Source organism: Myotis myotis, unplaced genomic scaffold (genome assembly GCF_014108235.1).
Source record: "Myotis myotis isolate mMyoMyo1 unplaced genomic scaffold, mMyoMyo1.p scaffold_m19_p_2, whole genome shotgun sequence".
NCBI classification, from domain to species: domain Eukaryota; kingdom Metazoa; phylum Chordata; class Mammalia; order Chiroptera; family Vespertilionidae; genus Myotis; species Myotis myotis.
Window position 1 is genome coordinate 79,193,005 of NW_023416324.1, and position 72,089 is coordinate 79,265,093.

General features: G+C 43.0%; 1 protein-coding gene across 1 annotated transcript; it reads right to left on the reverse strand.

Moving 5' to 3' along the window:
- Positions 1–10,053: 10,053 nt before the first annotated feature.
- STMND1 (stathmin domain containing 1) lies at positions 10,054–46,082 on the reverse strand. The gene is made up of 5 exons (XM_036348049.1): positions 46,002–46,082; positions 33,361–33,541; positions 19,665–19,816; positions 11,023–11,154; positions 10,054–10,409 (listed from the first exon to the last, which is right to left on the reverse strand). The coding sequence occupies exons 1-5, from the start codon at positions 46,080–46,082 to the stop codon at positions 10,125–10,127; spliced, it is 831 nt and encodes a 276-aa protein (XP_036203942.1). The 3' UTR covers positions 10,054–10,124.
- Positions 46,083–72,089: the final 26,007 nt, after the last annotated feature.

Below are 72,089 nucleotides of genomic sequence, written 5' to 3' on the forward strand. Positions count from 1 at the left end.
GGCAGCAATCTGACTTCTACAAGTGAAACTCCTAGAAGTGGAGATTGGTTTGCCTCCCTCTTCTTGTAACTGCTGCCTTTCAGGGTATTTAAACAATCTTACCTGGGTGCTCCACTCAGACGTGCAACAGCAACAACGGTAACAACAACAACTCCCACCTAAGGAAGGTCATCAGTTAAAGACAGGATAACAAGTTGTAACAAATAGCAAGTGTGCCCAAGGACATGCAGCTGCTGGAGGAGACAGAAAACAATTTATTGGGGGGGGGGGGGGTGGGGGGTTGGGGGGGGGAGACAATAAGATCAAATGTCATTGGCAACACAGAAAAGAATTTATGAAGTGAAAAGATAAGCTTACCAATTAGGCAGTTCCAAAGATAAAAACAAAAAAGTTCACTATTATGGCCCAAATTACTAGGCTTGGAAAAGCAAGTCCAGGAAATATCTCAATGACTAGAGGAAAAAAAGTATATCAACAGAGAAGAGAAGACATTTGGAGACTAGGCTCAAACATTTAATTCTGTAATAGAGTTCCAGAAAAAGAGGCAATACTACAAAAAATATATAAATAGAATTTCTGTCGGCTAAATTGATAATGGTTGCCGAAACCGGTTTGGCTTAGTGGATAGATCATCGGCCTATGGACTGAAAGGTCCCAGGTTCGATTCCGGTCAAGGGCATGTACCTGGGTTGCGGGCATATCCCCAGTAGGAGATGTGCAGGAGGCAGCTGATCGATGTTTCTCTCTCATCGATGTTTCTAACTATCTCTCTGCCTTCCTCTCTGTGAAAAATCAATAAAATATATTTTAAAAAAATAAAATAAAAATAAATTGATAATGGTGGCCTGCAAATCCAAAGGGTATATTGACTTCCAAACTGCGTGAATGAGAAAAGATACACTTTTTAGAAAATCCCAATAAAATTCCTGGATCCAAAAAGGAAAGAGAAAATCATAAAGAACATACCCCTACCCAAAGGAAAAAACACACACAAAAAAACAGACTGGCATTGGACTAGAAGCTAAAAGCAAAGAATCAAACCTACAGATTTGTGAAAGAAAATAACTATAAGCCACAGTCCTATACCCAACCAAGATATTCCAGCTCACATGTTTAAGAAATTTGAAGCTATGCATGAATTCAGACATTATAAATGAGGACTTTTCTCAAGGAAATGCTCTAACAAAACCACAAACCCAAACAGACATTAAGTTAGGGCAAGATGAAGATGACAAAACAGCCATGAGCAATGAAACTGGAGAGAGTTACATCTGTAATATGTCCACATCGATCTGCCTGAATGAGTAAGGGTAGACTGTCAGGAATCTGTGTGTAAATGCAAATGTGGACTCTTGAAACAAGAGATTAGTTTATAGATAATTGACCACTATTAAATAAAAAGTGCTAAATTATCTGGAATGAAACAGGAATTGGAGAGAATAGTAAGTACAATCATTCTAAAATTTTTACCTTAAGACCAGGTGAAGAAGTAGAAAGAACATATTGAAAAATATTCACTGATCTTCTGGAGGCGATGTGGAATGTAGCAGTTAGTTAACTGTTTCTCTGAGAGGGCAGCCACCTCTGGGAGGGCTCAAGCTGCCTGGTTGTTGGGAGATTCCAGGGGGCATTGTGAGGATCCTGGTGATCCACTGAGAACCCAGGCTCCCCTCCTGTCCTCATTGTCTGCACTTGCCCAGGGGAGTGCTGCCTATACTCCCTGAAGTCTCCTTGATCATATGAAATAGCAGACTTTTATCAGGCCAAGTGACATGAAATTGCCAATAATTGGACCCTATTTAACCTACTATTTTGATATTACAGAGTGTGGAATGTAATATTTTAGTCCAGCCAGTATCCAAGGCCATCTGCCACGGACATCACTTTTCCCCATTGCTGTACTGTATGTTACGTGGGAGATGTTAGTTTTTCTAGTTACTGATTTGCAGGCCAGCAATTATTTACCTTGGGGTGAGGACTTCAGTACAAATGAGTTTGCCTCAGCGGCTGTAGCCGGTGAGTACTTGTTTTTCTGTTGTGAATTTCCAGTATTCAAGCTGCACAGATTTCAACAAATTTGGAAGGACAAAAAAAAAAAAAAAAAAAAAAAAATTCTCTCCTTGAAGAATTAAAAAATGGTTCCAAGTTGTCAAGCAGTCACCCATTGTCACAATATTTCTGTGAAAATAGCAATTCCCTGCATTGTCAAATTCTCACAATTGTAAACACAAGATACAAAATGAAATTTTCTGTTTACAGAACTTATGAGATGAAATTTAAGACTAATTTAATAAAGTAGCATTTGTATGTTGACTATAGGATTATTTACAATGACTTAAAATATTGATAAATTAAAAAGAATCAAAGCCTCCAACAACAGGGATTGGTTAAATAAATAATAGCATCTTCCAACTTTTTTAGAATTGCAAATCCTCTTAAGTGGTATTTCCAGCAATTTTGAATGGCATGTGAGAAATATCTGATTTAAGTAAAGATACTTTAAAATATTTGATGGCTATAATAAAGACTTTGTTATAAAATTTCTTTAAATACAGAAGATGCAATCAGGTCTGGCAGATTATTAGTTAGTTAAAAATAGTCAAGCAGACAGGAAGTCTTATGAAACAACGCATATACAGTGGGGCCTTGACTTACGAGCGTAATTCGTTCTGAGACCAAGCTCATTAAGGAGCTCGTTAACTCAAATTACTCTATCAACCCAATGCAAAAAATCGGCCGAGAGACAGCTGGTATCTCAAAAAACTCGTTAGTCGGGACACTCGTAAGTCAAGGCCCCACTGTATACCTTAAATATTTTATTTTAACCTAAAACATTAACATATACTTTCATTTGAAAATACTTTCATATAATATCAAGGCATGATCAACATTCTTACCTAAACCACATCCACAAAGTCTTACCAACAATTTTAGTTTCCTTAAATTAGAGGGTGGAATTTGTACATTTTATGTGTAGAACCTTAAAAGATTTTTAAAATAATCTTGTTTATTCCTGTACAGATTCCTTTTAAAAAATATTTAAAATTAAATATAAGTAGCCAATATAAATTATATTAGCAGGTTTGGGAATAAACATAGCTGACTTGGTAAATATCAACTGGACCCCTGGGGCAGGGGAACTTGAGCCTGCTGGGAAGGTGGCAGCTGGCTGTGGGCAGGCCTACAGGGTGCACACCTGAGTGCGCAACAGAGCCACCGGGAGGGCTTGTTAAAACCGGGATCGGTGGCCCACAATCTGATACAGAAGGTCTGGGGTGGGGCCTGGGAACTTGCATTTATTACCGGTTCCCAAGGGTTGCTGATGTTGCTGGTGGGGAGCCACATTCTGAAAAACACCAGCAGAGACCAATCCCAGGAATTAGGAAATGAAGTTTGATTAAGTGACAATCCTCTGTAAGTCTTGCTCCATCTAACAAAGAAGCACTGCTGTTTAAGCAGGAAAAGCATAAATTGTTATGCATTTTTAAATGGAATATTGTGTTTGATTTAAGGATTGAATTGTATTACAAAGAGGAAATTTATGTATTAATTACTGGGAATTAAATTACTGCTTTCACTACTCTGGTGTTTAGAATGGCTGCATTTTGTGCTTAAAATAGCTGATTATTTTTCTGACTATAATTTCAAAAATGTGTTTCTAAATAATAAGAGAAAAGCTTTCACATCCTCAACTGCAAACACTTTTCTGTTAATAACACTTTGCAAATGTGGTTAGCCTTCATTTCTGATCAATAAGAGACCAGCTCAGACATCAGATATAATGATCACTCTATTTCTCTTTATTACGTGGGCCTTTGAAACACACCTGAGACACAGTGTAATAAGGTGAGATGCAAGTGTGAGGAAATGAATTCAATTCTTGAACGAGAGAAGAGTCTGCAAGTGGGTTTGCAAAACGGGTTGCCTCTGATCTCCAGTGTTCATTTGCACTAATGGTCTGCCATGGTTTTAAAAACAAAAATGGAAACGTGTTCTGTCTTTAACTATGGGAACTTCCTTCGAACACAATAGGGAAACTAAACATTATTATAACACTATGCTGTGGAAATAGATTTGTTTACATAGAAAGATACATCGTTGAGTGAAAAAAGCTAGCTACAAAACAGCTTATGTAGTATGAGTCAATTTTTGTGAGGAAAATTTGAAGTACGCATAACAAAATGTTCCTAGCAGTTATCTTGGTGGGAGGGAAAGATGGATTCCTGGTGGGTTTTTTTGCTCATGTTTTTCAGTATTGCCTATTACATATTAGTTACGTAATTTGCCAAAAGGCAGCAATTATTTTTAAAAAGCAAATGCGAGTGACCCAGAAAGACCGTAACTGTCATTTCCTACAGTTTATTTTAAAGTAATGCCCTTATTTACCTGCCTGAGACGTAAATTGCACCGTTCTAAAAGAAAGCTTGGTACAGACAGGTTATGTGGGTGCAAAAGTGATTTATCTGCTGACACACCATAGCATTATACATCTTTAGAATATAGCCTTTATCATATAATTACTCCTTCAAATACTAGCTGTTTACTGATAATGAAATAACAAACACAGAAATAAGCACAGTCATAAATTACTAGAAGTCACTATAGCAACACTTTATGATAAATTCTATATTTGTCTCTGTGATTGCAAAATTACTCTGGCTGACATAAAAATCTTGCAATGTGTATTATTTTTAATATATGTGAAATATTTTTAATATAATTTTAAAATATTATTGTAAATATAAATTAGTTATCCATAAGCCCCCTTCCCCCCAAAAAACCCTCACAACACTAGAGGATTTACTATACATCAAATTATCCTCTATTCAACACAGCAAGACCATCTTTCATGAGGAAATCTATACAGGCATTTTTTCAGTTGCCTAATTAAAATGATTATAGAGACATTTACCCAATCTTGTCTTCCTGATTCACAACTTCCTGAAAGCTGTGGTTTGATTTTAATTGAAATACTCAGGTGGTTGTTCAAAACTTTATTTTTTATTTAAGAATGAGAAAACCAATATGTTATTTCAACAAAAAATTAACATGACCCTAGAGCAGGGGTGGGCAAACTTTTTGACTCGAGGGCCACAATGGGTTCTTAAACTGGACCGGAGGGCCGGAACAAAAGCATGGATGGAGTGTTTGTGTGAACTAATATAAATTCAAAGTAAACATCATTACATAAAAGGGTACGGTCTTTTTTTTCAATAGTTTTATTCATTTCAAATGGGCCGGATCCGGCCCACGGGCCGTAGTTTGCCCACGGCTGGCTGTCCTAGAGCCTCTATGTTAACTTGTATGTACGTATGCATGAGCAGTGGACACAGACAATGGGGCAATGAGGGCTAGGAGTGAAGGGATGGGAGCGGGCTGGAAGAGGCCAGTGGGGAAAAAAGAGAAACGATGTAATACTTTCAACAATGATTTTTTTTTTTTTAACAATCTCAGTCTTTCTTTTTCCATTGCAATCAATAGAAATCACCCTTCAAAAAAGGACGAAAGATGATAATGGCAGTCACATTTACATTTGAAGTTTTTGTTGTTGTTTTTGTGTGTGGTTGATAGTTTGTTGGAGGCAAAACAGGTTCAAACATAAGCTTCTTTTTTAAAAAATGTATTTCATTTATTGATTTCAGAGAGGAAGGGAGGAGAGAGAGAAATAGAAACATCAATGATGAGAAAGAATCATTGATCGGCTGCCTCACCCCCATCTGGGATCAAGCCCGCAACCCAGGCATGTGCTGTTGGCCGGAATCTAACCTGGGACCCTTCAGTCCGCAGGCTGACGCTCTATCCACTGCGCCAAGCCGACTAGGACAAGCTTCATCTCTCTTTGACGCTGGTGTTTTGTGAAGGTGGGGATGCTTAGTCTCTGAGCCTCTGTTTCTCTGTCCCTAGCCCTCTGCTGGTTTTGGACTATACTTAGAGCTTTACAGAAGTTCTCACTATCCAAGTGTTGTACATTTTCATTGTCTCACTTCCCCTCCTGTTAAAGTAGACAATCTCGCTAAGAAAATACAGTTGTCTTTTAGAGTGTTACTCGTTAGTATGTTTAATTCTATACATGTATAGAGGTTATCAAGCCAGAGGACAATGCTTACATCTAAATTTTAATTCAACAAACATGTCATCCAAGCCACCATAAACAATCAGGCAAGAGCATAAGACTTCAAGAAAAAGTATTTGGATATTTATCAATTTTAGAAATTTCATTTACAACAATTATTATAAGTTTGAATTTAATGTATTTTGGTCATTTAATTTTGTTATTTACATTGATCTAAATGATATCCAAATCTTCCCCTATGTCCTAGTATAATCATTTTAGCTACTTAATATTTTATGAGATTGGCACATATCATCACAAGGTAATCTTTATAGAAAAACTTCAGGACAGATGAAAAACATCATGTTGCTCACATAAGATTTTATATAAATAATATTGTATAAATATTATGACATAGTCTAGTTTACACAGTACTTTTAAACACATTATTTTATTTGGTACAACTCCATGAAGGTAGCTATCCCAAATTAACATATAAGGTAGTGGAGACACAGGACTTTCCAGCTCACACTGTAAAAGTAACTCTGGACTCTCAGTTCTGTTCCATTGGTCTGTGTGTTTGTTTTTCTGCCAATACCATGCTGTAATGGGACTATGTCAAACTAAAAAGCTTTGTCTGAATAGCAAAGGAAACTGCCAACAAAACAAAAAGGCAACCAACCTAATGGGAGAAGATATTTGCAAACAATAGTTCTGACAAGGGGTTAATATTCAAAATATATAAAGAACTCATACAAATCAACACCAAACAAACAAACAACCCAATTATAAAATGCGCAGACGACTTGAACAGACACTTCTCCCAAGAAGACATACAAATGGGAAACAGATATATGAAAAGATGCTCAACCTCACTAGCCATTAGGGAAATGCAAATCAAAACTATAATGGGATACCACCTAACACCTGTTAGAATGGCTATTATCAACAAGACAAGTAATAAAAAGTGTTGGAGAGATTGTGGAGAAAAAGGAACCCTCATTCGCTGCTGATGGAAATGAAAACTGGTAGAGCCACTATGGAAAACAGTATGGAGGTTCCTCAAAAAATTAAGAATAGAGTTACTATATGTCCTAGCAACCCCTCTTCTGGATATATACCTGAAAAATTAGAAAATATTTATTTGCAAAGACATATGCACCCTTATGTACACTGCAGCATTACTCATGGTGGCCAAAACATGGAAATAAACTGAAATTTCTTTCAATAGATGATTGGATAAAGAAGATGTGGTAGATATATGCAATGAGATACTATTCAACCATAAGAAAAGTTGAAATACTGCCTTTGAGACAACATGTATGGACCTTGAGAAATAAGTCAGACAGAAATCACTAAGAGCCATATGATTTTGCTCATATGTGGGATATAAAACTGAAAGCAACAAATGAACAAACAAGAAAAATAAATAAAACTCATAGACACACACAATAATATGGTGGTTACCAGAGAAAAGGGGGTGGAAAATAGTAAAGGGTACAGGGGTTTAAATATATGGTAATGGAAGATGATTTTACTTTGGGTGGGGGGCACACAATACAATATACAGATCATGTATCATAGAAATGCACATTTGAAACCTATGTGAGTTTATTAACCAGTCACCCCAATGAACTTAATTAAAAAAAAGTGAAGGCTTTGGTTCTAAAATGAGTTTTGAAAAAAGCCCCCTCCACCACCTCCATCATACCTCACTGGCTGCAGGAGCCCTAAGTCCTACAGACTATAGAAGCCCAATGTGTCTATTGCAATATCCCAAAGGGAATGTATAAACAGGAGGTGCTCAGAGGTCCTCAAATCAAATCGCCACTCTCCCCCCTCACCCAGCCACTTGTTCCCAGAAAAACAAGCCATCTCCTGGGGCTGTCCTCCTGCTTCTGGAAGATGTATGGGTACATTGATTCATCCACCAAAGAAATATTTATATAGCACTTATGATGTGTCATTCACTTTCTGAGCCACAAAAAATGCAGCTATAAACAAGACAGACTCACCTCCTGCCCTGATAGACCTGAAATATCTAGTGGTGAGGATGAAAATGTATCAGGCGATTCCACCAGGGGGATAAGTGTAGAGATGAGCAGTCCAGGGCACTAAAAGGAAACTACAAGAGAGGGGCACTGACCCTGAGAGTGGGGTTGGAGGAAGTGGTCTGAGTGGTCTGAGTGGAGACATAAACAACAAGAAGGCATTGGTCAACTAAAATAGTGAGTTGGGAAGAGGGGAAAGAGGGAACCACATGTGCAAAGACCCAGAGGCTAGAGGTAGCGTGACGAATTTGAGGAATTGGCAGTTTAGTATGGTTGAATTATGAAAACTGAGATCATTACCAGTCACAAAAAAAAGTATGGACTTTATCTTGACAATGAAAGGAGACAAAAAGGGTTATAAACAGAGGACCGTTATATAAAGATCAAGGAAACTATTGAAGTAATCTAGCTGAATGATAATAGAGTGGTCTAACTAGGTAGTGGCAGGGGGAAAACTATGAAAATGGATGCAAGAGAGCCTTAGAATGTAGACCCATAGACCTGACAATTGATTGGATGTGGGTGATAAGAGAGAGGGAAGAATCAAGGTATAATTACAGGGCCCCCAAGTTCTTCAGCTTGGAGTGCCTGCAGGGAAGTAAGGCACTGGCCAGGTATATGAAGTATACAGGTCATTAAAATACATAATATAGATTGTGAATCCTGAGAAAGAAGACACCTATTAAGAAGGGCTTCTGGTGGCTAATGGGATCAAATTTTAAAAAAGAGTCTAGCAGCCATTTCTATACAAGGACTTCTCACACAAACTGCACTTCAGGAAGAAGCTTGCACTGAACTACCTGCCTCTGCACTGAACTGCCTGCTTGCACTGTATTTCTGCTATCAGGGCCAGCCCTTATAAAAAAAGTTCCTGTGATGTTATTTCAACCAACAAAGGCCCAGTGCACAACATTCATGCACTGGGGGCGGAAGGGGTCCCTCAGCCCAGCCTGTGCTCTCTAGCAGTCCGGGATCCCTCAGGGGATGTCTGCCTGCTGGCTTAGGCCCACTCCCCACACTGTCCTTAGCGCTACCTTGGAGGCTCTTGCCAGCCGTGAGTCTAGCTTCTGGCTGAGTGGTGCTCCCCCTGTGGGAGTGCACTGGCCACCAGGGTGCAGCTCTGTGTTGAGCATCTGCCCCCTGGTGTCAATGTGCCATTTGGTCAATTTGCATATTAGCCTTTTATTATATAGGATAGGACTGAAGCTTTCCCCAACAAAGTGGAGCTGTGCACTCTGACCAACCAGAGTGGCCCTATTCTGCCCAAGCAGGACAGTGCCTTTTGGGTCAATGAAATTGCAAGGATATGGTGTATTCATTTGCATGAGGACAGACCAATCAGGGACTAGGGGCGGAGACTTCTGTCCTTATAAGCCAGCTCCTCTGTGGCTCTGAAAGTGCTCGTTCTCCTTCCACCAAAGACTGAAGACGGGGTAGAAACCGAATTAACCAGAGCAAACCAAAGCACAGTGGGGCAGACCAGCACAGCAGTGAGCAGACCAGCAAGGAGCAGGGCAGAGCTGTCTAGCTGGAGAGGGCCTGGCTCCAGGGCTGCCTCAGAGCCCCGCTATTCTCATAGCCGTGCTGTATCACAGTTGAGCCCTTTTGCACTGAATAAAGTTTCCTTCTTACTGCACCCCAAATTTGGAATTCCTGTTGGAATTGAATTGGTGCCAATGGCCATCAGTTGACAAGATCCATGCAATTTGTCTTACAGGACCCTCAGAGGGTGGACACAGCCAAGGGGCAGGAGCAAAAAGGAAGGGTTTCATTGGGCACAAACACATTAATGTAAGCTGGAGGTACTAATAAAGACATCTTCACAATGTTTGAAGCCAACTTTTAATATCAAAAGTAGTCGAATCTTCCTTTTTGTGAAGCTAGCATAACCATTAGCCATTTAATTTACTCAGCTAACTAGCCCATGCAGCCAGGCAGTCAAAGAAAAAGATAAGACATACAAAGCCTGGCATGACTGGGGGAAATGGATGCTTTTTCACAGAATTCACATAAATGGCTCATTAGAATATGTGATCTTCTTGGTTGTAGGACATGTCTGACTCCACGATGCCAATACCTTCATAACTGTAGTCTCTATCATTTGAGGTCACATCACTTTTGCTCTTCTTTCTTTTCAAGGGCTTTCCTCCCTGCAGGTCCCACGGCTCAAACATGGCAGAACTCACAGGGTTAAGTCCTTTGGCAAATGGAACCTCAGCCCCACCCGGGTCAGCTGAATCTGAATGATTGGCGGGGGGCAGAAGTTGGTCACTCCGTAGTCTCTTTCTCATTTCTTCTTCTTTTGTCTGAAAGGCAGTATTGAAGAATGAAAAAAAGTCCAAATAATGTTCTCTATGTTTTCATTAATATTGCCTGTGGTTAACGTTTATGGCTTCCCAATTTCATTATTTAGTCATTTAACAAACCTACGTTAAGGAATTCCTGTTGAAGAAGACAGGCACACTCCTTACCCTCATGCAGCTCCTAGTCTAGCTGGAAAGGCCCAGGAGAGGAGAGAGATGGCAGTGAAGACTGTGGGAGGGATATGAGGGCCACTTGTGCAGGGGCTGCAGGAGGTCTGTGATGGTCTGTTAGGCCTCCTCTCACCTCCCATCCTCCATCCCCACACCTCCCCTCACCCCTACCCCCAACTAAAGTTTTTCTTTTTTCATATGAAGAAAAGTCCGCACTTAGTTCTGGGAATTGGATATTACTTGCTTAGGCTATATTGATGAAACGAATTCAACCATTTTCAAGATATTGCCTTATTCCTTCACCATACACATGAAAGAAATTAAGCAGACAGCGTAAGAAGCATACAGATAATGAAGATAATACAAATCCACACAATTTGTCTAAATGCGCTGAAAGGAAAGGCTCATCTCAGCAGGCAGCGCCTCTCCGCCCCAGCCCAGGTACCTTCCTGCGCTCGGCCACCGCCTGCATCTTCTCCTCTATGTCCTTCATTGTGAAATCTGTTACTTCCTTTTTGACCTTGAGTTTTTTCAGCCTGGCTGGTGGCTTTCTCAGTGGCTTCTCAGTCATGTTCACCTGGAGGAAGACACTTTTTAAAACGGAGGAACAAATGTACTCATTGGCAAAGAGAGGCTGAAGGTAAAATAGACACAGTTTAAAATGTAAAACCTAAAACTCTAAACTTTACAGTGTCCAATTTAAAAAACAACATGAAAACTGGTAACAACAGAACTGAGTCCTGAAGAAAAAAAAATCTATTGGTGCCTAGAAAAAACCAACAGTTTATTACTAAAAAAACATGAAAGAATGCACTAATGTCCTGGAATTGGATGAGGACTCAGGAGAAGGAAAAAAAAAAAAAAAAACACTTGAGAACAAACACAAGATAGAAAAAGGTGGTGGATGAGTGATGAATTTGTGATGCAAGGTATAAAGTTAAACCCGATGATTTTATAATATGCCACAAACGACAAATGACTTTCCTTTGGGATGGAGATTAGTTCCCAGCACTTCTGGTCATAGGGAGGGGAGAATTAACGATTACTGGGCAGCAACCCTGTGCTGGACTTTGCTGTTTGTACATCGACAGCAGAAAAAACCATCCATTTCATATGAATGACAAAACTTTAAACAGTTCAAAGCAGTAATAATGGCTTTCCAATGATAATTCCTAGTTTCAGAAAAAGTAACATTGTTGTAAAGCAGTGGTTCTCAACCTTCCTAATACCGCGACCCTTTAATACAGTTCCTCATGTTGTGGTGACCCCCAACCATAAAATTATTTTCGTTGCTACTTCATAACTGTAATTTTGCTACTGTTATGTATCGTAAATATCTGATATGCAGGATGTATTTTCATTGTTACAAATTGAACATAATTAAAGCATAGTGATTAATCACAAAAACAATATGTAATTATATATGTGTTTTCCGATGGTCTTAGGCTATTCCTGTGAAAGGGTCGTTCGAGCCCCAAAGGGGTCACGACCCACAGGTTGAGAACCGTTGTTATAAAGGGTTTATAAAGTTTTCACATTTATTCTTTTAAACATTGGGTTAAAATAACATACATTAATTATAAAAAATTAAAATGATACATAAATAATCTTCTAATTCTCTGTTTGGCATGTGGTCTCTGATCATGACCACTTTAAATTACATCTGTAATTTTCCGAGATCAGACGAGATCGGGCGCGTTCAGGGTGGTATGGCCGTAGACTACATCTGTAATTTTTAGTCAACCATAAATGGGATTATACTACAGACACTGCTCTGCAATTTGCTTTCCTCACTTTATATGGACGTCTTTTTAGCTCACTATACAGGGATTCATTAGGACTGGGGGAGGTCTCAATGAACTCCAAGGCTTCATTATAAAGTGAACTGAATAGATAATTTCTCTAAAGATGTTTAAAGACAAAAGAGATATTGATATCCATTGTAATATCTAAAAGACTGTCTCGTCAGACTGCAATACTCTAAATACCGAGAAAATAAATCAAAGAGAGACAATTTAGCATAGCAGAAAAGGCACCAGAAAGACCTGGGTTTGAATCCTGGCTCAGCCATGGTGTGGCTTGGCATTAAATTCCGTAACACTTGCCTTCCTCATTTGTAAAATAGGTTTAATAATACTTTTTCATGGGATTATTTTTTTTTTAACGGGGAGGAGAAGTAGATCTTAGCCACTCAGTAAATGGAAATTATTTTTGCATGGCCAGGATTGCTCAGTGGTTGAGTGTTAACCTATGAATCGGGAGGTCACAGTTTGATTCCTGGTCAGGGCATATGCGGGCTCAATCCCAAGTGTGGGGCATGCAGGAGGCCGCCGATCAGTGATTCTCTCTCATCATTGATGTTTCTATCTCTCTCCCTTTCAGAAATCAATAAAAAAAATATTTTTAAAAAGTGCAAATTACTTTTTATTTGGTGAAAGCAGTGATTTTTTTTCAATAACCACATGGAATCATAACCAAGATATAACATTTGTCACAAAAGGGAGGAATGAGTTTGGAATCGCAGGGCCAACAGGCAGGGGGCTGGGATTTAGCCTCTGGCCTGCCTACTACTCATACTTACTGTGTAACCTGAGACAGGGCACCTTTGCTCTATGTGCTCAGTTTTCTCAAATGTAAAAATAACGAGGGGACTGGGATGGCTAAGCTTCCTGCAGCCTTAAGATCTGTGATTCTCAGAAAGCCTTTTAAAGGGGAAATATTTGTCGAAGTTTTGGTTCAGTAACAGCCTTGAGGTAGTTTTATGTGGTGAGTTGTTCATTATAAATAACTGGGATGGTCCTAGCTGGCTCGCTCAGTGGTTAGAGCATTGGCCTGTGGACTGAAGGTCGAGGGTTCGATTCCAGTCAAGGGCACATACCTCAGTCCCCCTCATGCGGGAGACAACCAGTCAATGTGTCTCTCACATTGACATCTCTCTCTCTCTCTTTAAAGTCAATAAAAATGTATTTTTTTTTTTTAAATCCCTATAGAGGTTACTAGTCCCATAATTTTAAGAACACCACTGGAGGACTGCCATGCCCTAAGATGCTGTGATAAGATTTGGGTCTTTTTTCCAGCCAATCTAACTGTATAATATTACCACTGTGTATTCCTCAGAGCTTCCTTAAATAACTATTGACCTACAGATGAACCCACCTTGGCTATGGCCCGTACTGGAGCCTTGCGCATAAAATAGGACAAAGCTTCTGGGAAGAGATGTATCATTCCTGCTCTGTCACTGCTAGACCTCCTGGGGAAGGTCGGTCTGAGCATTAACTGGCATTATTGGTCTTTACCCAGTGACTTCCTCCTCAACAAACTCCCCCTGAGGTTCAGCAAATAATGTTAGAGACTCTGATGCAATGTGGACAAACACCCTAACTGCACTAAAGGTTACCAAGTACAGAAGTTGCTGAGAAGGGAATAAACTCTGACCGGAGACAGGAGGAGTCAATAGAAAATTCAGAATCTTATGTAGGGAGACTCAGGATGCCTTAAGAGATAGGGAGAAATAAGTTTGGGAGGAAAGACACTTAAAGCAGTTAATACCTATGTCGATAAATGAGAACCAATCACATCTCGCTAAAGAGATCCATCCCAATCCATACACATCTATAATAATAAAAGTGTAATATGCTAATTAGGCCAGATGTCCTTCTGGACATCCTTCTGGATGACCTTCCAGATGAAGCCAGGGCTGCAAGGGAAGCCCAGGTCCTGGGTGCCAGAGGGAAGCCGGTGCCAGCAGCTGGACAAAGGAAGGCCTACTCTTGCATGAATTTCGTGGATTGGGCCTCTAGTATTTACATGTGTGCAGAACACCAATGCAAATAATACAGCCAGTTATGTCTCATTAGAATCTTTCAAAACATACTGATTCACTTAGTCTGATATTTAGCTTCTAAATATTATATTTCTTACATATCATTGTATTTTCTGAGTGAACATAACATCTATTAGTATGAATATGCCTGAAAGCAGGTTATCCAGAGGGCATTATGGAATTGCTATAGTAGTTGCCAACAAGCAAAAGATGAAATTAAGAGGAAAAAAAAGGGCAAAAGGGGGCTCTGTGGTGGACTTCTGGGGACAGACTGGCTCACAGGGCAGTCCCCTGATTCAGAAGATGAACGAAGGACCCTCACTTTTCAGCATCTTTTATTACATGTTACTCTAAATGATAACTGAATTAAAGAGAACCTGGCTATGTCTCAAATGCCCTTGTATTTAAGTATACTGTTGGTGTACATAAGTCTTGTTTCTAAAGTATTCTCATATCTATTACTCTTTTCCCCCCAACATATTTAAAATGTTTTTTTAAGCAATAAAAAAATAGTGTTTACATGTCTGACTGGATTTATCACATTGCCATAACAGAAGACATTAGCATCCCCTTTTGACCATCTTCTTTCTGTTTCCCTTCACTCTGGTTTGTTTTTTAGCCAATTTTTATCATTTGTTTCCCCCCTCCCTAAAAATATTATTAAATATTAGATAGTCAAAAGTATTAGCTATTTAATAATATCTCCATTCTTGATATGGGTCCCTTTTTGTCCTTCAAGTTTAATTCTCATCTTTTCACAGTGGCCTTATACCTGTCCTTAAAATAGGCAGGGCACCTGGTGTCTGACACACTTCTGTTCTCAACTACACATGAATTGGAGATTTTACCTTGACAATGAGCGATCATATCTCTCCTTCATTTCCTTATGCTTCCTGGGTATAAGCTTAGTGTTATAACTGCTAATATGTTATATTGCTAGGAATTCTTCACAATTCTCTTCACAGCGACTGGGGGATTTCAATTTCAAAAGCTTCAACCCTTGCCAGCTCTGGGATGAATTGGAAGGCTGTGTGCATGTTCCTTGACACTGCAGGGCAGTGGTTCTCAGCCTGGGCTGCCCCTGGGAAGCACCGGGAGCTTCCAGCGCAGCCACTGGTCCCAGGTGGAGCCTGGGCACTGGGGTTTTGAAAGCTTCCTTGGTGGTTCGAGTGTGCAGCCAGGTTAAGGACCACTGCACTAGGCCAGTGATGGCGAACCTATGACGCACGTGTCAGAGGTGACACGCGAACTCATTTTTTTGGTTGATTTTTCTTTGTTAAATGGCATTTAAATATATAAAATAAATATCAGAGAACCAAGATGGCGGCATAGGTTAACGCCGGAGTTTGCTGCCTCGAACAACCACTTCAAAAAACAACTAAAAGACAGAACGGACATCATCCAGAACCACAGGAAGGCTGGCTGAGTGGAAATTCTACAACTAGGAGGAAAGAGAATATCATACCCAGACTCAGAGGAGGCACAGTGCTGAAGTGAAATACTAAGGTGCGGAGTGCACGTGGAGTGGGCTGGAGGCGGAGGGCGCGGTTGTTGTTTTCAATCGGGAGGGAGTTTCAAACTCTGAGCTCCAGATCCAGGCGAGTCTCTAGGGACCCAGACTCAAACGGGAGAAGCGGGACTATCTGGCTTTGGTTGGAACTCGAAGGCAGCTTTCTCTCCGAGGTTTGCAGCGGTTGCTGGGACTCTGTGAGGCAGAGCCCCTAGGGACGGAACTGAGAGCAGCCATAACTGCTCGCTCCGGCCCGGCCTGTAGATCCCTGGGGACCCGCCCCGCCCAAGCCCTGCGCAGAGCCATTTGCCGGATAGCCTCAGGCAAAGGCTAGATTAGCACTGCCCTAGAGATCCAGCACAGAAGCTCTCCCACTGCAGACACAGCGGACTCTCATAGCCAGTTAGCCTGGAGGTCAAATCACCCCCGGTATTGCTGACAACAATCAAGGCTTAACTACAACAAGACTGCACACAAAGACCACTAGGGTGTGCACCAAGAAAGCATAAAAAATGTGGAGACAAAGAAACAGGACAAAACTGTCAATCGAGGATATTGAGTTCAGAACCACACTTTTAAGGTCTCTTAAGAGCTGTCTAGAAGCCGTCGATAAATGTAGTGAGATCCTCAAGAAATCTAATGAGACCCTCGATGTTATGATAAAGAACCAACTAGAAATTAAGCATACATGGACTGAAATAACAAATACTATACAGACTCCCAACAGCAGACCAGAGGAGCGCAAGAATCAAGGCAAAGATTTGAAACACAAAGAAGCAAAAAACACCCAAACAGTAAAGCAAAATGAAAAAAGAATCCGAAAATACGAAGATAGTTTAAGGAGCCTCTGGGACAGCTTCAAGCGTACTAACATCAGAATTATAGGGTGCCAGAAGATGAGAGAGAGCAAGATATTGAAAACCTATTTGAAGAAATAATGACAGAAAACTTCTCCCACCTGGTGAAAGAAATAGACTTACAGGTCCAAGAAGCGCAGAGAACCCCAAACAAAAGGAATCCAAAGAGGACCACACCAAGACACATCATCATTAAAATGCCAAGAGCAAAAGACAAAGAGAGAATCTTAAAAGCAGCAAGAGAAAGAAATTCAGTTACCTACAAGGGAATACCCATACGACTGTCAGCTGATTTCTCAACAGAAACTTTGCAGGCCAGAAGGGAGTGGCAAGAAATATTCAAAGTGATGAATGCCAAGAACCTACAACCAAGATTACTTTATCCAGCAAAGCTATCATTCAGAATTGAAGGTCAGATAAAGAGCTTCACAGATAAGGAAAAGCTAAAGGAGTTCATCACCACCAAACCAGGATTATATGAAATGCTGAAAGGTATCCTTTAAGAAGAGGAAGAGGAAGAAAAAGGTAAAGATACAAATTATGAACAAATATGCATCTATCAACAAGTGAATCTAAGAATCAAGTGAATAAATAATCTGATGAACAGAATGAACTGGTGATTATAATAGAATCAGGAACATAGAAAGGGAATGCACTGACTATTCTTTCGGGGGAAAGGGGTGTGGGAGATGCGGGAAGAGACTGGACAAAAATCGTGCACCTATGGATGAGGACAGTGGGTGGGGAGTGAGGGCGGAGGGTGGGGCGGGAACTGGGAGGAGGGGAGTTATGGGGGGAAAAAAGAGGAACAAATGTAATAATCTGAACAATAAAGATTTAATAAAAAATAAATAAATAAAATAAATAAATATCAAAAATATAAGTCTTTGTTTTACTATGGTTGCAAGTATCAAAAAATTTCTGTATGTGACACGGCACCAGAATTAAGTTAGGGCTTTTCAAAATGTTGACATGCCGAGCTCAAAAGGTTCGCCATCACTGCACTAGGCAATAAAAGGCACCGCTATGGATTACTGCCGGCCTAAATCTTAGGCCAGGGCATCTTGGCCCAATTCCAAAGTAAAATCAACCCCCCCAAACCCCCCCCCCAAAAAAAATAACAACACAAACAAACAAACAAACAAACAAACACAAAAGAGCTGTATTATTCTTACCTACCTCTGCAATCCCATCCCATTTAAATCCTGAGAACACTCCAGCTATGCTCCTGACAACCATTCCATCACTATAGAATATGAAAACAGCCTTCATCTTTGGCTCACTTAATGATGTTATTGCAAGTCAAGCCCACAGTTTTCTTTTTTTAAAAAGAGACATCTCTTTCATGATGTAGCTCATGTTAATTAACCCTGTTGGTGCCTTTGCAAGGTCTGAGTCTGAACTCATTCATCTCTGGCGTTTGAATCACTGGAAAATGTTTTAATGCTATTCCTGTTGGCATTAAGGTTCCAGAGCATTTCCCTTAAGAAGGCATCACTTAGCTACTCAACATTTCCACAGTCTATCCGCCTCCAGATTGCTCTCCTGTCTTTTTCTTTTGACACATCTTCATTTTTTCTCACCCCCACCCTCGAGTCTACAGATAGGAAAAAATCTGTCCTCTCTCTTTCTGTATTAAAGATGCATTGTATTTGGGACTTTCAAACAAGGTACTACAAAATGCCTTGTATGATGCCACTATATAAATGTAAATTGTCATTATGTTGACATTATCTTTTCCATTTTATGGTGCATTTTTACTTTCCCTTTCCTCACATCCTCTTGTTATTGGCAGCCTGATAATATCATTTACAAGGTTTAGCAATCTCCTCATTCTCTCCACCCCTCCTCCCCCCTACCTCCAAATACTTTCTACAGGGCTTACTTTCCTTCTTCAAAAGAAAATGCCACTTTAGATTTTATTCATGAATACTCAGCATTTCCTAAACGGAAGAGAAAATTGCCTTTATTCAAACACTTAGTGACTTGGTCTAGGTGCAAACTCTATTTAAATAATGTATCTTTTTATTCCCAGCTGACTGTTTTCCCTACAACACAAGCCATTGATATGATTTCTGGGCTCTATTGCCACCATTTCTGTCTCTTTTTTTCTTCCCCATCCATTTCTTTCCCCCCTCAGGCTTCTTTTCCTTGTTATTTCTTCTTTTATCTTCTTCCTTTTGACTATGCGTTAGGACTATTGGTGCTGCCTCAGTGCATTGGCTTAAAAAACAAACAAATAAGAAAACAAAACAAAATAACAAAAACAGCAACAAAACCTGCTATCCTCTTCACAAATTTGCACAGAACTTATTAAAAAAATTAAGACCTCAAGACTTTGGCCACAATAAGTTAAAATCAGATAAACATATTACTCACTCTAAAGGAAAAACAATGAAGATTAGTCAAGATGAATCAACAAAGAAAAATAAGAGGAAAACCATTTCTATAACTGCATTTTCTCATATTTGACCTTAGACTGTGTATATAAATATATAAGCTTATCTGGTTTAGCTTTGGTACTAAGGCTTATTTTCTTATTAGATAAATCAGAATTTAGTTTTATATTCACAGTTCCTAATACATAAGCAATGCTTAATAAAAATTGCTGAAAGAATGAGGCATATTATTCAACGGGGCTTATTGTGTCTCAAATTTAGTAAAACCCAAGATATGTTTTATTGAATTCATTAATCATTAATTATTAGGGCAATTCTGAATCCATAGAGAAGGATAGTGTGCAGAAAGGTGAGGGAATTTATGGGAGAAAAAACTGGCTAAGATAAATGCTGTCTGTACTGTGACTATAAGATGCATATGCTGGAAATAACTTGGGATCAATCATATTCTATTGCTATTTTTAACTATAAGCTAATGTTCATTGTAAAATTACTTGCCGTGACATCGTATGATTCTCCATTTCTAGATACTCTGCAGTGGCTTTGTATTATTCCTTGAACAATTAATTCCTCCAGGATGTCTGATGACTTTTGTCGCTCTCGATTCTCTAGGGGTTGCGGTTTATGGATTAATCCATTGGTTGTTAAGTCTTCCAAGGGGAAAAAAAGCAAAATTTAAGCTTGAAGAGATTATCAATCAAATGCTAAATGAATGCCATACAAGTCATGCTACTTAATTAAATCTTACACTCATCCCTCCTAGCTAAATATCTGTTTGTATTATAAATCTTTGAATCCTTTGAAGTTCAAATTCTTACTGTTCTAACAGAGGATACACATCAACATAATATACTGTTTACTGAGCAGACCCCATATTAACATAACAAAAAGTCTTTCATGTGCTGCTATGTACTAGCTTTTTGTTGTAACAACACTTGCACACTTGGGTACAGTTCCATGGGTTCACTGCACTAATTACGAAGCTAAGCCACAGCTAAGAATGAGATGTTCTTTGGGTGACTCTTCTGAGCTGCAGTTGGTTTCTATGCTTTGTATACAAAAGGATAAACAGCATGCTGTCGCCAAGAGACCTCTAGTTCTGCAACTCCGAGTTTACAATTACACCATCTGCTAAGTCTCCATAAGTAAAAATATGCCTTTTTGAGAAGAGTCTTTGAACTTTATCAGAATTGGAGTCAAGTGGTATCAGCTAAATTTTTATTAGTAACTCTAAAAGTGGCACTGAAACAGTTTATAGGGGAGCTTTTATAAACTGTGCAGAGACAACCCCCATCACAAATCACTCAATTATAGAAATAAACAAGAAAGCATCCATTTTTACAACTTCACATTGTAAAACAAAGATGCCAAGGGGAGTCTGCAGAAATGAGCTATCTTCTATTTTGTAACCATCAGGAAGTCTGGATAGTAACCAAGTCCATTCATCTAGTGGGTGGAGTCCTTTCATGAAAATCTATAACCTGGGACTATATTAAGTACTTTCTATGTTTTATAACATCTAAATCAGACATAAATTCTGTAGGAGAGATATTATTAACTCTATTTTATAAAAAAAAACAACAACCCGCTATGAGAGAGGCTAATTAACTTGCTCAAGGTGACAAGGGTAGTAAGTAAATGAACTAGGATTTAAACTCAAGTCTGTTTGATTTCATCAGTCATGTTCTTCACCACCTCACTGTACTCTTCCCAAGCATGCCAAGTACACGGGCTCCCATTTGTCACGATTCACTTCTCTTTCAGGATATTTCTAAAAAGAATGTCATCGTGGACACTGGTCACTAACACAATGAAATTTTCTTAATCATATCAATCAATTCTTTTCTGAATCCACTGAAGTATTTGGCTTGACATTTACAGTCATTAACCTATCCAGAAATCCTTGGACTATGTCAAGTCATTCTGACCAATTTTCATTATTTCTTGGGATATTGAAGAATTTTGGGGAAATATTTAAAAATAACATGGTAATCCTATCTAATAAAAGAGAAACATGGTAATTAGCGTACGACCGCTACCCTTCCCATTGGCTAATCAGGGCGATATGCAAATTAACTGCCAGCCAAGATGGCAGCCGGAAGCCAGGCAGCTTAAACTGAACATGAGGCTTGTTTGCTTCAGTGACAGAGGACTGCAACATTCCCCGCCTGCCTTGCCGGCCTCTAAGCTTGCAATCTGAAACATTATAACAAATATAGAAGCTAAACAAAACCCCAGAAACCTGCTTTCAGCCGGCCAGGATCTCAGAGCTGGAGTTATACATTGTTTCAATTATAGAACCCAAACAAACCAGATACCTGCTTTCAGCAGCAGAGGCCTCAGAGCTGGAGCCAGAGCTAAAGCTGGCCAAGAATAAAAAAGAAAAAAAAAAGAAAAAAAGGAGCAGTTGGGAGCTTCAGTCCCAGCCTGAAAACAGCCATCATCCCCTCATCCAGGCTGGCCAGGCACCCAAGTGGGGACCCCCACCCTGATCCAGGACACCCTTCAGGGCAACCAGCCAGCCCTCACCCATGCACCAGGCCTCTATTCTATATAGTAGAAGGGTAATATGCCTCCCAGCACCGGGATCAGCATGACAGTGGGCAGCGCCCAAACCCCCTGATTGCCCTGCGGCTCTGTGTGTGACAGGGGGCAAGGCCACTGCTGGGGTCCAACCCCAGCAGGTCCAGGGGTTCCCAAAGGTGTAGATGGAGTCAGCGAAGAAGGAAGGACACGGAGACAGTGTTCAGTTGATCAGCAGCCTAGCCAGGATCTCCAGCCAGGATCTCCAGCCAAGTTCTGGTCTGGATCTCCAGCGAAGTTCTGCTGTTTATTGTCTTGTTACATCCATATTTATACCAGTTGATTTTAATCCTGTCAATTTCTATTACAAAGGTTAGGGCGTTTCTTATCTCCATTCCAGGGAGTAAAGATTATGTAGCTTAAGCATGATTGTTTGTAGTTAAAGTGATTAACTACCCGCCTGGCACTTAGTTAAGGAGTTCCATCCCCTCCCTAACTTCAGGGAAAAATCCCTACCTGGGGAAACAACCTTTCTCGGAGAGGTGACCTTGGTTAAAACACACAGTGCTAAGGGGAGCAAACATATTAAGAACAGTATGCTATATACGCCAGGTCCCTTGAAACATATGCTGTGCAGATGTTTCTATCCTGCAGCGACTGTGTCAAGCAGCAAGGATGGACCGGCTTCTGGCAAATTCCCCCTTTTTTATTTTTTAAATGATAGCGCATGCAAATCAGTGGACACCTCTCAGATTGGGCCGTTTAAAACTCAGAAGAAGACTGGCAAGCAATGACAGTGAGCATAACTATAAACATAGTGGATGGAGTGCACAAGGAGCCCCATTCCTGTAGAAGGTTGCCGGCCTCTTCAGTCAAGGGATTACAGCTGTCCTCAAGTTGTTGGTTTGATTGTCTTTGTTGGTCTGGCTAGCGGGCGGCATCACTGGCGACGGGCTTCCTGAAGCGTCAGTGAGTTGAAGGGCTGCATCAAAGGGTCCATCAGGGCCGTGGTTGATGGTGGTGTCGGTGTCCGAGGAGGAGTAAGCTGTGCCCTCTGGGTCAGCGGATATGGAAGATGGAGGGTAGTAGAGAGAAAAAGAAGAGAAAGCAAAAGAACTACAAGGCATGTAAATGTTTAGAAAAAAGAGGGAGAAGAAAGGGAAGAAGGCAGCAACCTGACACAGCCCTTTCCTTCAGCTTCCCCTTTCCCTGTGGTCCCAGGTAGAAATGGGAAACAAGTCCTGTTGCAGTGAGAGGGCAGCTGCTGTCAGCCAGTCTCTGTCTTTACCTGGGTCCCGATCTGAGCTGGGCATGGGAAGCAGGAAGCAGCCATGGGGACAGGAGACCTTCCTCAGAAGGGGCGAGTGTTCAAGCCCCTGTACCATTGGGGAGGGGGGTCTGTGCCCCACCTTTGTTGCACCCCAAGTTTTCTCCTACTGGCCCCCGACTGTGCCTGTCTTACGTTGCCCCACCCTGTGGAGTCTTACCCGTCATTGACTACCAGCCATCTCTGGGCCAAGTAGGGTGATGTGAGGTTCAGTTTTGTCTCCTTGATAGCCTATGTCCCTCTGGCCTCCATGCCCAGCAACTGCCTTTGGATTCCCTCGCCTGCTGGCGGGGCTCTGGCATTGATCATAGGGAACTCAGATTTCTTCTCTAGAGAGGGCCCAGCTTATGCCATTGGGCCAGAGACAGATCCATGGTACCAGCCACCATGAGGCTTCAACCTCAGCATGAACAGAGAGCTCAGGCAACAGCTATGGGCAATTGGATTGTAAGAAGAGGGTCCCTCTTGGCACATGGGTAAGAGGCGCCAATACAGGACAAAGGAGAGTCCTGGAACAGGGCTTTCTCAGCCCAGGATGTCAGGCTCTTGGCACAAGACAACTCCATGTATGGGGCATATACCAAACACCCCTAGTCACGGCATAAAAGGGAGGTGCCCTTCCTAGAACAGTAGGGTAGGGAGATTCTAGAAAACGCTGTGTTCAGGAAAGAAGGAGAAAGGCCAAAGAACCAGCAAACAAGTAGTTAGATTTTAAAAAAAGGAAAAAGGAAAGGAGATGTGGGGCAAAGCTGGGACATGTGGAAAGACAAAATGGAGACACATGTGATCCTCCCAATGGACAGATTGTTCCAGCTCAGGGCTGCACATCTGCTGCAGACGGGCACTGGTCAGGTGTGCTATGATGAGGCAGAGATGGCGGGCGGTGAGACATAAGGTCCGACTAGACGGTCTGGAATCCACACAGGTGAGTCTGCATCCTGTGGAAATATACAAGCATATCCTCTCCCCTGGGTTAAAAGTACATCAGGTCCCTTCCAGGCTCCTGTAAGCAAGTCTCTCCATTTGACGAGGGCTTTAGGTTTAGTTAGATCAGGGTTCCAATGCCTGTACATCAGGGAATTTCCCTCAGAATCTACATTTAGTATATTAATTACAAATTGAGCATGTTGTAGAACATGATGAGGAGAGGAATATTTAAACTCATTTTCTTGTAATTTTTTAATTTGCGTTTTTAAAGTTTGGTGAGCCCTTTCTACTATTGCTTGGCCTTGAGGATTGTAGGGTATTCCTGTAGTATGTGCGATGCCGAATGTAGAGCATAAGTTTTTAAAAGTTCTAGAGGTATAGGCAGGCCCATTGTCAGTTTTAAGTGCCCTTGGTATTCCTAGGTAGGAAAAGCATTGGAACAGATGTTGACTTACATCTTTAAAGGCTTCTCCTGTACGTGCAGAAGCAAGGATAACATGAGAAAAGGTATCAATACAAACATGCACATAGCAAAGTTTGCCAAAAGATGGGACATGAGTAATATCCATCTGCCATAAGTCACAGGGTCTAAGTCCTCTTGGATTAACTCCAGTAGCAGGGCTAGGAAAATGAGTAGGACAATGGCCGCAGTCATGCACAATACTTCGAGCAGCTTCTCTAGATATGCGATAATATAGACGGAGAGCAGAAGCATTTTGATGGTGAATGGCATGAGACCGCCGGGCTTCTTCTAGAGCTGTACAAACTACTGGGCGAGTTAGTAAATCCGCCTGATAATTTCCTTCGCTTAAGGGTCCTGGTAGGCAGGAATGAGCTCTAATATGTCCAATATAGAAAGCCTTTTCTCGTTTGTGAATGCAAGTTTGTAGCTGAGTTAACAAAGAGAAAATGGCTGTTCTTCCTTGTGGGAGAGAGGCGGTCTCAATATGAGGAAATAATTTAACTATATATTGAGAGTCAGTGTACAAGTTAAAGGGAACCTGTTGCAATTGTTCAAAAGCATAAATGACTGCCAAAAGCTCTGTTCTCTGAGCTGACGTCTCTAGAGTTTGTTGAACATGGGTTATTGAGTCAATGATTGTTACTGCCCTACCATTAGAGGAACCATCTGTGAATACTAAGGAGGCAGGAGGTGATAATGGTTCTTTTGAACATTTAATAGGAAATATAAACGGATGTAGGGAGAGAAATTGCAATATAGGTGATCTTGGCAAATGATGTAAAATTTGTCCTGGGAAGTTACCTATAGCTATTTGCCACTCTTCTTCAAATTGTAATAGTGTGTCTAATTGTTCTCTTTTATAAGGTATTATTATCTCAGTAACTTCTCTTCCAAAGAGTTCGATACTGCGTCGTCTACCTTTGATAATGAGAGTGGCCACTAGGGAGGGATAGGGTGGTACAATCTTCCTAGGAGTGACAGGTAAATGTATCCATTCTAATGGTCCTTCCTGCCACAAGCATCCTGTAGGAGTATATTTAGTGGCTAGAATAATTAAGGCCCAAGATTTGGAATAATCTAGATACTGTAGTTGCTGTTTATTGATGGCCTGTTCTATTTTTGCTATAGCCTTTTCTCCTTCTACAGTTAATTGTCAGGGAGACTTAGGGTTAGAATCTCCCTTTAAAATGTCAAATAGAGGTTTTAAGTCAAGAGTGGTTATTTTTAGATATGGCCTGACCCAGTTGATATCACCTAATAGTTTCTGATAATCATTCAATGTGTTTAAATGATCTTTTCTTAATTGTAGAGGCTGATGGGTGATAGTAGAGGTATATAATATTCTGCCTAAGTATGAAAAAGAAGGTTCAGTCTGAATCTTTTCTGGGGCTATTTTTAGACCATGTTCTTCTAAAGCAAGGACGGCCTGAGTAAGAATTTCCTGTAAAGTAGCCCGATCTTTATGAGCTAGTAAAATATCATCCATGTAATGAATAAGATATAGATCTGAAAATTTCTTTCTAATAACTTGCAATGCCTGATCTACAAACTTTTGACATAATGTAGGACTATTTTTCATCCCTTGTGGGAGAACCTTCCATTGATATCTCTGATAAGGCTGTTTAAAGTTTTCTGATGGTATGCTGAATGCAAATCTTTGACAATCAGCTGGGTGAAGAGGTATAGTGAAAAAACAATCCTGTAAGTCAATAACAACAACACAGTACTCCTGTGGAATTGCCACAGGGGAGGGCAATTCAGGTTGTAAGGAGCCCATATCTTCCATGGTGGCATTTATGGCTCTTAGATCTTGCAAAAGTCTCCACTTGCCTGATTTCTTTCTTATTACAAATATGGGTGTGTTCCAGGGACTATTTGATGGCTCTATATGTCCCTCTGCTAATTGCTGATCAATTAATTGTCGGGCTGCTGATATTTTCTCAGATGTTAAGGGCCATTGCTCGACCCATACTGGTTGTGACGATTTCCAGACTATGGGATCAGCAGTCCTAAGGGCAATGGCCCCAATTACAGATCCTGTCGAGGAGTGTGAGGTATTACTTTCCTTTCCTAATCCCTTTCCTGGATTAAATCTCGTGTCTAGCATCTATGATGTTACTCTATCACTGGGGCTATATAATACAACTCCCATTTGAGACAAGATATCTCTTCCCCATAATGTAAAGGGGATAGTCGTAATTACATAGGGACAGAATGTTCCTGAATGTTGATCTTCATCAGCCCAAGTTAGAATCTGAGAACTCTTTTTTACATTAGATGCCTTGCCTAGTCCTACTAGGGAAGTGGAGGTGGTGTGCGTGGGCCATGAAGAAGGCCAATCCTTCCCTGCTATGCAGGAAACATCTGCTCCTGTATCCAATAGACCTTCAATTGGTTTTCCCTGAATTTGTAAAATTTTTGTAGGTCTAGTAGCATGGATTTCTTGTATCCAAAATGCTGCATCACTAGATCCAAAGCCTCCGGCCCCTCTAGCTTCCTGGGTAACAGCTGTCCCTATTTTATGTATTGGTAACAGGATTAATTGGGCAATTCTCTGGTTGGGCTGAATCTGTATAGTTGTGGTGGGTGGGGAAAGTAAAATCTGTATTTCTCCTGTGTAGTCTGCATCAACAACTCCTGGGATGACTAAGATCCCCTGTAACGAGGTGGGGCTCCGCCCTAATATTAAACCTACAGTTCCCTCAGGCAGCGGCCCAGACACTCCTGTAGGAATGGCTGCTACTGGCGAGTCTGGGGTTAGTACTGCATGGGTGGTTGAGTGGAGGTCCAATCCTGCACTGCCTGGGGTTGCCCTGAAGAGGTCACTGACTGATCGAAATTTGCAGAGGGGTTGAAGGTTGATGCCCCTATTATTGCAGGGGCCTGGGGCTGGCCCCTTCTCAAGTTTCCCAATTGAGGTGATGGGATATAACCTCCTTGGGAGCTATTTGTAGAGTTTAAAGGCTGACCATTTTTATGGTATTTTGATCTACATTCCTTTGCCCAATGGAATCCTTTCTGACATCGGGGACAAACGGTTTTTGGAGGATTAATATTATTCCCTAATGTATTTCCAGGCTGTCGAGGAGCTTGCCATCTGGCCTGAGTATTATTATTATTTTTATTTGGGCATTCTCTGCTAAAGTGCCCAGATAAGCCACAAGAGTAGCAGTTCATATTTCTTTTATTACCTGTATTATTGCTGGCTTGTCCTATTGCCTGTACATATTGAGGGTATGTCTCCCCTTTGAGAGCTGCAGCTATAGCTACACCCTGTATAAATGCTGGACTTACATCAGCACACTGTTTTATAAAATCATTTATAGTTCCTGTTCTGAGAATCGGCCTTAATAAAGCCTGACAGGCATTATTAGCATTTTCAAAAGCCAGTTGTTTGATTAGGATATCGGCTGCCTCTTTGTTATTGATTACTCTCTTGACTGCCTGCATGAGGCGAGAAAGGAAATCCTGATATGGTTCCTCGACCTTCTGTTTAACCTCTGTAAGGGTGGTTGCTTTTCCTGCTGTATAAGGTAGGGATTTCCAGGCACTTACTGCACAACTGGTTACTTTGGTAAGTGCCTCTGTAGGCATATTCATTTGCTCCTCAGCCGTGTTAAAATCACCTTCTCCTAATATCATGTCTAGGGTTATTCCTTTTCTGGTTTTTTCACTAGTGGCTACAGCTTTCTTAGCAAGATCTTCATATTCAGTTTTCCATAATAAGTAATCGCCTCCTGAGAGACAGGATTTACAAACCTGTGACCAATCATAAGGAGTCATCCATTTACTGGCTAGGGTTTCTACCAAGGTTTGTGTGTAAGGAGCTAGAGGTCCATATTCAGAGCAGGCCAATTTTAATTCTTTAAGTACTTTGTAAGGTATAGGCTCCAAGGTGGGGTTTCTATTCCCACCAGTCTCATTCTCATATGTAACTGGGAAGCAGAGTGAGAATTCAAGATCTCCATTAGCTTCAGCTTCTCTTATCGCCCTTTGAAATTTAGACATGGAGCTCATAGGAGCCACAGGCTTCCTTTCTAATTTGGGGAGCCTGTTTTGAATGGGAGGGCCTCTCTCCTCTCTACTGACTGGAAAGGACCAATGGTCATGTTTATGATATTTATTCTCCTCCTGATCAGTAGGCATAGCTAAATTGCTTTTAGATTGAGCTGAAGACAATAATGATGTATCCTCTCTGGGTGGAGCAGAGGGACTATTTAAATTTTGAGAAAGTTCAACCGTTTTTGCCTCTGGTGCCAAGGTGTCACAGATTGAATTCCAGAGGGAAAAGACATTTGGCGGGACCTTCTCAGATCCATGGTAGCTGTAATAGTTCTTTAATTGCTTTCCTACTTTAGTCCAAGTTTCTAAATTAACAGTTCCATCCTCAGGAAGCCATTGACATACGTCTTCTATAAAACTTTCTGTCTGACTGGGAGTAACCTTAACTCCAATTCTGCTAGTAAGCATATGCGTTAAAAGATTAATACAGAGTCTTTTTTCTTTAGACTCAGTATGACCCATCTTGTCAATCTAAGTTCTGTACTAACTACCCGCTTACCCTACTTATCCTCTATAGGGGGGTCTGAAGCACCCTACGGTGCAGTCCTATCCGTCCCAAGTACGGGGGGACTTACCTAAGGGAACCCTGTTCAGGCGCCAGATGCCGGGGTCCAACCCCAGCAGGTCCAGGGGTTCCCAAAGGTGTAGATGGAGTCAGCGAAGAAGGAAGGACACGGAGACAGTGTTCAGTTGATCAGCAGCCTAGCCAGGATCTCCAGCCAGGATCTCCAGCCAAGTTCTGGTCTGGATCTCCAGCGAAGTTCTGCTGTTTATTGTCTTGTTACATCCATATTTATACCAGTTGATTTTAATCCTGTCAATTTCTATTACAAAGGTTAGGGCGTTTCTTATCTCCATTCCAGGGAGTAAAGATTATGTAGCTTAAGCATGATTGTTTGTAGTTAAAGTGATTAACTACCCGCCTGGCACTTAGTTAAGGAGTTCCATCCCCTCCCTAACTTCAGGGAAAAATCCCTACCTGGGGAAACAACCTTTCTCGGAGAGGTGACCTTGGTTAAAACACACAGCGCTAAGGGGAGCAAACATATTAAGAACAGTATGCTATATACGCCAGGTCCCTTGAAACATATGCTGTGCAGATGTTTCTATCCTGCAGCGACTGTGTCAAGCAGCAAGGATGGACCGGCTTCCGGCAGGCCACAACCTCCCTATCCGTCCTGCTCTGCTCGTGACAGGGGAACGCACCCCAACCCCCTGATCGGCCCTGGTCTGTGCCTGATAGGGGGGAGCTCCCCAAACCCCTGATCGCCATGTGGCTCTGTGTGTGACAGGGTGCGGCGCTCCCACCCCCCCACAGGCCCTGCTCTGTGTGTGATGGGGTACAGCCATAACCTCCGCATCGGCCCTGCCCTGATTGTGACAGTGGCGGCGCCCCAACCCCCTGATCCGCCCTGCTCTGTGTGTGACAGGGGGCGGTGCCCCAACTCACCTATCGGCCCTACTCTGTGAGTGACAGGGGGGAGCTCCTCAACCCCCTGATGGGCCCTGCTCTGTGCGTGACAGGGGGAAGCTCCCCAACCCCTCTGATGGGCCCTGCTCTGTGTGTGACAGGGGGCAGCGCCCCAACCTCCTGATTGGCCCTGCTCTGTGCGTGACGGGGTGGCGCTGCAACCTCCCCATCGACCCTGCCTTGAGTGTGACAGGGGGCGGTGTCCCAACCCCCCAATTGGCCCTACCCTGAGCGTGACTGAGGGTGGCATTGCGACCTCCCAATCCGCCCTGCTCTGTGCTTGACAGGGGGCAGCGCCCCAACTCCCCAATCGGCCCTGCTCTGAGCCCGACCAAGGGCTGCACCTAGGGATTGGGCCTGCCCTCTGCCACCCGGGAGCAGGCCTAAGCCAGCAGGTCGTTATCTCCCAAGGGGACCCAGACTGTGAGAGGGCACAAGCCGGGCTGAGGGACCGCCCCCCCCCCCCGCCCCGAGTGCACAAATTTTTGTGCACCGGGCCTCTAGTTATAAAAATAATACATCATAAAATTGGAAAATGTAGAAAAGAATAAAAAAAAGATAATAAAAATGTCCATTCTCTTACCATTCAGAGGTCACCATTGTTAATATGTAAAATTTTACTTTTAGTAATGTGCCATCACACATTGTGTTTCCTATTCAGTGGAACATTTACATTAGCACTTTCTCTGGCCACTAGAAATTCTTCATAAGCATAAATATAAAAAGTGAAGTCATACAAGAAAACATGGGTGAGTTTGTTTTTGACCTTGTTGTAGGGAATGGCTTTCTAACCGACTCAAAAACCAGATTGAATAAAAGAAAAGACTGATGAATTTTACTATATTAAAAAATTTTGCGCCGAAACCGGTTTGGCTCGGTGGATAGAGTGTCGGCTTGCGGACTGAAGGGTCCCGGGTTTGATTCCGGTCAAGGGCATGTACCTGGGTTGCGGGCACATCCCCAGTGGGAGATGTGCAGGAGGCAGCTGATCGATGTTTCTCTCTCATCGATGTTTCTAACTCTCTATCTCTCTCCCTTCCTCTCTGTGAAAAATCAATAAAATATATTTAAAAAAAAAATTTTGCAAGGCCCCCCAAAACACAACCCCCAATAAAAGTCAAATATAGATATCGCATACCTCCTGATTGATGTACTAAGCAGGATACAATATAATTTTTGATATTCTTGCTAAAAGTGCATAACTCGGACCTAATCATGAGGAAATATATAGGACAAACCCAAACCGAGGACATTCTACAAAATAAATGGCCTCTATCTCCAAATATATCAGGGTTATAAAGGACAAAGAAAAGCCGAGGGATCGTTCCAGATTAAAGGAGACTAAATCCACATGACAACGAAATTAAACCTGTGATTCTGAATTAGCTCTGGACCAGACACTTATAAAGGAGGTTTGTAAGACAACCGACACATCTGAATACGGGCTGCAGAGGAGAGAGCAGTGCCGTGCCAATGGCAGTTTCCCGACGCAGATTCTTGTACTGGGATTTTGCAAAGAACGCCCTTGTTTTCAGGAAACACTTGTTGATGTATTTAGGAGTAAATTATCTTTATGTCTGTAACTTACCCTCAGAAAAAATATACTTGTATATGAGATGGGGAGAGAGGGAAGGAGGAACAGAGGCGGGAGGGGACCATGAAAATGCAAATGTGGTACAATGTTGACATTTGTGGAATGTGGATGAAAGAATATAGGCATTCTTTGTTTTCTGCAACTTTTCCTCAATCTGAAATTATTCAAAATAACATTTTTTTTTCATTTTTTCCCCCATGGAAAATACCTGGGAAATGTTAGTGTGAAACTTGGAATTTTTGCCCCAGCAGGAGTGGTTAGAGCATCTGACCATGCACCAAAGGCTGGATAGTTCCTGGTCAAGGGCACTACCTCAGTTGCAGGTTTGATCCCCCCAGTTGGAGCTCATGTAGGAGGCAACCAATTGCTCTCTCTCTCTCTCTCTCTCTCTCTCTCTCTCTCTTTCTCTCTCCCTCCTTCCCTTCCACTCTCTAAAAATCAATAAAAAAAATACTTGGGTGAGGATTTAAAAAAAAAAATTTTTAAGAAATTTTTAACAAATACACCCTGTAGATATGAAGAGCAGGGATGCAGAGAGCAGAAGGGTGTGTGTGGGGGGCGGGGGGATGGGAGGGAGGATTGGGTAGAGAAAGAATATAAAGCTCAGGGCACTAATTCCTACTCATTCTGTGGTAAGAGCTTTCTTGAGACCTAATTTATGCTACGGTTTGGAAACATCTGCTTTGGTAGTTCACTCCCTCCCCACATTGGTCCCTGTGGCACTGTCCTGCTCACCTGTGGTCCTCCCCATCCTGCTTTCAACAGTGTAGGGCTGGCAGGCTAACTATTCGAGGCCATACCCAGCTTCCTGTCCACCTGTCAATCTCTAGTCTGTTAACACCATAAATACTGAGCATTCAGTGTAGGAGGGATTCCCATCAACAGAATTTTCAGAGAGAAACAAAATATGTTCTGGTGCAACGCACAGGGCGGGGGTGGGGGGTGGTGGGTGGGTGGGTGGGCGGCAGGGGAGGGGTGAGAGGGGGGAGGGCTGCTCCTGCGCTGCATCCCCTGTCTCTGACCTCCTTCTCGGAGGTCACGTCTGCACAATCAGAAACACAAGTTGAGGGCAAATGTGAAATTTGTGGTAACCTGCGTGTGCACGAACGCCCAAGAAAAAGAATCTCATGTATAACCTACCTATTTTCTAATTCTAACTGCACCTAGGGAAGAATCTGTAGCAATGGAGAATGAAATGAAAGCCTTCGCCCCAAATAAAAGTACTTTTCCTTGAGGGTTGTTAAGTTCAATTTGTTTCAAAGGCTGACAAAATATAAATAAGAGCTCTCATCTCAACATCAGGGGGTAACTGAAGTAAAGTGAAAACACACCATAAGAAAAATATTTAGAAACAAACAGGTTCAAAGGGTACACTAGGTCATAATTACTTCTTTATATTTTGAAAGATTCTTTCATTGTAGATTTGCTGATACTTTGCATGGGGAGAGACAGGGGAAACAGTTGATGCAGGTTTTATTTATTGTTTCAAATGTAGAACTTTCCCTTGAAAAAGTGCTAACACGGTGGAGTTTAAAAGAATTTAACCAAAGCTTGTGGAACTTCTATTGCCAACCACCAATAAGCCTCTTAGTTAAGGGGAAAAAAGATGGTTTAATTACTCCATGACCAGAAGATTCATGGTTAGCATTATTTACTCACATAATGAAGATTTAAGGCTAAATTCTAATGTCTTAGAGAGGGGGACCTTGACATTTACAGCACTCCCTGGCCCACAAAGCTGTGATAAAGGGGCCACCAAACACATATTATGAAGCACATTTAGAGAAACGGTATTTTATGGAGATTAACACGAATGGGGGCTTTTACCTAAATTTATTCTTCTGTTCCTTCCAATAGGAGATGGGGAACTCTCTGGAATGGTTCCGGGTAAGCTTTCCAACTGGACCTGTTTTTCCAGGTCTTCGGGGCCACCCACAGTGTCCTCGTGCAGGGCAGCCTCAAGCTGGGGTCTGCAGTTCTCCCCAGAATGAGCCACATTCACATCAGCCTGGGAAAAGGGGAAAAAGGAATCATCGTTTTGTGAGAGTCAAGATTTCTTAGAAAATGGTTTCTTGGAAAACGAAAACAATGTAGCAAGACCTGATTTGTGGATGTGCAGCTCACTAGTGGTATTGTGGTAGGCTGAGGAGTACCCAGGGCCCTGCAGATGCTACCTTAAACGGCAGAAGGGCCTTTGTGGATATGATCAAATTAGACCTTGGGATGGCAAGTTATCCTGGATTGTCCAGGTGGACTCAAAATATAATCACCAGGTCCTTATAAGAGGAAGGCAGAGGGAGATCTGACTGTGGAGGAGAGGTGATGTGACGACGGAAGCAGAGAACACTTTACAAGGTGCTGTAGGCCTGGCAATGATGATGGGAAGGGCCACTAGGCCGGGGATGTGGGGACGCAGCCCTAGACGCTGGAAGAAGCAGGAAAAGTTCCCTCCTCAGAGCCTCTGAAAGAAACCAGCCCTGCGAACCTCCTGACTTTAGCGAGTGGAACTGATTTTGTGCTTCTGACTTCCGGTACTGTGAAAACAAAAATATTGTTTTCAGCCATTAGATGTATGTTCATTTGTTATATCAGTAATAGGCAACTAATATACAGTCGACCCTTGAATAACACTGGTTTGGACTGTGTGCATCCACTTATACACAGGATTTTTTTTCAATAAATATAGTCAGCCCTCTCTGTATCTGCAGGTTTCGCATTCGTGGATTCAACCAACTATGGATCGAAAACAGTATTTTCAACACTCCGCTGGGATGAGCAGATTCAGAGTCGGCTCTATGTGCTGTTCTGCATCATTTTATAAAGGGACTTGAGCATCCTCAGATTTTAATATGGGGGTGGGGGAATTGTCCTGGAACCAATCCCTCACGTATAACAAAACTGTAATTAAGTTTTTGGGGAACTAAAAATTATACATGGATTTTCCACAGCAGGGGCATGGATGGGATCCCCTAATCCCCTGTGCTGTTCGATGGGCAACTGTAATATCTAATATGAATCTGTCAGGTACAAGCTGTTATGCTGGGCATTCTGAAAGATCCAAAAGTAACAAGTTCATAAGCATCAAATGTGAAAAGTAAAGATGCTGCTGTGTAAAATTAAAATAAAAGAAAGAAACTTGCTTCATTGTTTTTGCTGATTAAAAAAGTATTACAGCCCTGGCCAGGCAGCTCAGTTGGTTGTAGCATCCTCCTGATACACCAAGGTCATGGGTTCCATCCTCGGTCAGGGCACATACAAGAATCAATGAATGCAAAAATAAGTGGAGCAACAAATGTCTCTCTTCCTCTCTCTTTCTCTAAAATCAATCAGTAAGATCAGTGGTTCTCAGTCTTGGCTGCACATAGAATCACCTGGGAATCTTTTTAAAATCCTGATTTCTGGGTCTCATCCTCCGGAAATTCTGTTTCTTTGTTACTAATGTTGTGGCTCCACCCCATAACAAAGAAACAGAATTTCCAGACGATGAGACCCAGAAATCAGGATTTTAAAAAGATTCCCAGGTGATTCTATGTGCAGCCAAGGTTGAGAACCACTGAATAAGATTTAAAAAATAAAAATAAAAAAGTAATAGAGTCATAAGAGAAACTGATAACATTTAATGGCAGAGAGTAATCATTTATCTGATTGCATTGTAGTACATTATGTAACTACTAGAGGCCAGGTGCACAGATTTGTGCATGGGTGGGGTCCCTCAGCCTGGCTTTGCCCTCTCGCAATCCGGGACCCCTGGTGGGGGGATGCCAGACTGCCAGGTTTTGGCCTGATCCCCGCAGGCCAGGCCTCAGGCCGAAACCCGGCAGTTTGACATCTCCCTGAGGGATGTAGCAGTGCCAAAGTGGTAGGCGGCTGGGAAGGAGCCCCAGCCGGGGCCAGGCACAGCTCCGCTATGGCTCATACAGCCCCGCTGCACCTGCCACCGGTGCCACCGTTCGGTAGCACTGCCACGGAGGCGGGGAAGGCTCCTGCCACCGCAGCTGCGCTTGCCAGCCATACGCCTGGCTTCTGGCTGAGCAGTGCTCCCGCTGTGGGAGCGCACTGACCACCATGGGGCAGCTCCTGCTTTGAGCGTCTGCCTCCTGGTGGTCAGTGCATGTCATAGCGACTGGTTGACTGGTTGTTCCAGTTGTTCGGTTGTAACAGTCGCTTAGGCTTTTATATATCTAGATATCACAATGTACTTAAACAAATCCTATTGAAGGACACCTAAGTTGTTTCTAACTTATCCATATAACGAACAGTGCTGGCATATCTGTGCATATGTACCAGCCTGAATTCACCCAATCATCCCATGAGGATAAACTCCTAGATGTGAACATGCCGGGTCAAATAATAGGCACATTTTATATCAATACATGTTTCCAGAGGGCCCTCCATAAACCCAGTGCTGACTTACAGTCCCACCTACCACAGTTCCCCTGCTTGTAAATAGGTCAAAGCACAGTACGCAAAGGGGCGAAATGTGACTTAGTACACCACCGATTCCCAAGTGCTGGCTGGTGTCAAGTGTTTCATAGTTCTACAGTCAACGAAGAAAAATAAGGGAAATGCTCAATTAATTCAATTTAAAGAACTGGAATTTATTTTTAGAAGAGGCATATTTTAAACACTAAATCTGTTCAGGAAAACACTTTTCATACTTTCTCTAACACCGTGACCCTCTCTCTCCCAGTGCTGGCTCTTCTTGCATTGCTTGGTTTGCAACTTTCCCACTTCTCATCCAATAGAACCTTTTAGGTGTTATCAGTCAACCTATTCTCTCATCTAAGACACACACTGAAGAGAGGAAGTCTCTTCATTATCTTAAGGAGAAATAAGAATATAAACATCTTCTACAGAATAGTGTCTTCCGGTTATTCTTCTTTATGTCTATGATTTCACTTTTGACCCAAGGGCTGTTCTTCTCCCTCCTCCCCTTCCTCCCCCCCTACCCCCAAGTCTTCAAAGGGCCTCAGGACTCTGCCCTCCAACCCCTGCCCTCTGTTGCAAGCCCTATTATACTGACACAGTCTGTACCTGTTTAGGTGCAGCTGAAGGTGTTAATGAGGAGAATGCTTGAATTGGGTCTTAATGAATGAATTTCTAGTGAGCAAAGAGGAAAGGACATTTCAGACAGAAGGAAAAGCACACAAAGACAGGGCATGAAACAATATTGTGTGTCCACTATAGCAGAAACAGATTGAAGTAGAAAGTGGTAGGTGCTGAAGTGCGGAAGGGAAATCTTTTGTGACAAATAAAGGAGTTTGATTTCACTTTGAGTGCAAGAGTAATCCCTTGCAGGGCTGTCATATATGACAGAAAGTAAATGACCACTTGTGTTTTTTAGAAAGACCACTCTTGAGTTAGTGCAATGGCAAGAATTGAAGGATGAAAGAAACAAAACAGGAAAGCCAGAACAGTTATTACTAACCATGTGAGATTTGATTAAATACCAGCTAAGACAGCAACAGTAAAAATGGGGATAATCGGTGGGCCCAGAAATATTAGAAAGGTAGGTGATAGACCTCCATGGGCTTCAGTGTGAATGAGGGAGGTCTCTTCTGGCTCTAAATTAGGATTCTAGGAACTAAATAGAAAACATTCCTCTTTAAAACAGGAAAAGTAAATAAAAAGCAAGGACACTGGCATGAAACTTGGTATTTCTACAATAAAAATCAGACAACATTTTTTAAACCTACGGACATTTGACACTTTCTAGAAGTACTCCAACATTCAAAGCCCCTCAGAGGCTTTGTATGAATCACTAGGTTCTGGTGGCCCCATCATCCTCAGGTCCTCACAGTTCAGTGAGGGGTTCTCCCTGTTGGTAGGGAGACTCACAGCTCTTACCACCCTGTTTACATAACAGGATCACTCCAGCTAAGCCAACATCAGTTTGTCGTGTTGAGGATTAATGAGTTCTGTGGCTCAGAACTGCATGGGAAGGTAGGAAAAATCAACCAACTGAACAAACAAAGTAAGCAAACAAAAGCTCTATGGATATGAAATATGAATTGGCACAAGGAGAAAGCCTGAGAGCAGCTATGTACTTTTTCTCTGTCTGTCTTTCCTTACAGACACAGTTACTGCCATGCAGTCCCTGTAGAGTAAGGTCACTCAGGAAAATTCTTTACAGATAACATATTATATGTTATTATATTACTAGGGGCCTGGTGCACAAAATTCGTGCACTGAAGGGGGGCCCTCAGCCTAGCCTGCACTCTCTCGCAGTCGGGGGTCCTCGGTGATGTCCAACTGATGGCTTAGGCCCGCTCCCCAAAGGGAGCGGGCCTAAGTTGACAGTTGGACATCCTTAGTGCTGCTGTGGAGGCAGGAGAGGCTCCGACCACTGCTGCTGCGCTCGCCAGCCGTGAGCCCGGCTTCTGGCTGAGTGGTGCTCCCCCTGTGGGAGTGCACTGATTATCAGGGGGCAGCTCCTGCATTGAGCATCTGCCCCCTGGTGGTCAGTGTGCATCACAGAGACCGGGGCACCCCACTGGTGCATGAATCTGTACACCAGGCCTCTACTTATTTAATAATGGTCATTATATCAGACAGGGTCTCCTGTTCCCTTTGTTATGTATAACATATAAAGGAGGGGCAAAAGTGGGTTAACAGTTGTGAGTACATGAAACAGTTTATTCTTGCATGAAATTTATGCAAGAGTAGGCCTTCGTTCCCCCGGCTGCTGGCACCGGCTTCCCTCACAGCTTTGGCTTGGTCCAGAAGGACATCTGGCCTAATTAGCATATTATGCTTTTATTATTATAGATTATTTATTAATTAGAGGCTTGGTCCACAAATTTGTGCATGGGTGGGGTCCCTTGGGGTGGCCTGCAGAGATCAGGCCCCCAGCTCGTGCCCCCAGCCTTGCAGCACCGCCACCCTGCCTGGCACCCCACCTTCTGGTGCTGCCCCCTCACCTGTTCCACCATCTCGCCTGTGGGGCGATCGGTCGGAGGCTGGGCCTCCCGCCTGGCTCCCTCAGTGCCTGGGAGCCAGGCAGCAGTCCCGCTTCCCATTGCTGCCACAGGTTGCCATCTGTGGGGCGATCAGCAGGGCAACTGGGTCTCCGCTTGCACCTGCCTTGTCCTGGTACCGCCAGCTCACCTGCTCCACCATCCTGCCGCAGCCCCGCTCTCATCAGGGCCCATCAAAGCCGGCAGCACCTCCACTGCCACCCGCTGCCAGCGCCGCGTCGTCAATGCCCGCCATGTTCCGCACCACCCCCTGGTGGTCAGCGCACATCATAGCGAGCGGTCGAACTCCCAATCTCCTGGTCTAACTTCCAGTTGAACGACTGCCCAAGGGAACAATTCGTGTATTAGGCTTTTATTATATAAGACTAGAGGCCCAGTGCACAAAAATTTGTGCACTCAGGGGGGAGGGGGGGTTTCTCAGCCCGGCCTGTGCCCTCTCGCAGTCTGGGACCCCTCGGGAGATAACGACCTGCTGGCTTAGGCCTGCTCCCGGGTGGCAGAGGGCAGGCCCAATCCCTAGGTGCAGCCCCTGGTCGGGCTCAGAGCAGGGCCGATTGGGGAGTTGGGGCGCTGCCCCCTGTCATGCACAGAGCAGGGCGGATCAGGAGGTTGCGATGCCACCCTCAGTCACACTCAGGGTAGGGCCGATTGGGGGATTGGGGCACCACCCCCTGTCACACTCAAGGCAGGGTCGATGGGGAGGTTGCGGCGCCACCCCCTGTCATGCACAGAGCAGGGCCAAACAGGGGGTTGGGGCGCTGCCCCCTGTGACACACAGAGCAGGGCCCATCAGGGGGTTGGGGCTCCGTACCCTGTCATGCACAGAGCAGGGTCGATCAGGGGGTTGGGGAGCTCCCCCCTGTCACGCACAGAGCAGGGCCGATCAGGGGGTTGAGGAGCTCCCCCCTTTCACTCACAGAGTAGGGCCGATAGGGGAGTTGGGGCCCTGTACCTTGTCACACTCAGGGCAGGGCCGATGGGGAGGTTATGGCTCTACCCCGTCACACACAGAGCAGGGCCCGTGGGGGGCGGATGGGGCACCGCCCTCTATCACCCACAGAGCAGGGCCGATCAGGGTGTTTGGACGCCGCACCCTGTCACACACAGAGCTGCAGGGGGATCAGGGGGTTGGGGAGCTCCCCCCTATCAGGCACAGAGCAGGGCTGATCAGGGGGTTGGGACGCCTTCCCCTGTCACGAACAGAGCAGGGCAGATAGGGAGGTTGTGGCCCTGCCCCCTGTCACACACAGAGCCGCAGGGTGATCACGGGGTTTGGGCGCTGCCCCCTGTCACACTGATCCTGGTGCTGGGAGGCCTCGCGGCTCCGCTGATCCCGGTGCAGGGAGGCATATTACCCTTTTACTATATAGGAAAGAGGCCTGGTGCACGGGTGGGGGCCGGCTGGTTTGCCCTGAAGGGTGTCCTGGATCAAGGTGGGAGTCCCCACTGGGGTGCCTGGCCAGCCTGGATGAGGGGATGATGGCTGTTTGCAGCTGGTCACACACCCTTCAGGATGGGGGTCCCCACTGGGGTGCCTGGCCAGTCTGGGTGAGGGGCTGAGGGCTGTTTTCAGGATGGCGGGTGACTGAAGCTCCCATCCGCTCCTTTTTTTCTTTCTTTTTTTATTCTGGGCCAGCTTTAGCTCTGAGGCTTGGCTCCAGCTTTTAGGCCTCAGCTGCTGAAAGCAGGTTATCTGGTTTGTTTGGGTTCTATAATCGAAACACTGCTTCAACTCCAGCTCTGAGATCCCGGCTGCCTGAAAGCAGGTTTCTGGGGTTTTGTTTAGCTTCCATATTTGTAACAATGTTTCAAACTGCAAGCTCAGAGGCCGGCAGCGGCAGGCGGGGAATGTTGGAGTCCTCTGTCACTGAAGCAAGCAAGCCTCATGTTCGCTTCAAACTGCCTGGCTGCTGGCCGCCATCTTGGCTGGCAGTTAATTTGCATATCACCCTGATTAGCCAATGGGAAGCGTAGCAGACGTACGTCTAATTGCCATGTTTCTCTTTTATTAGATAGGATTATTGCATTATTTTCCATATGAACAACTGTCAACCTACTTTTGCCCCCCTCTGTGTGTTGCTGTTACACATAACAAAGGAAAAGGAGAGCCTATCTGATGTTTACCTTTCAGGGGCTCACAGTTCCTATGGAAATTAAAGACCATGTTGTGTTTCTTTCCCCTCTTCCCAAATAAACTACCAAAACCAATATCTGCAGTGATAGTGCTATGGGACAGAAACCAGGCCCGAAACGGGTCTGCCTCCAGCCAGCCTGTAGTGGGGTTCTTGACTTTGTGTAGGAAAGATTTCAGAATACTAGTACAGGCGATTATGAGAGGACATTTATTAAAGTTGGGGACAGTGAAACAAGGAAGGGCTTAGGATAGAAACAGCAGAAGTGTGCCTAGGAGGGGCTGCTTTGGCTCATTGGAAAGTCAGAGAAAAGGGGGCCTTAGAGACAGGTTCAGAGGATTAGCCTAGGATGAGCTGCTGCTGCCCTTTACTCCACTGGTTGCAAGTCTCATGGGAGTCCCTTAGAGTTTAGGAGATGCACACCTGTGCGGGAAGAAGAGGGAGAAGGGAAAGGTGGGAGGGAGAGCAAGCCCTGGGTCCTTTGTCTTGAGGGTTTTAAAGGTTGATAGTTTAGGGGAGGTCTTAGGGGAGGATCTCAATAGAATATTCATTATCTTTATGCTGATGCACCACAATGAGATTTATTCCCTTAACTTCATCTGTTCTTCAGTGTGGCTGGTACAAATGGCAGTAATTGGATTTCTGCTATCTATCTTCCTGAGTAGGATGATTTAAGCTATTTGCCCTGGAGGATGCTTAAGTGTCCTTGGTTAGGGAAGATAGGGTTTTGTGATTTACTAGATGGTCATAAACTGCTTGACTGTTTAACTATCCGTCTCGGCTTCCCTATTCCACTCGTCCTGGCTTACTAGCTTGTCTCAATTCACAAGTTAATTTTGTTTTGCAGATCTATATTTTCTTGAACCTAGTGAAGCGCTAAGTCACACACAAACATTAATTTTGCCAGTTCACATTTCGCAGTGGAGATCTTGAAAAATTTAACAACAATAAACAAAATGCCCACATTGGAGCTGAGAGCAAATCTGAATATCATCAGTCTACAAGGTGTCTTTTCACAAACATGTTCTGTCGACTACAAATTGGAATAGATTTAAACGCCGCCATCCTGCGTGACCTCAGAGTGTTTCCTGGAAGGGACTCATCCAGGCCTGAGCAAGGAGCTTTCTCTACCCGTGTCTGCTTCGTTAGAGACACGCTGCCTTCAAGCTCCGTTAGTGGCCAAAGCTTACACTGTAGCAGATGAGACACAATCTTTCAGCATAAAATAACACATACCAGCCTTCAGGTTCTGGAGCGGAAATTTAAGTTTTTTTTCTCTTTTGTATACTAAGAATGTCTTTTAAATATCTTATCTACGTGCAACACATTCCAGAAATTTTAACCCAATTTCATAGTTTAGACTTGGGAATAGACATAATTCAAAGACCAGAGATATTTACAAACTAATGAGATCTAGGCCTCTTGGGGATAGGTGAAGAGTTTTCCTGTTCTGTCTGTGCATGCAGAGCTCATAGTTTCACACCAGTAAGAATCTATCTGCGCTGATCCTGGGGGAGGGTCAGGAGGGGGTGGGAGGTTTCATTTTCTCCCTGAGATGAAGTTGTAGCAGAAGCACAACTGTTACAGTTTTATTTTATACTCCATTGTCTTGATCAATTTTAGATCAATTTTAGACAAAACTGAAAAGCTGGAAATTCCAAGCTAACAGCTATGCATAAGAATCATCAGCGTTCCAAAAAAAGGCATTGATTTTACCTATAGGCAGGATTTTTTTGTTGTTGTTGTTTGGTCTGCAAGTATTACATGTGTTCTAAAGCTTTTGGGAAACAACTTTTTCAAACAGCTTGGAGGGAGTCATTTGTCAAGGTTCCCTGGAGCTTAAACCTTCTAAAACCAAATTATTGGCAGTTACATTTTATAAATATATTTTTCCACAGACATATAGAAAGAGTTCGTTCTTCAACATTTCTTTTTTCTACTTTAAATCTAATGAATGAAATAACAAATAGCAACTCTAAAAAAAAAATCAGAAACATGCTCTTGTAAAAATTGAACTTTAAGAAGTATTAAAGTATTAAGTCCTTCTAACTGACAATAAACAAGAATTTTCTTGTCAAATATAGAAGGAGAGTTCCCCAATGAGGAAAAGTTTCCCATCGTTTCTTTATGTGCATTATTTCAGTGCAGCGACTACACACCACTTAGACTAAGGTAAGGTGAAGAGAAAGTCTGCAGGCAGGTCTCAAGAAATTTGATTCCGAAAATTTGAAAGTCATGCCGCCAAGAAACATAAATATTTAATGTAAGCAAACATATTCATCTAATTTTAAAGACATTGTCGAACTAGTGAACTCTCAGCCCTATGAATTTATGAAGGAAACAGCACGGATCTGATAGCTAATGTTTCATTAATAATCATATCTTTCCCAGATTCTACATCCAAAGTCAAGTGCTCAGGGTGGGGAAAGAGAGGTATATATGTAAGTTGACTCTGAGTCTATTTTCAGGTTATTTTAATATTGGAATTCCTCCTTGCTGACTGTCATTAGTCTAGTTCTGCTACTAGGAGACAGGTAGATGCTAACCCAGGAAGGAACTGGGAAGGGCATTCAGTCACTCAAGAAACAGTCATCAGTGCCTGGTCTGCATCGGGCACTGTAGTGAGCACTGGAGATAAAAGACAAAACACAGTTCCTGGCCCCCAGCAGGCGATAGCTCAGGATGGGAAGCAAACATGGGAACAAATACAATAAAAATGTTTTGAAACGTGATAGAAGGCGTAAGGTCAACTCTGGGAGCATGGTCACAGGGGAAATGGAGAAGAATGTTCTTGAGTCAACTTGAAAGATAGGTACATATTTGCGTGTGGGCCAAGAAAAGGGAGAAGGAAAAGTCCGAAAGGAGAGAAAATAGTGAGTGCAAAGGCCTGGAGACGGAAACAGAATGGATTTGGGAACAATGAGTAGTAAGTAAGGTGTGACTAGAATGAATGTGGAGAACTTGACACAGCTTGAGGATGGCTAGAAAGGCATGTTAAGGATTCAGGATTTTATCTTACATAAATAAATGTAATAATAATAATAGTAATAATAATTGTAATAACTAATATTAAGCACTTTTTCTGTGCCAGGCATTGCTTTCAGCACTTTACATGAATTGAATTAATTTAATCTTCACAACAACTCTATAAAATCACTATTATTAATCACTATTATTAATTATTCTCATATTACAGATAAGGAAACTGAGGCATGGGGAGGTTAAATACTTGACCTAAGTCACACAACAAGTAGTGAATCCAGAAATCCAACCTAGGTGGTCACATTCTTGATCACTAGTTTGTGTGCCTACCTAATGGCTGGTAACTTTTTTTTCAGCAGAGGATGATATTATCAGGTTTTATTTTAGAACAATCACTCTCAAGGTCATGTGGAAGGCTGAAGATAGAGGGCAGGTAGGGGTGGTTAGTGGAAGAAGAATCTAGACAGACCAATTTGGAAATTGTTCAAAGATCCAAACAAGAGGCAATGACTACCTCAGACAAGAAATTCTTGAAGAAACCCAGAAACCCTACCAGGTCTTGGGGAGGCTTGGCCAAGGAGGACCTAGTGTATTTGACACTCAGAGAACTTGCTTTTTAGTGTGCCCTCCGGCTCTATACAAAAAATGCGTTCAATTAAAAACCACAATAATGGAACAAATGACAATGACCAGAAAAGAAACATACATACTGAACATTTCTTCTATTGAAGTCTTATATGTAATCATGCCAGAAAAATTACAGATTAAATAGACTTTTGTACAAAAAAGGGAAAACAAAAAGGATTAAAACTTTAAATTATTTTAATATATGTTTTGAAAAAAGAGAAAAAAAGTATTCTCTTATGTAGGAATATAGTCCAAAGTGATACTGAGTAATGACAAAGACGAGCAAATTGTTCTCACGAAGCCCATGGATCTAAGAGAGAGAAGAAGCTTAAACAAACATTGTTTGGGCTCAGTCCTGGAGGATGAGTAGAATTCATCATCCGGCCGGGAATGGGACCAGGGAAGGGCCTTCCAGGAAGGAGGAATGGCACAGGGAAAGACATGCATGGTGATGAGGCTGGGAGAAGGAGTTCTGCACTTCTTGGCTTGAATCAACCTTGAGGGCAGGGAAAGTCCATGAGTGAGAAGGACTGGAGAGGAGAGGATGACATTAGAGAGATTGGTGGGACCAAATGCCCGGTTTTGCTCGCTCCAGAAAGCTTTTTCTTAGGAAGATAGGTGTCAGTGTGGAAGACAGACTGGCAAGGGTGGTGACAGGCGAGGCAGAAAGACTCAGGAAGAGGTAATTGGGCCCTGGATGCAGCTTGTGGTAGTTGGGGTGGAAAGCAGATGTTTTCTTCTGCTCTCCCCCAGGGCAGCAGGTAGATGCCTGAGTCTCAGCCTTCACTAGACCCTGGTTTGTTTTTCACTCCAATAGCCCAGCAGATGTGCCTCACACAGAATAGGTGCTGTAACTCTCACTGAATAGTCTCACACATTGCCCGTGGATAGGAAGTGTGCTCTTTCACCTGTAGTTCCAAATATGCCCTTTAGGAAAGGTGACAGTATGGGCTTACATCAGACTGGGCAAAGTTATTATTAGTGTCCCTTTCACTCGTAAAAGTATCCTGCTTTGGATGATAAATTATATGGTAACAGTATCTTTGGGTAACCCCTCTCGAAGGGACCCTTGTGGGTTCCTAGTTTGTGGAATCTTGATGGTGGTGAGGATGGGAAGAAATCATGAACCTCATTCTGTCTGGACCAACCCATCCCTCCATTCCCCACCCTGGAAAAATTACCCTGCCTGTCTCCAGAAGAATTAAGGGGGGTTCAGCCTTGTGGGAGAGTGGAAAGCCTATTGGAATGAGACCTTAGAATACTAGATTCTATCTCCAGCTCTGCCCCCAAACAAGCGGTGCAGCCTTGGGCAAGTTGTCCACCGCTCTGGGCCTCAGGGTCCTCAGAGGGCAAGCGAGGTCTCTTCCAGCGCTAAGTAATTCCCACAGGGCCCACTTGCCGGAAGCTAGTAAACCACGCAGCTCTAGGCACGCTCACCTGCGCCTGAGAATCACCTCCAACCCCATCTCCTGCACAACGCACCACACATCCCGTTTTTCCTGCCGCTGTCTCTGCCCTGGGGTGCGAGCACCTTCGCTAGCTCTTGAAACACAAAACCCTCTCAAAGCTGGTCCTATAGCAGCAAGAATCCCGATGAAGACAGCAGTTCAACACTGGCTGAATACAGTTGGTCCCAACCCGCCCACCCTACCGCGCATCCCCTGTGAGCCCCAGCAGGCCCTGCTCCAGCCCACTTCAGCTTCCCCCAAGCGTGGCAAAGGCTTTTTGCCCTTTTTTCCCCCTGTTTTACCTTGAATCCCTCTTCCCAGCCCTTCCTCGGCGCGGGGACAAAGCTCTGTTCCTCAGCAGGCTGGGAAGGTCCACAGCCCATGCTGCGCGCTGCGCGCTCCTCCGGCCGGGCCCCGCCGTGCGCCCCCGAGCGCTCGCGGCCGTGTTCCTGCCCCAGCAACCCGCGCCCTACACCTCGGTCCCTGCTCCCAGCGCCTCCGCCTCTTCCACCTCCAGCACTTAAAGGCTCGGCAGGAGGCGCTGGGCACCTGAGCAGTTGCCGGGAACTGTTGCCACAATAAACGGAATCACCGGAACCTGGGAGCTGGGCGGCGATGGCACTTTCTGTAACTGAAAACTGGAAGATAGGAGGCGCCGAATCACACCTGGGATGCAAATCGCGGCCCTCTCCAAAGCGAACTGAGGGAAGGGCCAGCTGCTGGCCGAGTTAGTGTTTAAAGTACTGGAGTCATCAGCATCCTGCGTGGACTTTATTTCTTCTTTCTAAGGTGCCTGGGCAATTTCTTCTTTCTAAGGTGCCTGGACACACGCCCCCACCTCTGGTGCTTAGACCACGCCCTCGAGGTGTGGGCTTTGTGCTTCAGACTCGGTGGGGACTGTGCAGAGAGACGATTGGGAGGAAGAAGACGTAGGAGTCGATTGACGGAAGCAGCTCTTGAGGACCCGTGGGCAGCGAAGGCGGCCTGGGTAGCACCAGACGGCAGTATCACAGGGTGGCCACGGGAGAGGTCGGTCACACTAACAGAGATCCAGATACTTAGGATCGTAAACAGCTCAGCAGCCAAGAAATGGGTCATGCAAATCATTTTTATGAAAAATACACTTAATGAGCTGTTAGGAAATAGCACGGATATGCCTATTTCTCTCAGAGAATTAAATTAAAACGGTGTAATGCATCAAAAAGGCCGACCAGGCACACTGCTCAAATGAGCAACAAGTTGTTCCTTCCTGGATTTTTATTTCTTTTTATTCTATTTTCAAAAATTAAAACAGAAAAAGGAGCTAACAGGGATTTTACAGATCATGGACCAAGCGCTTATTTGACAGGCTGCAAACTTAGGCTCTGAGAGGCTGACTTAGATTAGGGTGTGTGTGGTGGTGGTGGTGGTGCGCTCGGGGCAGGGGGGGGGGGGGGCTAGTTAATGAGGGACCTGGGATGAGGAACCTGGTGGCCTGACTCAGACCCTCTAGGCATCCACCTAGGAAAATACTAGCAAGGATTCTTGGAAATGTAAAACTGTTGGGTCCTTCCAAGGAAATTAATGGTCAGCTCTGTTTTAAGAAGCTGATTGTTTACTTTATAGCATTTAAACTCATTCTATTCTCCTTACTGCTTGGATGATGTTGTCTGTTAACTTTTTTTAAAAAAAAATAAAATTGAAGACTAGAGAAGATAAAATCCAAGTCAAAGCATTATATTTATTGAGCAACAAGCATTAAAAATTGTGAATCAAGAGTGGAAACAAGGCTAAGTAGTATTTGGGGAACATCTCTGAGGAAAAAAAAAAACAAAACTCATGGTATAAGTCACTGAAATGCTCCAACTGGAATCTGGAAAATTGTCAACTAGAATATTCCAGCACAGGGAACACCTGTAAAATGTTCTTGAGAAAGTTTAATGAAAGTTTGTAGGGTGAACTATATGCGTGAAATACTGCAGACAACATTTTTTCCTCTCTTTTAAGGCAATCTGCGAACAGAGGTTTGCTGGGACATCCATGTGAGTAAAGGGGGTGATACGCAGATATATTGTACAGGTGTCTTTTAAAGCATCCTATGACTATAGTCCGAAGTTGTGAAAATGCCTTTTCCCACAGATGGGCTAGAGCCTGCTCATACATGAAAGCTGATTGTCAGGAATATTTGGACCTGGTCATTAAACACAACCATTATTAAAATTTAGGTTATATAAACTTACAATTAAATTAGTTCTAGTAAAAACAAAGGTAACCAGTACAGCTCATTAGTTGCTAATCATCTTATTGCAGTTTACTACTATTATGTTTCTGAGTTTATTTACGTCTGTTGTACCTGTATAGTGCAGTTGTCATATAATGGTGGGCTGCTGTGTGCCTCTTCCCAAGTCCTCATTCAGCAACATCACATTGATAGTTTGAAATCAACCAAGGTGGGAATATTGGTATATGCACCATGAAAATCAGGGCTTCTTCCCCTGTCCCCCAAGCTGCTAATTAAACATCTACCAGCTCGCACTACCTTTCCCCCTGTATTCCAGAATGCCAAGGAATGACTGCTCTGTTCACCTTCTCCTCTGCCAATCTCTCTCTGCAGGAAAAAGGCGTTGGTGACCTCACCCCTCCACAGGGAGGAGTGTGAATCACGCCCACATGTCCCTCCACCCCAGAGCTGGGCGCTATACCAAGGCTCTGTGCTCTGGATCCTGAGCTAGCATGCCCTGGTCCCGGATAACCTGTCCACCATGAACACTGCTAGAGGAAAAAGTGCTTGGATTCTCCCAAAGCGGGACCACTACTCGCTCATTTTAAAGTTTGACTCCAATCCTTGCCTTTTCTCTGCAATTCTGAACAATCTTGGGAAGGTTAATTCTCTGCTTCCCTCCAGGATATTTATTTAAGCCCAAGTTTTGTCTTGAGCATTTTTCTCTGGAATGATAAGGATATTATAAAGGTGCCTCTCAAACTCTAATGTGCACACCCTGGGGATCTTGTTAAAATGCAGATTCTGAATGGTTTGGGTGGGAGTGAAAATACCACATTTCTAAGAAGCTGCCATCACTGTTAGTACAGGCTCACACTTGAAATAGGAAGAGCATAGAACACATGTGAACGTTAAATTATTACCTCAAAAGGCAGAAAGGGAAGGGGGAATATGGAAGGAAGAAGAAAAAAGTGAGGAGGAAAATGATGGGGGAGAATTAAAATAAAGTCTATTGCCTGACCAGTGTGGCTCAGTGGTTGAGCGTCAACCTATGAACCAGGAGGTCACTGTTCGATTTCCTGTCAGGGCACATGCCTGGGTTGCAGGCTGGATTCTTATCAGGGGGCATCCCATCAGTGATTCTCATCATTGATGTTTCTATTTCTCTCTCCCTTTCTCTTCTTCTCTGAAATCAATAAAAAAAATTTTAAAAAAAGTAAAATAAAGTCGATTAGGCAATCAAGCATAGAAGAGACACTAACTTCATTTTATCAAGGTATTTTCAGTCTAGGAGCACCTTGATGCATCAAATTACAACTAGGAGTGTAATAAACCTGAGTGTCACACCAGTTTCCTGTCCCTCTACCAGGTGGAGAAGGGATCTTTGTGAATTAGTGGGTCAGGGTGAAGAAGGAAAAAAAACCCCTTTCTTGCCATCACCCAAGCTCTGGAGTCACTTTCTCCTCTTCTCTTTGATCTGAGAGAGAAAGAGTTACCCTTCCGGGGTTGGCTAATAAACCAGAGAGCAGAGAGGTTCCCTGCAGGCATTGGTATATCCAGGCAGGGTCGGTACCACACCAAGGAAGGGTCTTAAATGTCACATTGAAGCCTTTCAATTTCACTTCAGACCCTGATCTTTTCTAGGAAATGGGGAATCACACAAAGAAATCAGTTCTGAGCACAATTCACTGAGTTTACTAGCATTCTTCCAATTAATAGAAATATTATATGCTGACCTTTATTCCCAAACTTATCTCAACTGACTAATTATTAGAGTAACAGCTGACATTTTCAATGCTCACTAACATTTAGATAAATAAAGGAAGCTGACGGCTACATTGGTATTTTTCATTGTCAATTATTGGCTTAAAGCAAGGATTGGGAAACTATACTTCCCCCCCCCCCCCCCCCCCCCCGCCCCCTGCCCCGGCAACCCCCTGGCCAAACTCAGCTCACTGCCTGTTTTTGTCTGACACATGAGTTAAGAACGGATTTTATAGCCCTAACCGGTTTGGCTCAGTGGACAGAGCGTTGGCCTGTGGACTGAAGGGTCCCAGGTTGGATTCCAGTCAAGGGCATGTACCTTGGTTGCGGGCACATCCCCAGTAGGGGGATGTGCAAGAGGCAGCTGGTGGATATTTCTCTCTCATTGATGTTTCTAATTGTCTATCCCTCTCCCTTCCTGTCTCTGTAAAAAAATCAATAAAGTATATATATTTTTTTTAAAAAAGAATGAATTTTATATTTTTTTAATGGTTGGAAAAAAAGAAAAAGGAAGAACATTATCAGTGATTCATGAAAATGATATGAAATTAAAATGTCAGCGTCCACAAATAAAGTTTTATTGGAACACAGACATTCATTTGTTTACACTTTATCTATGGCCACTTTTGTGCTATACGAGCAGAGCCGAGTAGCTGTGACAGAGACCATATGGCCACAGAGCTAAAAATAATTATTATGTAGCCTTTTACGAAAAATGTTTGCAGATCTCTGATTTAAGATGACAGAGAAAGCAATTCCCACAAGGGCATTAAGTAACCACGCGGAGTCCTAATGGGCTGAAAGAGCGTAAGGCTTCCAGAAGGGCAAGAAAACCTCCTAGGGAACAGCTGCCACGCAGGGGGGTTCCTCTCATTAGCTAACTAAACCCCAGGTCTGTGAAACATGTTAAGCAGCTTCATTCAGCTGCTAAGACCTTCCCAGGCGCTGCTTGGAGCACCCTGTTCAACAGGAGGGCTGCTGAGTGGGGACAAAACCTCTCTGTGTTGCTCTGCTGCTTTGCAGCCGGAGTCGCGGTGCAGAGCTTCGTAGCTCCTGGCAAAAGAAAGGACAGAGCCGGATTGTAAGAAACGGGTGGCATTTCAAGAGTCATCTTCCATTTAAAGACCTCATTTTAAAACCCCATATTGTTCTAGTCCTTCGTGTTCCTTTGTCAGACACTTCAACCCAAACACTGTATTTCTGGAAAGCGGTCTTATGCTGTGCGCACACACACTGAGTGGCTCAGATGTGAGGGGCCTCCGAAGTTTTTACCCCCGGAATCCACTAGGGCAGGTGGCCTCAGTAACTGCACCAAGTGCATTTAGAAAGCTCAGGAATCTGTCTATAAACCGTTGTGTGCTAAAGAAAACTCTTATTATAAAGGAAAACTGTACCAGGATACTGTCATTAAAAAACACACTCAACACATTTGCATAATCAAGACTTTTTTAATCCATGTGCGAAAGTTTGCAATAGCATCAACAATGAATTAATGGAGTTGCCTCAACATGCAGAGTGCAAGCACTCCCCTTCCAGGGACTTGATATGACAGATTCTTGCAGAGAACAACCAGAAATAAATAAATAAGCCCACAAACAGGGGAACAATTGTTTGCCAAACCTTGGCATTAAGCCAACAATCTCAATGTTTGCTCATTCAACACAAACTGGGTAAATACAGAGAGAAAACACCAACCTCGGGGAAAATAGCTCAGAGAGTGGCAGCGTAACAGTAAATTCAGCCATAATAATCCCATAGAAGTATATGACTCCCATTTACATCTACCCTTAAGAACCTGTTCCGAAGCACGTTTAGATATTATATGGGTCTCATTCTGTGCTGAGTGCTTAATGGGAATGTGTAAAAGGGGAAACAATACTCGCTGAATGGCAGTTGTAAAGGCGAGCTTGCTTTGCAGAAAGCTGTAACAACTCTGAAGGTTACACATGGCAATTTTCACACACTGGTATTCTCGCAGTTAAAGAAAAGTAATATTTAAATGATTTCCACTGCTTCCAATTTTGGCAGTACGTGGGCATGAAGCTCTGAGACTTTTCAAATTAGCGGTGTGATTTTTCCATGCTGGCCTCGAACATATTGTTGGACGCTCCAGGGGAGTTTGGCTGCTTGCAGGACTGAAAGACGAGGGGAAGAACAAAGCTCTCTAAGAGCCTTGCATTTTTTCTCTCCGGGAATGTGGTGGGAAGAAGGCTGGGCCAGCTGGCTGGACTCCGATTCCAGCTCTGCTCTCAGCTAGTGGAGCAGCCCCTCACTCTTGTCATGAAGGGGCTGGACCGGGACATGCTGAGTGCTCAGCAGCCCCTGGAGCACTGGCTCTTAAAGGGAGGGACCGGAGCATCTGTTTCAGAATCATTTCTGCTGTTTGTTGTAAGTGAACAAACTTATTGGATCAGAATCTTTGAGATTGGTGCCCCAGAATCAGTATTTCCAAGAATGGTCTCAAGTAATTCATATGCACAGGAATGCTGGAGGAGTTGCAAGGCAGAGAGAACCAGGGCTTCAGAGGGAGGCTGGCCTCAGCTCACCTTTGACCTGGGCAGTTATTTCACCTTCCTACGTCTCAGTTAATTCATCTTTAACATAGGACACAGCTACAACTTAAACTAATACAAAATAACATCGACTGTAAAACTTATAAGTACTTTTGGTAAAAAACAAATAAAATAGGGCATAGCAATATTACCAGCTATTTTATAGTACCTGGGGTTAGTGGGAGGGTTAACTATTTTTTTAAAAGACATAGAAAGTGCTTCACTCACTGTAATTATGCAATACATGACAGCTAAGATGATTTTGACTATGTTTTGACATTTAGAGTCAACCTATTTTTTATTGTAGATACAATTCTAAAATATGACTTAAAGTCCATAACTACATCAAATTAACAGCACTGAGAGGGAAAAAAAAGACAGTATTTGTTGAATAATCTGGCTTTTGAACAAGATTCACCGTTAAAAAATTTTTTAAGCCGTGAACTTGATTACATCTCTATTTTATACCAGCGTAAGTCAACTGCCATCTAGCCTGAGGTATGAGGCTCCAAATCTCTAGGAAAATAAAGAAAAGAAGTGCAAATATCACGTGTCACATACCACCAACCAGACTCAGGCATTGTCCTTTTCACAGGCGGCACTGCTCTTTCTTCTGGAGCGAGGAGCACCAGTGAGGACAGGGCCCCATGATTCCCTGCCCCGCCCTCCTTCCCTCTGTCTTCTCTTTCATTTATAGCAGCCACCGCGAGCTGCCTGTTCTTTTCCAGAACAAGCTGCAGTGAGGCCTGATATCAGGATTACTTGGAGGGAGATTATAGCTCTCCTCTCCTAGAAAGCCCGTCGAGTCTTGCCAGGAGAATCATCACAGAGGCTGCCACTTATTTCTCTCTGTGTGCAGACTGACATGCAGGTAGAAGTGCTGTTGTTGAGGGAGGGAGAGTTGGGGGAGGGAGGGGGGGAGAGAGAGAGAGAGAGAGAGAGAGAGAGAGAGAGAGAGAGAGAGAGAGAGAATAAGGGGGAAGGGGGCTGGGACAACTTTGCCATCCTTACATGAGGGTATGTATGGATGCTCAGGACCAGACTCCACTGGGAAAGGGGAACTCAATTCTTCACCTTCTCTGTGCATCCACACACCAGGGGCCACCAGCGTCATTGCCTGCAGAAATGGCCCAATTTCATTTAATTCCTCAAACATGGCCTGGGCACCTACTAAGCGTCAGGTGCTCTGCTGGGCCCATGCTAACCCTGCTTCAGACTCACCTTTCAGCTGTGTGAAGGGGGGGGAACTCTCATAGTGACAGTCATTAAAATAGTAAAGGAGTCAGGCAGACATTGTGGCTGTAGAATGAGAAAATGTCTTTCATTCTTCAAAAGAGAAATAGGTGGAACTCTTACCTTTTGTGACAGCATGGATGGACCTGGAGATTATTATGCCAAGTGAAATAAGCCACTTAGAGAAAGACAAATACCATATGACCTCACTTATATGTGGAATCTGACGAACAAAATAGAAACAGAGGCATGGATACATGGAACAGACTGCCAGATGTCAGAGGGGAGAGGGGGCAGGGGGACTGGATAAAAGAAGGTGAAAGGATTAGCCAAAGAACATACTAGTATATGCATGACCCATAGACACAAACAAAAGTGTGGTGATGGCCAGAGGGAAGGGAAGGTGGGTGGAGGTGGGCAAAGGGGAAGGGGAATGGGGACATCTTGTAAGTGTCAACGATAAAAATAAAGAAAAAACATTACAAAAAAAAAAGAGAGAAAAGAAGTAGAAATAGGTCTGTATTAGAGATGCCAGCTCAGAAGGGGAATGTGCTAATACAAAACACCAGCTCAGTTTGGATTTACCAAACTTTGCTGGTGTTTTGTATTAGCATGTGTGGGTGTGCAGGCAGAGCCTAGAGCAGTGATGGCGAACCTTTTGAGCTTGGCATGTCAGCATTTCGAAAAACCTTAACTCTGGTGCCATGTCACATATAGAAACTTTTTGATATTTGCAACTATAGTAAAACAAAGATTTATATTTTTGATATTTATTTTATATATTTAAATGCCATTTAACAAAGAAAAATCAACCAAAAAAAAAAATGAGTTCGCGTGTCACCTTTGACACACGTGTCATAGGTTCGCCATCACTGGCCTAGAGGCCAGTGTGGCCATAGAGGGGATAGCAGAATGCAGAGATGATGTCAGAGAAGCAGCTAATGTTAACACCATTGCTGTTAGGACTAGGTGGGATCCCAAGAGAAGTAGCAGCATCTAGTTCTTGTTCTTTCTTTGTTGTTGCTAATCCTCACCCGAGGATATTTCTCCACTGATATTTTAGAGAGAGTGGAAGGGAGGAAGGGAGATAGAGAGAGAGAGAGAGGGAGAGAGAGAGAGAGAGAGAGAGAGAGAGAGAGAGAGAAACATTGATGTGAGAGAGACACTTCGACTGATTGCCTCATGCACACAGCCTGATCAGGGCCAGGAATCAAACCTGTAATCCAGGTACATGCCCTTGACTGGGAATTAAACCTGAGACCATTCAGTGTGCTGGGCAATGCTCTAACCACTGAGCAACCGACCAGGGCTAGTTCTTGTTTGATGCAGTCATGTGTCATTATATACATCACAGGAGTTGCCTGAGGATCAGAAAGGGGATAATGCATCAAGCTGTGGACCTAGGATGCGGTTGCACCAATAGGTCCCAAGTCCACCTTGCCCACTAAGGGTCCTACTATTTCCCATTCCCTTAGCTGAGTTTCTCTAGCACTCGGCAGAGAATAATACTGTATTTCATGAAAAAGTCCTCCATTTCCCCCCCAAATGTCTTTTACTTCACAAACAGGTGGTGTTATCAGCGATGGGGAACGCGGATGTTGCTCAGACAGTGATGTGCTGCAAAGAGGACTGCAGCGGGAACATTCTTCTCCCAACAGGTTTCATAGCTGACAGCACCACCAGTCCCTTGTAACGCAGTATTTCAAAACCTAAAAGGAATAATTGAAGAACTGTTTATAGTGGGCTGGCCTAAAAGTTTCCTGCTGAGTTTATTATTTTTTTAAATTGAATTTATTGGGGTAACATTAGTTGATAAAACCATACAGGTTTCAAGTGTACAATCGATAGCTCATCACCTCCTGAGTTTATTCTCCTCTAGAGTTAATCCCAACTGACTATTAGTTACACGTCTTACCAGCTCAGTGCTAAACGGGAAGCAGTGCTAGCTATTTGCAATGATATTAGTAGTGGTATTCACCTGGCGAGGAGAGTCCAACTTTCAAAGGAAACTGTACAATGTAGTAAAACTGTACTTTGAATTGTTCAGAGCAGATGTGTTACCGTCTCAAATGCTGGAGGGAAACAGTCAGCTTGTTATCCTCTTACACATTTAGCTTGGCTTGAATTAAATTTAAAAATTCTTTTATTTCCCATTCTGTTTGGGAAAAAAAGCAAGGTATGCTTCAAAGTTGCCACCGGAGAAATAAAGAGGCATGTCGCCTGTCCTCTTTCCTCAATCTGCTGTATAAAAGGAAACAGAGGGTGCAAAGGAAAGCAACGTGAATTTATGCTTATCACATATTTAGACGGCTTCAAGAAATTCAGTACAATGATGCCTCCAACCTTCTTTCTTTCCCCTGATGTAACATGGTCCAGGTGACCTTCTGCTTCCAGTCAAAGTGGAGTAATAAGGACCAGAGGTTTTCTCTTCCACTAGAAACAATTTAAAACAAAGTATGTGCCACCATGGTTTTCAAGGCATTGGACACCAGACAATGAAAGGCCGTCATCTCTGAGAGATGGAGAGCGAATAGAGTGAGCCGGTCACCTCCAGCTGACTGCCCTGAGGAAGTTCCCAGAAGATGATGCAGGAAGGGAGAACCCCCGAGGGGCCCCTGAGCTCTTTATTTGAGGAGAAGAGGCTGAGAATTCTGAGAGGAAAAGGGTGGCTAGAGTTTGCAGTGTAAAGTGACTGAGAAGAGACAGAAAATCTCTGGAAATCTCAGAGGGCACGTTGAGTACTCAGCAGAGGACTGATCAGCACAGGCGTATGAGAAAGCTACCCAGGCTGGGGAAAGAACCACAAGAAAACATTAGAGCAGCGGTTCTCAACCTGTGGGTCGCAACCCCTTTGGGGGTCGAACGACCCTTTCACAGGGGTCACCTAAGACCATCGGAAAACACATATATAATTACATATTGTTTTTGTGATTAATCACTATGCTTTAATTATGTTCAATTTGTAACAATGAAATTGGGGGTCACCACAACATAAGGAACTGTATTAAAGGGTTGCGGCATTAGGAAGGTTGAGAACCACTGGATTAGAGAGACTGGTACTCATAGCTCTTACTGTACCTGTTCTCACCAGCCAGCCCAGAAAACCTCAGCAGGCATAGGTTAGAGTAGTCAGAAGGTACTAAATACTTATCATTAGCCCTGAGGAGAAATGATCCCTTCTCTAAGCATCGCTGGGGTCCTACCTAACAATTCATAAAAGCAATACCTGGAACTGTGTCCACATAATGGAACTGTATTCCAAAACAAAGCTCAGGAATATTTATATATGGGAGCATAAGACTCTCCAGAACCCAACAATCTAAAATTGATAATGACAGGCATTAAATAAAATTGATCTTATCAGACATGCAAAAAAACCAGACAAACCACTAAACAAACAGGAAAATATGATCTGCAATTAGGAGGAAAATAAGTAAACCAAAGCTGACCCCAAATTAGCACAGAAGTGAGAATGAGCAGGCAAGTACATTACTTTTTATTATTGAATTCTATGTGTTCAAAGAGCTCGAGGAAAGATTGAGCATGTTAAGTAGAGACACGAAAGATATAAAAAAGACCCAAACTGAATTTTTGGAGATACAATGTCTGAGATTTAAAAAGATACACTGAATGGGATTAATGATGGTCTTAGTCAATTCAGGCTGCTATTAACAAAGTACCATAGACTGGATGGCTTCTACACAAGAAGGTTATAACTCACAGTCCCGGAGGTCCTAGAGCAAGGTGCCAGCGTGGTTGGAAGCCGATAGGAGCCCTCCGCCAGGGGACACACTTTTGTATTCTCATGTGGTGGAAAGAGGATGAGAGAGCTCTTTTTTGAGTCTTTTTGATAAGGAAGGGCACCGATTCCATTTATGAAAGCTCCATCCGCATGACCTAATCAATTGCCAAGGTTCCACCTCCTTAAAGAAAAGACGCAGGTGGGGCGACAAAGCGTCTTTCATCAAAAAAATGCTCTCACACCTTTGTCTCTAGTTTCATTGGAGAGAAGTGAATACCACAATCTCCAGGGGAAATCTGTGGACCCCCTGTTGCAACAGGGTCTTCAAATGTACAAGGCAAAGTAATTAATGTCACCACCAGGTGGCAATAATACCACAGCGATGCTGGAATAGTAGTAGGCTTGTCTTTATTGCCTCCAAATCATCTACACAAAAAACCTTAGGTGAATTTTGTGCTACTCATGGTCTACTATCCAATTATGTGGTAATACACTAATTACATTTTTACTCTGAAGTAACAGTAGTAATCAGCCTATGCAGCCTGTACAGTTGGGAGGGCTTTGTGGGGAAAACTGTTATTCTCCTCTGCTACCTTCCCTCTTAGAAGGAAATTAGCCTTAAAGGGATTGAGAATCACCAAGTGGGGAGTGGGCACGGAGAGGAGCAGGGAACCATTCAGATAAGGAAAATGAGGCCAGCGACATGAAGAGTGAATTTCCTCAAAATCCTCCTCCTAGAAACATGATCACAGCCCAGAGATCCCGAGTCTCCTATCAGAATTCCCACAAGACTATGCAGCCTGCTCAGCGAGGAGGGGGGTCATCTCCTCCGTGTGCTCTCAGTATCTAACACGGGCTTATTGAGTTCCTAATGTGGAAAAGGCACTGTGCTAGGCCTGGGGTGTACTGGGGGAGTAATACTAATAACAATAATAATTATACAGATATAAATCCTGGCCCCCAGGAACTTGGGTACAGCTAATGAGTTAATGATCAAACATGTAATCACAAACTCCCTTAGATAATGTAAAGCAGTGATTTTCAACCTTTTTTATTTCATGGCACACATAAACTAATTACTAAAATTCTGTGATTCACCAAAAAATATGATATCTATCTATCTATCTATCATCTATCTATATATCTATCTATCTATCTATCTATCTATCTATCTATCTATCTATCTATCTATTTTCTATTTAATCCTCACCTGAGGATATTTTTTTCATTGACTTTTAGAAAGAGTGGAAGAGAGAGGGGAAGACAGAGAGAAACATGAATGTGTGAAAAACACATCGATTGGTTGCCTCCTGCCCATGACCCCGACCAGGGCTCTTGCAGGGCTGGGGAGGAGCCTGCAGCCAAGGTATGTACTTTTGACCAGAATTAAATCAAACTCTGCAAGCCAACGCTCTATCCACTGAGCAAAACTAGCTAGGGCAAGTATGTTATATTTTTTGCTGTTCTGACAAAAAAAAAAAAGGCATAAGTTTGATTCACTCACACCAATGACCATTGGTGTGCTGGCTATTGTCATTTTTTTTATAGTCAGGCATTGCATTTTTTTAAGTGTATTTTTTGATGAGAGAGAGAGAGAGAGAGAGAGAGAGAGAGAGAGAGAGAGAGAGATTCATTGGTTGCTTCTTGTATGTGCTCCTTGGCATATTGGAATGATGCTCAAACCAACTGATTATTGCACGTTGTAAAACTTCTTGCAGCACACCAGTGTGCCTGCTGCGGCACACCAATTGATAATCACTGATATAAGGGAAAGTACAATTTAGTGTGACATCATATACTGGGGCCAGGGTGGGGATCAGAAACTGACCCTGAACCTGAGGCTTGAAGCAAACAAAAGAGTTGAAGAGTGTTCCAGGCTGACCCTCAGGTATCCTGGGTCATAGAGATAGAGAGGTGCCTTTTAATACAAAGTATCCTCTAACCATGTCAATGGGTTGGGATTTCATCCTAAGTGCAAGAATAAGTGTTGAAGGTTTTGTACAGAGAATTGACGTAGATCCAGTGATATTTTTGAAAGATCAGTCTGTCTTTTATTTGGCAAAAATAAAAAAAAATGAATGGGAACAAGAGTCAAAGCAGAGACTATTGTCAGGAGGCTGTAATAGTCATCAGGTAATAAACAATGAATGCTTAGTAGTAAAAATGAAGAGAGGTAAACAGATTCCAGATGTATTTTGAGCAAGACTAGGTAAGACATGTTGTTGTCTTAGATGTTAGGGTTAAGGGAGAAGAAAGGATATGAAAGAGTGGGTGGGTGACATTTACTGAAATGGGGAAGACAGGAAGAGGAACAGAAGATCAAGCATTCAGTTTTAGACATGATAATTTGAAATGTCAGGGAGACATCTAACTAGGGATATAAGGTTGGAGCTCAGGAGGAAGGTGTAGGCCAGACTTTCAATTTTAGGGATCATTAGCAAAAAACCCTGAGAGTAGATGAGATTGCCTAAGAAAATGACATAGAAAGAGAAGAGGACCAAGAATTGATCCCAGGAGGATACCAACATTTAGAGGTCAGGCCAGAATGGGTACATACAAAAGTGACAGAGGCACCAGAAAATGTGTTTAAGAAAAACTAGGAGCCCGGCTGGTGTGGCTCAGTGGTTGAACATTGACCTATGAACCAGGAGGTCACAGTTCAATTCCTGGTCAGGGCATATGCCCGGGTTTTGGGCTCCATTCCCAGTGTGGGATGTGCGGGAGGCAGCCAATCAATGATTCTCTCTCATCATTGATGTTTCTATCTCTCCCGCTCCCTTCCTCTCTGAAATCAATACAAAATATATATATTTAAAAAAAAACAAAAACAAAAGACAGCAAGGAGAATGTGGTATCATGAAAAGAGCATCCTTCAAGAAGCAGTAATATCCTGTATCAAATGCTGCTGTATCAAATCACTATTAAGCAAAGTAAGGCCTGAAAAGGAAAATTGGATTAAACAATATAAAAACCATTGGTTACCTTCCCTAGAGCACATTCAGTTAAGTGATAGAAAAGGAAGCCAGGTTAGAGGACTTCAAGAGGAAATGGACACACAATACTAAAAATAAATCATAGATGACTTAGATGAGAAAGGAGAAACTAAAACTTTTTGGAGAAAACATGGAAGAATATTTTCATGGTTTTAGAATAGGAAACAACTTCGTGAACAATACATAAAAAAGGAAAAATCAAAGAAGTGAAGACTGCTAAATTTGACTACATGAATATTAATTTAATATTAAGAACTTCTGTCTCATAAAGAATGTAAAAGAAGTTAAATACCCATGATCTTCCTATTCCATATTTAGAAAGTAGAGAAAACATTTCCCCATGTGCCTATATATATATATTCATATATATATATGAATGTTTAGTAACATCCTATCTAATAATAGACAAACATGGTAATTGACCATACTTTTGCTACACCTCCCATTGGTTAATCAGCGAGATATGCAAATTAACCCAACCAAGATGGCGGCCGGCAGCCACACAGCTGAAGTGAGCAGTCATGGAGGAAGCCAAGGTTCCCCGCCTGCCACGGCCTGGCTCTGAGCTCCGAAAGCAACAAAGTTTCAATTATAGAAGCTAAACAAACCCCAGATACCTGCTTTCAGCAGGCCGTGGCCTCAGAGCTGGAGCGAGCAGGAGCCTGGCTCTCAGCTCCAGTGACAGCAACAAAGTTTCAATTATAGAAGGTAAATAAATCCCAGAATAAAAAAAAAAAAAAGGAAAAAAGGAGAGGCTGGGAGCTTCAGTCATCGGCCAGCCTGAAAACGGCCCTCAGTCCCTCACTCAGACTGGCCAGGCACCCCAGTGGGGACCCCCACACTAAAAGGGGGTGGCCAGCCTGAAAATAGCCCTCAGCCCCTCATCCAGGCTGGCCAGGCACCCCAGTGGTGACCCCCACCCTGAAGGGTGTGTGACCAGCTGCAAACACCCATCAGCCCCTCACCCAGGCTGGCCAGGCACCCAAGTGGGACCCCCACCCTGATCCAGGACACCCTTCAGGGCAAAGCAGCTGGCCCCCACCCATGCACCAGGCCTCTATCCTATATAGTAAAAGGGTAATATGCAAACTGACCCTAACAGCAGAAAGACTGGGAATGACTGGTCACTATGACACACACTGACCACCAGGGGGCAGACGCTCAATGCAGGAGCTGCCCTCTGATGGTCAGTGCGCTCCCACATGGGAGGAGCTCTGCTCAGCCACAAGCCAGGCTGATGGCTGCCAGTACAGCAGTGGTGGTGGAAGCCTCTCCTGCCTCCTCAGCAGTGCTAAGGATGTCTGACTGCAGCTTAGGTCTGCTCCCCACTGGCAAGTGGACATCCCCTGAGGGCTACTGGGCTGCCAGAGGGATGTCTGATTGCCAGCTTAGGCCCAGTCCCCTGGGGAGCAGGCCTAAGCTAGCAGGTGGTCATCCCTCGAGGGGTCCCAGACTGCGAGAGGGCACAGGCTGGGCTGAGGGATGCCCTCTCCCAGAGTGCACAAATTTTTGTGCACCGGGCCTCTAGTTTTCTATAATAGCAAAAACCTTAAAAATGTTCAGATGACCAAACTCAAATGAACTGATATAGTAATGTGGTATATTTATTGAACAGAATGGTATACAACACAACATTTAATGAAATTATTTGAACTACATGGGTGCCTCTCACACACGAAACATTGAGCAAAAAATTTGATGTGCACAAGACTATGTATTGTGTCCGGTTATACAAAGTTCAAGAATATTATTTAGAAACATGTATATAAATATCCAAAGAAAAAGCTAAAAGAATTAAAAGTATTTGTCCTTGGTCAGCAGACTTGGCACAGAGAGCAGGGCAGAGGCTACATTTTCAATATATTTTGTAGTAATATTTGAATTTTTAAAACTATGTATATGTATTATTTTAATAAAATTGTAAAAATAATTTTAAAAGTGAAGGAGAAGTGAGGAAATGGAAACTATATCAATGTTGGTTCTGAATGGAAATATGGAGAGGGTGGTTAGCTGACACAGGAGATGAGATAAGGGGTCGTGTTTGTTTTGCCTTTTTTTTTTTTTAAGGAAACATATTTGGTATCAATGTAAGGAATCAAGAAGGGGAGATCAGGATGCAGATTAGGGAGATAAGCCAGAGTATGGTCCCTGAGAAGGCAAGAGGAATTAAGGACCACAGCACCTTTGATTTGAGGACATTTTGTGTGTGTAATAAAGAGGAAGGAGAAGACCGAAGTAGATACAGGAAGGTGGGTGAGTTTTGAAGAGGTAATATGAGAAAGTTCCTATCTGTAGGCTTACTTTTCTCTTTCTTGGGTGATAAAGGATGATTTTTTTTTTCTCAGAAGGGTGGTTAGGGAGGAAGAGGAAGAGCTTTGAGAGTGGGGACATTGTAGAACTGGGTGTCCACTTGAGGCCAGGGACCATGAGCTCATAGTGATATAAATTCTCTAATTTCTATACTCACTTTGGCCAGAATTTTTTAAATCAGGGAATATATACCCCCCATCCTCACCCTGAGATATATAGCAGTGTCCAAGTGGCTACTCAAGGCCACAAGATAGCATGGCACAGCTTCTGGAAGATACATTTTACATGACAATGATTAATTTTTAAAAATTTATTTAAAAACCAAGAACTCATAAGATTTGAACATAAGTCCAAATAGATTTTTACAGTAAATCAGAGTATTTTAAATGGGAAGTTATGGTTACAAGAGGTGGCTCCAGGCTCTCCTTCAAATTCCTGGCCAAATGACTTGTTTGCTCCCCTTTGCAGATAGGGGTTCCTGTGTAGAAAAGTTTGAGAACCAATGACAGGCTGAAATGGGTGTTGGAGTCACACAGATGTAAATGGAGATCAGGAACCATAATTTTGGAATCTAAAGCATGTGCCTTTTCTACCTTCTCACATAACATCTAAAGATTTTTCTTCAAGGTTGCTCATTTCGGTGTTCGAATATTCCGTTAAACCATATTCTAAATGGTGCATACAATAATCTTGCATTTCTTTTATTTAACAGACAGCTGTAAAAGTAGCTCCAGAATTCTGGTTATAAATAAAATTTTATTAAAACCCATGGCAATGTTTGCCTGCCATTTGGTTGGTGGACTACTCGACTATTTTGGCCCTTGCTTTTGGTAAAATTCAGAGCTGTACAAGTTGGGCTCAAAATTGTACTAATTGTGGACTCTGTTTAGGAAAGTACATTTGCATCTCCATCATCCTTGCTGTTTGACAGATGAGTAAAAGGAGTCATAGAGGTATTGCTTGCTCGAGATCCCAAAACTCTTAGCAGAAGCTGCTCGTTTCCTATGCTGTCAGGATAAATGGTGCTACTATTTTTGGTTCAGTGTTCTTTTCCATTTCTGGGTATCGTGATGAGAGAGGGAGGGGGAGAGAGAGAGAGAGAGAGAGAGAGAGAGAGAGAGAGAGAGAGAGAGAGAGAGAGAGAGAAATTCTTTGTTTCTAAGATACTCCCTGATCTCTTTTGGGCACTCACAAGCCATCTATTGTCACGGAAACTCTCATATAGTAAGGTCCTTGGGTGCAGGTGACAGATGGAGGGGATCATATGCTAAAGTGCATGTAACAAAATAAATATGAAATATTACCTCAAACTCTATGCCAGGAATTACAATGAAACCTGTGAACTTACCCCTTTAAAAAAAAAACTTGTCAAAACTTGTTATCTCCTTAATGCTGTGCCCTTTGTAAAGAGCCAGAGGTGAATACATCTCGCCAGTAATGAGTAACATTCATTGAAAAAGCAGTTGAAGGGTGTTTAAAGGGATAAAAATTATTTTAAGCATTTAGGAAAACTAAAAATTCTATCTATATGCTAAAAAGGGTAATATGATAATGGAGTCTAATAATATAGTAGTGATCAGATTAGGGAGAAATCTGCCACTGACAGGAAATAGGAGATGGGGGCGGGGGGGCGGGGCGGGGGGCAGTGCCATTGTCATTCCAGGAAGAGGCATGGTTTCATGGGTGCAACAGAGGTGCACAGATTCCTTGCAGTGTCTGAGGAGATAGAAGAAGAGTAAACTAGGAGACTGTTGTAGATTCTTCCAGAATCTTCTTCATGCTTTTCAATTGGGAGGGTACTGGTACTTTGCAATCAATGCAGAACATATGGGTAGAAGGCTTTCAATCTCCTTTCCCCACCACCTACGACTGACCTGTTACTACCTATCCCTAAGTGGGGATACTAGTAAGAGGAAAATGATAGTAAGAAATACAACCTTCAAAATAACATCTTAGACCCTTATGTGGAGCTGCCTTCCTGTGGCAGATAGACTCTAAGGTGCCCTCCCCACCCCCAAATCTCCACCTTCTGGTAACATGGCTTTGTGTGATTGTCTCTCCTTGAGTGTGGGCTGGCCTAGTAACCTGCTCTAATCAATGAAATTCAGCAAGATGATGGGTGTCACTTCTGTGATTAAACGACATAAGATTCTAATTTCCAAGTTGCTAGTAGACTCTCTCCATTGCTGCCTTTGGTGAAGCAAGCTGCTCTGTTGGAGAGGCAGCACGTGCCAGGGACACAGCCAACAGCCAGAAAGAAACTGTGGCCCTCAAACCAATAGCCTGCAAGGAACTGAATTCTGCCAACAACTATGTGAGCTTGGAAGTGGATCTTCCCCAGTAAAGCCTTGAAATCAGCCCACTACAGGGCTTTGATTATGGCCTCGTGAGAGACCCTGAAGCAGAGAACCCAATTAAACCATGCTCAGACTCCTGATCCAGAGAAACTGTGAGATGGTAAACGCATGCTGTTTCAACTGGGGAATATCATCTCACAAGTGCACGAGTTCATCATACTCTCTCCGATTTCCGTACTTTTGCCCCGCTGTCCCTTCTGCCAGGAATGTCCTTCCTCATCCTTGCCTTCCATCTGGCTGACTCCAATTATTACAAAAGTCAGCCATGCACTCTTTCCCTGAAATTTTCTTGATTAGTCAGACTTTCCCCCTCTGTGTCTTTTTGGCACCTTGTACCCACACTTGCTGTATTGTCATCGATCACATATAGACTGTGAGATTCTGGAGGACAGTCGCTGTACCTCTCCATCTCTTTCCCCAGCACCAGAGTGTCTATCCCAAAATATTTACATTATTAATATCTACCAATGGATAGATATCTGAAAGAAAAGCACCCAGGCCATGCCTTTGTGAACATGCCAAAGATCTGCAAATTCACCCTGGTCAAATCCTGTTGTCAGAACAGTTTAAATAAGCAAAAGATTTCATGGTTAGTGCTGCTGGCCCACCAGGTTTGAAGCCACACTCATTGTAGTCCATTGCATGAATATTTTAACATAGACAAAAGACCTGAGATACTGGGAAAATTTGTTGCCAGGAAATTTTGTTTGGATGAAACAGAATGAACCTGGGATGCCTAAGATACTGTCTTGGATTTTAATCCTTTCCAAACTATGACCCCACTTTGCATCCATTCCTGCTGTCCCACTTCCACATCCTGCCTTCTGCCGTCATTTTTTTGTTTCTCTGTTGCTCAACCTATCCACACTAGACTATATCTAGGGAAGCGGTTCTCAACCTGTGGGTCGCGACCCCTTTGGGGGTCGAATGACCCTTTCACAGGGGTCGCCTAAGACCATCGGAAAACACATATATAATTACATATTGTTTTTGTGATTAATCACTATGCTTTAATTATGTTCAATTTGTAACAATGAAAATACATCCTGCATATCAGATATTTACATTATGATTCATAACAGTAGCAAAATTACAGTTATGAAGTAGCAGCGAAAATAATTTTATGGTTGGGGGTCACCACAATGTGAGTAACTGTATGAAAGGGTGGTGGCATTAGGAAGGTTGAGAACCACTGATCTAGGGCATCTAGATGGTAAAGGTGAAATTTTAGTCTGTGGATACCATCTGCATAATATCTCTTGCTGCACTTCTGTCTAGGAAACCTTTATCCTTGCTCTTCCTTTGCTTGCCAATACCAGTCAATGGAAAAGCCTCACAATGGTGTGCTGAGGGATTTATTGCCTTAAAGTTGGAGGTTAGGTGCATGGGTTCCAGTTAGGCTATCTTGATTCAAATCCACTGCTTCCATTTACTAGTTTTGATACTTTGGACCAGCTATTCCTCTTTTACCCTCTGCCTCTCTCCCACTTTCTTGCCATTTCTATTTGGTTTACAGGGTGACTTCCTTCCTTCAGCTATCTCTGCACACTGGTACCTCATCCCTATGATCTTAGTAATTATCCCTTACAAGGTATCACGGGACAAATGTTACCTTCATTTTTTTTTTTTTCAAATGTGAAAACTAAGGCACTAAAAGATATAATATGAACTGATGGATACACTTTGGCCTACACTTGCTTAAATCCCTTTAGGTGAAAACTTTCCTGTCAAATCCTCATTAGTAATAATAGTCCACATTAATTTCTCCTTTATCCAAAGCCTACGACATACTCATTGCTCAATTTTACATTTTTGTTGTTGTTGTCTCTTTCATGCATATTAGTTATGTTTCATCAAGGCTACTGACACTAAGGCTGGGGACTATATCTTGCACATTTATGTTCATTGTTTATATAAAACCCCTGCTGTTGAGCTCTGAGAAATAGATTATTAGGGACATGGAAGGTAATGGGGAGAAGACAACCCAGTGGTCTGTGCCCGTCTCTAGGAGAAGGGAGGTGCCTGCATGTCAGTAGGCAGGTGGCTTATCCCAGGATACACTATTGAATAAATATAAGCTTCAACATATCTGGGCCCTGGTCAATTTTTGCATGGAAGTTAATAGTGGTCTCACAAAGATACACACACTTTGATTAGTTCTGATCTTAATGATTATTGCCAATGTGTGGCCAATAGAAATCTGCTTTTTCCACTCAAGAATGTTTTGGTATTCCATTCTACAAAATGCTTTATTGCTCTAGTTGACCCTGGATCAAAAAAAGTTACAATAAGTCTTTTTAAAAATTTCATCTTTCATATCCCAAAATGATGGTATTAACCTAATGAGTATTCAGTGTAGTTGAAATTGGATATGCTTGTAAATAATGATTAGTACATTTTTTTCTAACTGCTGATGCCCACCAATAATTCAGAAATGTCTTTGTTCTTATAGAATGTTCTCTGTTGATTTGGCTAATTATAGTGATTGTTGGGAGACCTTACTTGCCTTTACTTTATCTGACAATTGAGGCTTATTTTGCAGTGTGAGTTCAGATTTACTTCTAAATTTCCTTTCCCACATAGGTCACAATGAACTTAAGCCCATAAAATGTTCATGTTCAACTTCCCTTTTTTATTACTTATTTTGCCTTGTTGGCCCTTACTTCAACTTTCCCTTCCCATACAAATGTCACATTTTTAGGAGAGATGATCTCTATAGATAACAACCTCTGGTCTTTACATTGCCCTGAGATCATGGAGTGTAGGAGGCAAGAATGAAACTTCAGGTGTCTGGCATTGGTTTAAGATTATGGCTCTACTCCCCCCTTTGGTAAAGTGACTCATCTCCTTTAAGCCTCACTTGCATCATCTATAAAAAGGTAACAATATTTCTCTTGCAGGGTCATTGTGAGGATTAAAATCATTAAAACATTTCCAATCCTTAGTATAGAGCTAGGGACATAGCAAATGTTCAATAGGTGTTCCTTATGATTATCCACCTTCCTCTTGTCACTATCAGCTCTATCCTCTGTATCCTCAAGAAGCTAGCTATTATCATCTCATCAAGTTGGCATAATGCTAGAATAAATGTAGTGCTAATAGAAGACTCATGGATGGATTGCCAATGATATTTGTGTCATAAATAATGTTAGTCCACGTTGTCTCAAAGGGAACAATTATAATTGCTTCAATATGCCCTAAGTCCACCTCCTCAGGAGGCTCTGAACTTGACTGTTAATCCTGCTAGTAAACTCCTGACCTTGACTTGGTATCAATTTCCTTTTGAAACCAATCTATGGCTTCTGCAATCTCAAGCAACTCTAGACTTCCTCTTCTCAGATGCTAGAACTCTGGGAGGCTTCCTAGGATTGCTAAATCATCAGCACCCTGACCCCACATTTTTCAGGAAGTCTGGCCTCATTGCTGCAACAGGGAATCTATGATCTGTCTTCCCCACACCCACTCCTCCAGGGAGCCTATAAGGCTTGATCAGAGGAGTCAGAGTTCCTCAATGTTGTTTAGGAACTCAGTGTCTTCTCCTCTCCTCCTCCTCCTCCTCCGTGTTAGTCTTCACCCAAGGATTTTTCCCATTGGTTTTTTTAGAGAGAGGAGAAACATCAATGCGAGAGACACATCAATTGGATGCATCCTGCACATGCCCTGACCAAGTCAGGGGATTGAGCCTACAACCTAGGCATGTGCTGTTGACCAGGAATTGAACTCCCAACCTTTGGTGCATAGGTGATGCTCTAATCACTAATGCTGGCGAGGGCAAGAACTCAGTGTTTTAATCCTCAAATACAATCAATCCCCCAAAAATGTATACACACTTTGAGATTAAAAAGTCAGTGTTTATTAACATACAGTTCATTTTCAAAATTTAAAAGAATCTACAAAAATGAGTGTGTATACATTTTTTTGGGACACCCTATATTTAATGAGTGGATGGTAACTACTTGAAAGTTTCCAACAATCAACTGGCAATTCAAGAATGAGGTTAGGAACATTAATGTTTTTGGAGTGGTAGAGATTACCTGTCACACCCTACGGTACATCTGAAGTAGAAGCAGGCAAAACCCCTGTATCAGGCAATTCCTTGCTGGCTCCAGAATTGGACCATCTCTCCTTGTGTAGTTATGAATCACTTCTCTGTGTTCTTTTTTTCTGGATTTTTGTTTGTTTGTTAATTGTCACAGAGGATATTTTTTCCATTGATTTTTAGAGAGTGTGGAATGTGGGAAGGAGGAATGGGGAGGGATGGTGGGAGGGATAAAGAGAGAGAGAAGTCTATGTGAGAGAGACATATTGATTAGTTGCCTCAGGCACAAACCCTGCCGGGGATCTTGCCCACAACCTGGTAATCGAATGGAGACCTCCTGGTTCATGGGTTGATGCTCAACCACTGAGCATGGGCTAGATTTAAAACAACAACAACACTATTTGATATATAACTTGGGTTCAGTATTTATTTCAGATTTCTTACCTTAAAGACCTACTCAGTCTTACTTTTCTGCCTAATCTTTTCTTATTAATCACTGCTTTATTGAGATTTAATCCACATACCATTAACTTCACCCTTCTAAAGTTTACAATTTTTAGCATATGCACAAAGTTGTACATCAATCACCACTATCTAATTCCAGGACATTTTCATCATCCATAACCATTATCAGTTACTCCCCGTTCTTCCCTGCTCCATACCATGGCAACCACTAATCTACCTTTTGTCTCCATGGATTTTCATCTTCTGGGATTTCATATAAATGGAATCATATAATATTTAGCTTTTATGCTGGCGTCTTCACTTACCATAATATTTTCACGGTTCACCCATGTTGTAGATTTATTAGAATTGCATTCCTTTTTGTGACTAAGTAATATTTCATTATATGAATATGCCATGTTTTACTTATCCATTCATCCATTGATAGATGTTTGGATTGTCTCCACTTTTTGGATAGTATGAGTAAAGCTGCTATGAATATTTGTATACAAGTTTTTGTGTACACCTTGGGACTTCTTAAGTATATATTTTTAAATTTATATTAAGAGAAATTTCAGACAGGGGCAGGTTAGAAGGGGTCAATGGAGGAAAAATGGGGACATTTATAATACTTACAACAAGAAAGATTTTTTTTTTTAAAAAAAGAGAAATTTCAAACATATAGTAAAGTTGAGAAAATAGTGTATTCATATCATAACTTTAAGAACAATTATTAATTCATATCCAACCTTATCTCATTTTTACTGTCATACTCTTCCTACTATTTCTGGATTAATTTGTGACAGAATCCTGACAGCATATTATTTTATTCATAAATATTTTAGGTATTATTTATACTTTGAAAATAGCTTTAATGAGATTAAAATTAATATACCATAAAATTCACCTGTTTAAAGCATATTTTAGTATTTTCCTAATTCTAATAATGGTGAATATTTTTTCATGGACATCTGTATATCTTCTTTGGAGAAGTCTAAATCACATCCTTTGCTGCCTATTTTTTAATTAAGTTGTCTTTTCATTATTGAGTTGTAAGTGTTCTTTATATATTGCAGCTACAAGCACCTTTTTTAGAAGAAAATAATTGATTTGCAATTATTTTCTTCTACTAGAGGCCGGGTGCACAAAAATTTGTGCACTTGGGGGGGTCCCTCAGCCCAGCCTGTGCCCTCTTGCAGTCTGGGACCCCTCAGGAGATAACGACCTGCTGGCTTAGGCCTGCTCCCGGGTGGCAGAGGGCAGGCCCAATCCCTAGGTGCAGCCCTTGGTCGGGCTCAGAGCAGGGCTGATTGGGGAGCTGGGGCGCTGCCCCCTGTCATGCACAGAGCAGGGCAGATAGGGACGTTGCGATGCCACCCCCAGTCACGCTCAGGGTAGGGCTGATTGGGGGGTTGGGGCACTGCCCCCTGTCACACTCAAGGCAGGGTCAATGGGGAGGTTGCGTGGCCATCCCCTGTCATGCACAGAGCAGGGCCCATCAGGGGGTTGGGGCGCTGTCCCCTGTCACTCACAGAGCAGGGCCCATCAGGGGGTTGGGGCTCCGTACCCTGTCACGCACAGAGCAGGGCCCATCAGGGGGTTGAGGAGCTCCCCGCTGTCACTCACAGAGTAGGGCTGATAGGGGAGTTGGAGCACCGCCCCCGTCACACACAGAGCAAGGCGGATCAGGGGGTTGGGGCGCCGCACCCTGTCACACTCAGGGCAGGGCCGATAGGGAGGTTATGGCTCTACCCTGTCACACACACAGCAGGGCCGATCAGGGGGTTGGGGTGCCACACCCTGTCACACACAGAGCCGCAGGGCGATTAGGGGGTTGGGGAGCTCCCCCCTATCAGGCACAGAGCAGGGCTGATCAGGGGTTTGGGGTGCCTTCCCCTGTCATGAACAGAGCAGGGCGGATAGGGAGGTTGTGGCCCCGCCCCCTGTCACACACAGAACTGCAGGCGATCACGAGGTTTGGGCGCTGCCCCCTGTCACGCTGATCCCGGTGTCGGGAGGCATATTACCCTTTTACTATGTAGGATAGAGGCCTGGTGCACGTGTGGGGGCCGGCTGGTTGCCCTGAAGGGTGTCCTGGATCAGGGTGGGGGTCCCCACTGGGGTGCCTGGCCAATCTGGATGAGGGGATGATGGCTGTTTGCAGCTGGTCATACACCCTTCACGGTGGGGGTCCCCACTGGGGTGCCTGGCCAGCCTGGGTGAGGGGCTGAGGGCTGTTTTCAGGCTGGTGGGTGACTGAAGCTCCCAACCGCTCCTTTTTTTCTTTCTTTTTTTATTCTGGGCCAGCTTTAGCTCTGAGGCTTGGCTCCAGCTCTGAGGCCTTGGCTGCTGAAAGCAGGTATCTGATTTGTTTGGGTTCTATAATCGAAACAATGTATAACTCCAGCTCTGAGATCCCAGCTGGCTGAAAACAGGTTTCTGAGGTTTTGTTTAGCTTCTATATTTGCAACAATGTTTCAAACTGCAAGCTCAGAGGCCGGCAGCGGCAGGCGGGGAATGTTGGAATCCTCTGTCACTGAAGCAAGCAAGCCATCTTGGCTGGCCTTTAATTTGCATATCTCCCTGATTAGCCAATGGGAAGGGTAGCGGAGGTATGACTAATTACCATGTTTCTCTTTTATTAGATAGGATTATGTGGAATGTCTTCTCACTTCCTTGATGCTATCTTTTAAAGTAGAAAAGTTTTTAATTTTAGTGAAGTCCAATTCACCATTTTTCTCTTGTTGCTTGTGTTT

Bases quoted from the DNA above. Each gene is read 5' to 3' on its own strand.
- STMND1 (XM_036348049.1), bottom strand. From the start codon at position 46,082: ATGGGCTGTGGACCTTCCCAGCCTGCTGAGGAACAGAGCTTTGTCCCC. The intron at 33,542-46,001 runs GTAAAACAGGGG...CCCTTTTCCCAG, and splicing joins GCTGGGAAGAGGGATTCAAG to GCTGATGTGAATGTGGCTCA. The intron at 11,155-19,664 runs GCAAGTAATTTT...GTCTTCCTCCAG, and splicing joins GAGAATCATACGATGTCACG to GTGAACATGACTGAGAAGCC.